The sequence below is a fragment of the Sorex fumeus genome, unplaced genomic scaffold (genome assembly GCF_029834395.1).
Source record: "Sorex fumeus unplaced genomic scaffold, SorFum_2.1 ptg000056l, whole genome shotgun sequence".
Classification (NCBI taxonomy): domain Eukaryota; kingdom Metazoa; phylum Chordata; class Mammalia; order Eulipotyphla; family Soricidae; genus Sorex; species Sorex fumeus.
Window position 1 is genome coordinate 465,648 of NW_026606113.1, and position 72,089 is coordinate 537,736.

General features: G+C 39.5%; 1 non-coding gene across 1 annotated transcript; it reads right to left on the reverse strand.

Moving 5' to 3' along the window:
* Positions 1–21,969: 21,969 nt before the first annotated feature.
* On the reverse strand, positions 21,970–22,071 carry LOC130034075 (U6 spliceosomal RNA). Its single transcript, XR_008794059.1, has one exon. It is a non-coding gene; the product is annotated as a U6 spliceosomal RNA (small nuclear RNA).
* Between the last annotated feature and the right edge of the window lie 50,018 nt (positions 22,072–72,089).

The window sequence follows — 72,089 nt, forward strand, 5'->3', positions numbered from 1 at the left end:
TGCAGCTAACATGGTTCCCGAAGCCCACCAAGATTGATTCCTGAGATAAGAGCTGGAATAAACTTTTTTTAAAAATTTTTCTTTTTTTATTAGTGAAACACCATGAGGTACAGTTGTAGATTTACAATTTTTTGTGCTTGGGTTTGATTATACAATGCTCAGATACCCATCCCTCCACCAGTGCCCATTTTCCACCACCATGGATAATATCCCCTCCACCCCCATCCCCCATCCCCCCCTGCCTCTGTGGCAGGGCAATCCCCTGTGTTCTCTCTCTCCTTTTGGGAGTTGTGGTCTGCAAAAGAGGCATTGAGTGGCAAACATGTTCAGTCCATAGTCTACTTTCGACATGCATCTCCCCTCCTGGGAGGATCCTCCAAACACCCTTTATTTGGTGTTCCCTTCTCTATCTGAGCTGCCCTTTCCTCTAGAATGCCCGACTGGCCGCTAAGCTATGGAGTAATCCTCCTGGTGCTGATCTCAGCTATTCTTGAGTATTAATCTCATATTTTGTTACTTTATATCCCCCGAGAGCTGGAATAAACTTTTAACATCACCATGAGTAGCAAAAAAAATAAATACACAATTATTCAATGAATACAAAATTTCACAACTTCAAATATATATGAGTGTGTGTATAGGTAGATAGATAGACCAATCTATAAATCTCAGGGAAAATACAGAAATAGAGTAGAGTAGAACTTTATCAATTTAATAAAAAAATCTTAAAAACACATTGCTCAAATTATTCTTAATGTCAAAAGACTGAATACTTTCTAAGACTGAGAACAAGGCAACAGTTTCACTACAAGCTACAAGCTCTAACCACATTAGCTCAAAGAAAAGGATAGAAAACAATAGTCATTTTCAGAGCTGAAGAAATAATACAGCTGAAGAAATAATACAGCACTTATTGACCTAGGTTTGATACCAGCACCCCAAACTGTCCCCTAGACTCACCAAGAATCACTTAATCACTTAACTTCCCGTTAGTCGTCGATTTGCTCGAGCGGGCGCCAGTAACGTCTCCATTTGTCCCTGTCGCGTGCTAGTGTAGCCCAATGGTATCTGTTCGCTCCGGGAACATGAAGGGCCTCAAACTGATCGTTCATGATCTTGACGAAGAAGTCTGACCATCTGGTAGGTGGGCGGCCACGCGGTCTTTTGACATCCCGTGGAATCCAATCAGTAACAGCTCTAGTCCAACGGTCGTCTTTAAATCTCATTACGTGACCAGCCCATCTGATTTTCGACACCTTGGCAAATGAGACAGCGTCCCTGATCCTTAATCGTCGACGGATGTCAGAACTCCAGATTCGTTCTCTCATTTGAGTGAAATGTGATATTCCAAGCATAGCTCTTTCTATTCTTCTTTGGGAGACCTGAATAGCGTTCTCATCTTGTTTGCGTAGGGCCCAGGTCTCTGAGGCATATGTTAATGCAGGAAGAACAGTGGAATCAAAGAGATGTGCCCGGAGCCGGAGGTTCTTCGTCCTCTTAGCTATTTCTTCGACGTTCTTGAAGGCGTTCCAAGCCGCTCTCTTCCTCCTGCGCAGCTCGGGTACCAGGTCATTTGTCATGTTGACCTCTCGACCTAGGTAGACATAGCTGTTGCATTCGGAGATGGTCGTTCCATTGAGAGCGAATGGGGCGTCAGGAACAAGGCTATTTCTCATAAACATTGTCTTCGTAAGATTCAGCTGTAGTCCTACCTTTCCACACTCACGGTCAAAGTCGGCCAGCATTTGTGCCGCTTGGCTGATGTTTGGTGTTATTAAAACAATGTCATCAGCAAAGCGGAGGTGGTGTAATTGCTGACCATCTATCTTCACTCCCATTCCTTCCCATTCCAGTCGTCGCATGATGTTCTCGAGGGTGGCACTGAAGAGTTTCGGTGAAATGGTATCACCCTGCCGCACCCCTCTCTTGACATCAACGATCACTTCTTTGTAGAATGGTGAGATCCTGGTAGTGAATCCGCAATAGAGCTCATGGAGGATCCTGATGTATTGGGCTTGAATGCCCTGATTGGCTAGGGCTTCAATGACCGCTTCCGTCTCAACAGAATCAAAGGCCTTCTTTAAATCAATGAACGTTAAGCAGAGCGGCATCTTGAACTCCCGAGAAACCTCAATGAGCTTGGTTATCGTGTGGATATGGTTGATGGTGCTGAATCCTTTGCGGAACCCTGCTTGCTCACATGGTTGTCCTTCATCTAATGTTCTGCCAATCCTATTCAGGATGACTCAAGTGAACAACTTGTAGATGACAGACAATAGGCAGATCGGGCGATAGTTGCCAATGTCATGGATGTCTCCCTTCTTGAACAGTAGTACGGTCCTGCTGGTTTTCCATTGGGACGGAACCTTCCATTCAGACAGGTAGCGAGTGAAGAGCCGAGCCAGTGTATTGATGAGTACTGACGGCAGGTTCTTCAGGTGTTCAGGTCTGACCTTGTCTGGGCCGGGTGCTGTTTGTTTCTTTACCAACGAAATGGCGTGTCGGATTTCGGAGGGGAGAACATTGGGAACAACATACCCATCCTGTGGAATTTGGTATGTTGGCAAGTGGACATGGCTATCGAAGAGATTTGAGTAGAAGTCATGGATAATCTTCTCCATTGCCGTTCTGGAGGATGTGATGGATCCATCAGGACGTCGGAGGGCAGTCATCTTGGTCTTATAGTTGGCGAAGGACAGGCGGGCCTTACGAATACTTTTCCCGGCTTCTGCCGCATCTACCAGTACTTCTGCTCTTCTCTCTTTGAGGTCTTCCTTGATCGCATCTCTGCACTGCTTTGCAAGCTCGGACGTTAGCTTGCGGTTGCCTGAGATATAGAGCTCGGAGTCATTTCTGAACATAGTTGGGTGTGGCAAAAACAACAATCCTCCTAACACCTCCCCACACCCAACATAAAACAAGTCAATCTAGCAAGGTTATAGTTTGGATAACACAGGAGAAGCATGAAAATCAACTTAAAATACTAACAATGCACTCATACACTCCAAAATATAAGACATCATTTTTAATTACTAAAATATAAAATATTTAACGCAAATCTAACAAAACATAAAAATCTTTAGACTATAAATCACTGATGATAATAAAATAATTGATCTAAGTAAATGAAGAACACACCAAGGTGTGTATTAGCAATTTCAACATATATCACTTCTCAAAACACACTTACCATAATTCTTACAAAAATCTCAACAAGATTCATTATAGCTACAGATAAGATATTTTAAAGCTAATAGTAGGTTACAGAGCAATAGTACAGTGGGTAGGACACTTGCCTTGCATATGGCCAAATGGGTGCGATCCCCAGCATCCTGCTAGGTCCTCTGAGCACTGCCAGGAATAATACCTGACCACAGAACCAGCATGAGTACTACCTGGTGTGACCCCCAAACAATAACTAATTAATTAAAAAATAAAACATATGCAGATGTAGAGAAATAAAAATGGCCAAAGTGTTTTTGAAAAAGAGTTACAGTCAATTTACCTAATACAAGACTTTTAGTAATTAAGACTATGAGTATTAGAAGAAGAAAATACACATAGAAAAATGGGCTTATGAATCAAAAATAGACTACCATATGTATGCCTAACTTTTGACAAGAGTACAAAATAAAAAAACTGATAGATAAGCTGTTGTAAATCATTCTGAAATAAATTGGATATGTATAAGCAAAAGCTAAGCCTAGAACTAAACTTCATATCTTGAATAAAAATGTATTTGCACAAACATGAAACAAAACTTTCAGGAAACAATAGGAGAAAATCTCAGTTATATAAAGCAAAGAGTTGACAATAAAAGTTTGAACCACAGAGAAAACGTGTACAAGCTGGGATTCATCAAAATTATAATTTTACTCACCAAAAGGCCCTCTTAATGTGATAAAAAGACAAAGATTATAGAAAATATTTGCAGATCAAGTAGCTAACAAAGGACTGCTTTTCAGAATACTAAGTAATTCTTAGAAATAAAAATTATATAGCAAATAATTAAAATAGAACACTTTCAAAAAACTTGAAAATACATTTTACCAATAAAGATATACGGATGGCAAATGAGTGAATCAGAACATATTAAACATCATGAGCCATGATTGAAATGCACTTCAAAGTAATGTGTAATGGTGATCTCCACTACCAGTATAGGCAAAATAAAACAAGACAACACCATAAAGATGGATAGAAAAAATAACTGAGCTATTCTAACATTGCTGATGGAAATATAAAACACACTCTGTTTCTTAGAAAACAAGATGTAATTGTCAGTGACTTAGAAATTTTCTCCAGGGACATTTTCATGGAGAAATGAAGCCCTCAGTCCACACAGAAACTCTAAATTTTTATAGTAAATTTATACTAATTTCAGAGAGGAAACATTTGGAAGTTTTTCAAAAAGTAAATGGTTAAATAAACTATGCCCTATCTATACCATGATATGTGACTGAGTACTAGAAAAAAAAATAGCCATAGTTACGTCTGACAAGGTGAATGAAACTCCGGAAAACTATGTTGGGTAAGGAAAAAACAAAAGTTCCAAAAGATAAAATCTTGTAGGATCCTACACAATCTAATAGCAAAAACTTCATAAAATATAAACTAAAGTAAGATTAAATAAAGAAGTATGACCTTTGATTAGCAGAAACAGCCTATAGCAAAGTTGTGATCACCATTCACTCACATGGGAAAAAATTATTATCCTGGGACTCAACAATAACCTGAGAATCATACAAAATGGAATATTAAACCTAAATTAACAATGCCACAGAGAAATGGTTGGAATGATACAGTACACACACAGCTTAAAATGTGGCACCCAGGGAGAAAACGTGGCATGGTAACTCTGGTTGCTGGGGTATCAGCTACTCCTTAAAAACCTGTCACTGAACCAACAATGAACGTTAGTTTTACGTTTCATCATTTATCATATGAGCAGACATCCTCATTGGACTTCATTTGGTGAAGAACCAATGCTAATATAGGTCTTTAATGAAAGCTAAACAGTGTAATGCAAATTTTCTAAACATGGGGGATACATATCTGATTACATTTAAATAACATTCTTGAAAATATTGCTAAAATGGAAAACAGATTAGTAGTTGTCTCAGGCCAAAGAGACTTGTGGTGTGGATACAAATGAAGATGATTTAGCTTTGACTGATATAAATTTTCTGTATCTTACAAATCAAAGTCAATATTCTGGCTCTGATATGTTACTAGGTTCTTACAAAATTATCATCGAGAATAAGTGGGTAAAAGTGATGTGGTACCTGTGTGCATTATTTCTTTTACCTGTCTATAAATGTAATTGCACTGTCAACTCAAAACCGAAAGGTTAATTTTAAATGTGTTGGCAAAAAGTAATTCTTTATCAAGAGCAAAATGCAGAAATTAAATGTGATATATTCATTTACTCATTGTAATTCAAGTAAAAGAGAAGATAAGCAATTGAATTGAGTAAAGACAATTACCTCTATGACAGATAAAGAAAAACTGCTATTTCATGGATTAACATAGATGGTGGTTTCAAATCAAAGGTAATATTTTCTCTTATAAACTCAGTAGAGGATAACAGGTAGTTGATGTATTTATATATATTTTATATTTTATAAATATGACATAGGTTGGTATTATATTTTAGTTGTTTTTAAATAATTAAAATTGAAAGAATTCCTCAGGTAAGGTTGTCCACTATCCTCACTCTCATTTTACATTTTATTAGAAGTCTTAGCAACAGCAATCAGGCAAGAAAAGAAAATAAAAGGGAAGCAAATTGGAAAAGAGGAAGTCAAATTATCTATACTTACATATGAAATTATGAGATATATTGCAGACCCTAAAGATTTCACATAAAAACTTGTAGAAACAGTAAAATAGGGGCTGGATTTATTGTATAGAGGGCAGAGTACTTGCTTTGCATGTGGCCCACTCAGGTTCAATCCCCAGCATCCCATATGGTCACCTCAAACCGATCGTTCATGATCTTGATGAAGAAGTCTGACCATCAGGTAGGTGGGCGGCCATGCGGTCTTTTGACATCCGGTGGAATCCAGTCAGTAACAGCTCTAGTCCAGCGGTTGTCTTTAAATCTCATTACCTGACCAGCCCATCTGAGTACGTTCAGGAATAATTCCTGACTGCAGAGCCAGGAGAATCCCCTGAACATTGCCAGGTGTGACCCAAAACACACACACAAAAATAAATAAATAAAAGTAACAACCAATAAAGCAAAGTGGCCAGCTATATAGTCAATAAAAAACTGGTTGTGCTATATATACAAATACTGAATCAGAAAAGAAAGATTTCAAAGAGTCTGTCCTATTTAAAATTGTGTCCAAAAATATCAGGTAACTAGGAATCAAGCAAATCAAACTTCTTACCAAAAGAGGTGAGAGACCTATCATGAAAATTTTTAAATATTTTAAAAAACATATTGAAGGGAAAAGAAAGATGGCGGCCGCACGGGAGCCTTGTAGACAGCAGGTTTGAGCCGGGGGTGGGAGCGGCAGGGACCTCATGGGAAGGGGCTCCTTCACGCCCGACCGAGGTCGCCAGCTGCCCCCCACGAGCGGCTGTCCGGCACGGCCACGACTCCAGAGCACAGAAACCAATCTCTTAACTATCTAACTTTTAATAGAAATTCGTCCAGGGTTAATAAGTAAAATAGCAGAAATCCAAAACCGCAGCCGCGCGACATCATTTTATTCTTAAACCAAGTTGTAGAAAGTAAATCATTTCACAACACTGTTTCAGCATGTCTGATTGGGGGGTGGTCGTAAACTCTAAACAATAATTGTGCATCTTCTATCGAAACAATGTATCTAGCCAAAAGTAAATAGAGTATTAACTAGAACTAATCTGCCTCACAGGAATTGGGAGGGGTGGGAGGTGGGGTTCTATTGGGGTTCACAGTTAAAAGTAAGTATTTGTAAAGGGAAATGTGTTTGATATTTACATGACTGAGACCTAAACCCGAAAGCTCTGTAACTTTTCCCACAGTGATTCAATAAAGAAATAAATTATAAAAAATATATATATTGAAGAGGACTTGAAAATGAAAAGACTAGAAAATGAAAAGTATTCCATATTCGTGCATTGGTAGAATCCATATTGTCAATATGACCATCTTATGTAAATTACAATATAGATTCAATGTAACCCTATCAAAATTCAGACAACATTCTTCAAGGACTGCACTTAATAACTTAATCACTTAACTTCCCGTTAATCGTCGATTTGCTCGAGCGGGCGCCAGTAATGTTTCCATTTGTCCCTGTCACGTGCTAATGTAGCCCAATGGTGTCTGTTCGCTCTAGGAAAATGAAGAGCCTCAAACCGATCATTCATGATCTTGATGAAGAAGTCTGACCATCAGGTAGGTGGGCGGCCACGCGGTCTTTTGACATCCGGTGGAATCCAGTCAGTAACAGCTCTAGTCCAGCGGTTGTCTAAATCTCATTACCTGACCAGCCCATCTGATTTTTGACACCTTGGCAAACGAGACAGCATTCCTGATTCTTGATCGTCGATGGATGTCAGAACTCTGGATTCTTTCTCTCATTTGAGTGAAACGTGATATTCCAAGCATAGATCTTTCAATTCCTCTTTGGGAGACCTGACTAGCGTTCTCATCCTGTTTGCGTAGGGCCCAGGACTCTGAGGCATATGTTAATGCACGAAGAACAGTGGAATCAAAGAGATGTGCCCAGAGTCGGAGGTTCTTCATCCTCTTAGCTATTTCTTCGATGTTTTTGAAGGTGTTCCAAGCCGCTCTCTTCCTCCTGCGCTGCTCGGGTGGCAGGTCATTTGTCATGTTGACTTCTCGACCTAGGTACACATACCTGTTGCATTCGGAGATGGTCGTTCCGTTGAGAGTGAATGGGGCATCAGGAATGAGGCTGTTTCTCATAAACATTGTCTTCGTAAGATTCAGCTGTAGTCCTACCTTTCCACACTCACGGTCAAACTCGGCCAGCATTTGTGCCACTTGGCTGATGTTTGGTGTTATTAAAACAATGTCATCAGCAAAACGGAGGTGGTATAGTTGCAGACCATCTATCTTCACTCCCATTCCTTCCCATTCCAGTCATCGCATGATGTTCTCGAGGGTGGCACTGAAGAGTTTCGGTGAAATGGTATCACCCTGCCGAACCCCTCTCTTGACATGAATGATCATTTGTAGAATGGTGAGATCCTGGTAGTGAATCCGTAATACAGCTCACAAAGGATCCTGATGTATTGAGTTTGAATGCCCTGATTGGCTAGGGCTTTGATGACCACTTCCGTCTCAACAGAATCAAAGGCCTTCTTTAAATCAATGAATGTTAGACAGAGCGGCATCTTGAACTCCCGAGAAACCTCAATGAGCTTGGTTATCGTGTGGATATGGTTGATGGTGCTGAATCCTTTGCGGAACCTGGCTTCCTCGCATAGTTGACCTTCATCTAGTGTTCTGCCAATCCTATTTAGGATGACTCGAGTGAACAACTTGTAGATGACAGACAATAGGCAGATCGGCCGATAGGACCATACTACTATTCAAGAAGGGAGACATCCATGACATTGGCAACTTCAAGGACTTAGAACAGTCAATTACAAATAAATTTTCATACATATGGTCATTTTTTTTAACAAATGAGCTAAGAGCATGCAATGGTTTTTACAACATATGGTGTTGGAGAATGGTATAACTACTGTCACTGTCAATGTCTTCCCCTTGTTCATCGATTTGCTCAAATGGGCCCAGTAACGTCTCCATTGTGACACTTGTTACTGTGTTTGGCATATTGAGTACATCACGGGTAGCTTGCCAGGCTTTGCCGTGTAAGCGAGATGCTCTTGGTAGCTTGCTGGGCTCTCCGAGAAGAGCGGAGGAATCAAACTCCAGTCAGCCATATCGGCTGCATGCAAGGCAAACGCCTTACCTGCTGTGCTATCGCTCCAGCCCTGGTATAACTACATGCAATTAAATAAAGCTGGATCTGTACCTCACATTTTACACAAAAGTCAAATCAAAATAGATCAAAATCTATGAGATCGGACCTGAATCTATAAATTATGTTGAGGAAAATATAGACAGAATGCTCCAAGACCTAGACCTCAAAAGAGGTTTCAATAATATGATGCCACTGGCAAACTCTACAGAATCAAAATGAAACAAAGGGAACTACATTAAATTTAAAAGCTTCCATATGGCAAACGAAACATGAGCTAATACTAAACAACAGCTGAGAGATAATATTCACATTCAATACATCAGAAAAATGATTGATATCCAGGATCTATAAAGATCAACAACAAAAACAAAAAAAAATCTAAGGGCCCCATCAAAAAATGGGGCAAAGAAACGAACAGACATTTCTCTGAGGAAGACCAATAGATGACCCATAGGCACATGAAAAGATGTTCATCACTGGTGCTGGAGCAATACCACAGCAGGTAGGGCATTTGCCTTGCATGTGGCCGACCCGGGTTCAATTTCCAGCATCCGATATGGTCCCCTGAGCACTGCCAGAAGTGATTTCTGAGTGCAGAGCCAGGAGTAACCTCTGTGCATCACTGGGTGCAACCCCAAAAGCAAAACAAAACCATTCATCATCACTTATTATTAAGGAAATACAAATCAATACAACAATGAGATATCATCTTACCTCAGTGAGAATGTCACTTATCAAAAATACCGGGAATAGTCTCTGTTGATGGGGATGTGGTAAAAAAAAAAAGAACTCTCATCCACTGCCTGGTGAAAAACATCATCTGTTCCAACTCCTGTGAAAAATAATATGGAGAGTATTCAATAAACTTAGAATTGAGCACCCATATAACCCAGCAATTCTACTTTGGGGGTATCTATCCTGAGGATGTAAAAAACATTCATTTAGCACAGCGGGTAGGGCGTTCGCCTTACAAGCGGCTAACATGGCTGACCTGAGTTCGATTCCTCCGCCCCTCTTGGAGAGCCTGGCAAGCTACCGAGAGTATTCGATATGCCAGACACAGTAACAACAAAGTCTCCAATGGAGACGTTACGGGCCCGCTCGAGCAAATCGACGATCAACGGGAGGGCCTTTACCTTTTTAAAAGAATGTATGCACACTATTCTTCATTTCAGCACCCAGTAAAATAGCTAAAATTTGGAATCGATGTCCAATGACAGATAAGTGGAACATGAAGACGTGGTATATATAAACAATAGAATAAAACATAGTTATAAGGAATAATGCAATCAACCAGTGTGTTGCAACATGGATAGAACTTGAAGAAATTGTGTTAAATGAAGTAGGCCATAAAGATAAAGACAGGATGATATCACTTTTATGGGTATTTATAAAAAGGAAATGCAATGTTTTAAAGAAGGGGATCAAACTTGGCCCCAGACTCTAGGGAGGAGAAGGAAAGAAAGAGTCACAGGAAGGCAGAAAAGAGACAGATGATAAACAACTGGGACCAGGTCAGGGGATTAAGGTAAAAAGTGGTTTTATGCTGGTGAAGGGACAAATGTTGGATCATTGTATGACTTAAACCTAATCATGAACAAATTTGTAACCATGTATCTCACAGTGATTCAATAAAAATTTAAGAAAAAAAGGAAAGATAGGGCTAAATATCTAAAACAGAGTCAACAACACTGAAATCAAGAGACCCAAACTTTAACAACTGAACTTAGAAGAAAGAGTGCTTATCAAGACACCAGAGTGGTTAGGGCAGTGGCAGTGATGTGATATGGGAAGGAACCTGGGAACACTGGTATGATGTTGGAGGAAAATTGACACTGGTAGTGGGATTGATGTTGGAATATTGTATGTCTTAAACTCAAATATGAATAACTTGTAAAAACAGTGCTTTAATTAAAATTTTAAAAGGTAAAAACTTGTTTTAATTGTTACATAATATCTTTATTTTCTCAAAAAGTAAAATTAAAAATAGAAAGCACAGAGACCTCCATTATTCGTGTTTAACAATCCCAACAATTTTTACATATTTTGTTTGGTAATTGTTCTAAAGAGCCCTCCCCACCCCAAAGGACCCAGCCCCTGCAGCCAACCTCCACTGCCCAACCACGCCATGCTCCAGGTCACTTTCTGGACCATGACACATTATAAGACACTTCCTATCCATTTATGCCTCTCAAAGTGCCAGCAAGCTACCAAGAGTATCCCGCCCACTTGGGCAGAGGCTGGCAAGCTCCCTGTGGTGTATTCGTTATGCCAAATACAGTAATGACAATAGGTCCCATTCCCCTGACCCTGAAAGAGCCTCCAATCATTAGAAAAAGACAAATAAGAAGAGGCTGCTAAAATCTCAGGGCTGGGAGGAATAGAGATGTTACTGGCACCCATTCGAGTAAATCGAAGATCAACGGGATGACAGTGATGACAGTGATGATGAATTATTCTAAAGATGGACTAGTATAAACTTTCAATATTTGAAGAGATAAGCTTTCAAGATACTGACTTCAACCTTTTATCTTGGTCTGTCTTTATCAGTTGTTTTTCTCTGTACCATATTGCAGATTGCACGGAAAGATAAAGCCTGTGGTCGAATATTAAGGTAGAGTAAGGGAAGAGAAGGAAATTGTAAAGAAATCAAAAAGTATTGTTTCTAACATGTTTGTTGATTGCCTGAAGAGGACTAAACATGAGGGAGATGCTAGGCCTGAGGTAGTGAAGAAAAGAAACTAGAAATTCTGAAGCAGCTACTTTATATGAGTCTATGTAGGGGAGGTCATATGCCACCTCTCCTAAGTATTTGCAAGGAAAACACCCAACTTTTACTGTTTATTCAGAAAATGTGAATCAAAGCCACATCAGCAGTCCAAAAAAGAAATGTAGCTTTGCTATCCCTAAAGGTAAAATGTTTTGTGAGAGTACAAAACTAGTTTGCCCTTGGTATAATTTTCAATGCTTCTATCCATTGACAGAAATAGCAACACATTTCCTGCAGCTCAAATTTGCAATTTTTCTCAGAAAATATCTTGGGTTTTGGATATGCATATTCATAAAATGAAAATAACTCAATTTGCTGGCACTCTGGGACTGGAAGCATAGGAATTGGGGGTGGAGAAACATTTCTAAGGGTTCAATAAAAAAGTAACCAGCAAACTCCCCCTTTTAAAAAATGAAGTGAAAATACAGTAAAAATACAGATGTTATCATTTCAGATGTGCTTGGAAAAGAAGCAGCCTTTCTACTCAAGATACCATGGTATGAACTTGAAACCACAGTTGCCTGCCCCAAATGGTAGAGACTCCCAGGTCTGCCAGGGTGGAGACATGGGGTATCTGGATGTAAACTGACTGGGATTCCAGCCAAGGAAAGCAGAAGAGAAGCTGGGAATGTGAAAGGCATTCTGATCTTTTCTAACAGCAGTGCCCTTCAGAACAAGGTTCCTGTCTACATAGTTGTCAGTACTCAGAAAATCAGGGGCAATCATTCACTTCATCTTTGGCCCTCCAGTTCCACTATATACTTCACTTTGTCTATTTGTTTTGCTTTTACTGTATAGATTGAGGTAGGAGGCATCACGGTGCCTTTCCCGCAGCTCCTTCCCTTGCAAAGTCATTTGACAGCGGTGGATGTGTTCTTCTTCCAAGTCCACAGCTGCTATTGGTGGCAATCACTTCTCCCTGCTGCTGCTAGCCATGGGATGTCGCGCTGTCTATTTTAGTTCCTTTTGATTGTTCCCCCTCATAAAACTCAACTTGCTGACCCCATTTGAATGCTTTGTATGTTTCCTGTCAGGAAGACTTATAAATCAGGTCATGCATTTGTTCGAACTCGTAAATAAATGAATTACATAAAGGAAAATGGAATAGTAGGAAAGGCCAACCAGAGTAGTGATAAGGGGAAAGAAACTTTCAGGACAACACGCTGTTTGTGGTCCTTGGCTGTCCTCTAGGAAAGCAGCAATACTCCTGAAGCCATATGGCTTAGGGTATGGTGCCGCTGAAATTAAGTAAATAACTTTGGGTGTCATTGGGAGCTTGAATATGGGAGGCAGCAAGAGGTGATTGAACACAGGCTCGAGGGTCAGACAAACCAGGAACTGTTAGTACTTTAGAAGCTGGAGAAAGTAATGTAAATCTTCAAGTCTCTGTATTTTTTTTCACCTGTTCTAAAAGACTTTGCCAATTTTGTGAGGTGGTTAATTATTAAGGTCACAATTATAATACATCCAGGATAGGTTCTAAAGTTTCCTGGTTCTAGGTCAATGTTAGTTCCTTCCTTTCTTCTCTGCTCTCAAGCAATATGGTATGTAGTAGAGGTCCAAGGTTGGAAAGCAGATGCTAATCATGGAAAGAAATTATGTTACTGAACTATTACCATTCTCATAAGAGTCAGTGGCACCCAGTTGAAGGTATATTTCATGGGCATCATACATGAATTAAGGTTGAGATTATTCATCTTGCAAAACCATTGCTTTGTACAAGATATGTCTCCTCTGAGTTTCATTTTCCTATGAAAAAGGCAAAGCATTTGGGCCAGATGAGATCTTCCCAGGTACAGGTCACAACCTCCCATTAGGAGAGACATAAGGAAAGGGAGTGAGCATGTGCTGCTTCATCTTGCAAAGGGGAAAAGATATATAGTAATAGAAGTGACAATAACATATTAAATTTCCTCTAGCAGCAAAAATATGTTGACAGGCTAGAAGTCAGTTCTATTTCATATTTTTAACCTTGTGTGGTGGTATTTTAAATTTTAACATCATTTAACAACCTTTAAAAGTCAGGATACATCAAATAAAAGTTAAGATGACAACTTCCCTTGAAAGTTTATTCATACAAAGATAGTTGGAAGTGATCGCTCTGGATAAGAACTGTGTGCTGAAAATACACACACCTCTCAGTACCTATATTCAAACCATAATACCTAAAAGGGAAGAAAGAAGGGTGAGAAGGGTGGGGGAAGGGAGAGAGACATAGAGATGGGGGGAGTGGGGAGACAAGGAAAATGCCTGCCGTAGAGACAGACTGGGGAAACAGTGGCAGAAGGGAAACTGGAGACATTGGTGGTGGAAAATATACACTGGTAGAGGGATGGATGTTGGAACGTTGTATGACCAAAACACGACCATAAACAACTTTGTAACTCTGTATCTCACAGTGATTCAATTTTTGTAAAAAAGGAAATTCTGTTTATATTCTCTCCTTTTCCACAAAATTTCCACAGAGTAGTGATTGCCAGGTTGTGACACTGATACACTGAAAGAGAACTTGCACCTTTTGGTTGACCATAGGCTTTATCTGGACCACTCATTCATATACGTTATGTGTCAAGTTTGGAGAGACATCTGGGTGTTTTACACCTAACAGATGAAAAAATAAATGTCAGTAACCATCAAAGACTCTATGATATCTTAAAAGTACTTTTAATTTTCATTGCACTGGGAAATTAAAACCAAGAGTTCGATTGGCACAGCTAATAACTGACTCCATTGTTATTTCAATACTATTGATACACAGCAAGAAGATGGTGCTACTTCTTACACTGTGGATCACCTTTGCCAGAGAGACGTCATTTTGAAAGACAGTAAGTAAGGGGGAAATGTAAAAGATATACTTAGTTTTCCTTGTCTGAACTTAATAGCTAACAATTGTTGATAAGGCGTATTAGCCAATAGTTATACCTGATTGCATAATGAATTTGATTAGCATGATGGTCACTGAATACACAAAATAAAGAAAAACAACCAAACTTTCAGAGGGCACACATAATAGCATAATACTACTTAGAGTAATCTTAAACAAAACCAAAACTGAATCTAACCAAATCCATAATTCTAGCAAGCTCACCCTCCACAGTGCTCGAAATTACTACTGACAGAGAAACTGAGTATATATTGCCATAATACTACAAGTAGCAATATATAGACCTAGGAAAAATAATATTAATTCAACAAATAGAAATTTGAGAAACACTAAGAGAAAGAGGGATTACATCTCTGGATTATATGATATGAGATAAATCAAAAACTTTTGATGTGTTGAGTTAGTTGAATCCTAATTTAAATTATAAAATATAAATGCATCGTACAGGGACATTTAATTTGTACGTAGTGACTTATTTAAATACATTTGGGAATAATCATCTTTCATTTGGTAGATTAAGAATCGCAAGGCACATGCTATTAACAGACATTAACTTTAGAGAAGTTTTATATTTGCAGCAAAATTTAAAAGAAAGTTTATAGACTGGAAGATGATAGAGCAGGAAAGGTGCTTGCCTTACACACACCCAAACTGGGTCCAGTCTATGGAGTTTATTTTCACGTATTTATTTGTAATCTGTATGGCTTCTTTGGTGAGGTTTCTGTTTGGAACTCTGTTTCTTCTCAGGTTTTTCCTCTCCTCTGCTCTCTTCTCCTCCCCTCTCCCTTTCCTCTTGCTGCTAAGCCCTCAGGAAAATAGATCAGCACAGCACTACTGTGCTCCATGCCCAGCTCTGTTCAGATCTTTGAGTCTTTTTCAGTTTGTTTGTTTTTCAAATTATCAAGCTTGTTTTATTATTGAGTTCTAAGAGTTTTTATACAGATAGCTGGAGAGATAGTTCAGTGGGTAAGGGACATTTTCCCTGCACATGCCTAATCAAGGTCCAATATCCTGCACTACCAGGAGTAATTTCTGAGAGCGGAACCAAGAGTAACACCTGAGCACCACCGAGTGTGAACCCAAAAGCCAAAAAATAAATAAATAAAGAGTTTTTGTGTCTCTTTCTTTTCTTTTGTATTTTGTATATCTTTAGTAGCAATTCTTTATCAGATGAGTTTTGATCTGCCTACTCTGTGCCCCCCCCTCTCTCTCTCTCTCTCTCTCTCTCTCTCTCTCTCTCTCTCTCTCTCTCTCCCTCTCTCTCTTTCTCTCTCTCTTTGGTTAACATTTTAGTATGGAGAGCATACACTTTTAATAAAGTCCAACACATTACTTTTTTTCTTTCATTGATCGTGACTTTTATAGTGATAAATCTCAAAAGTAATTTATCATATTTACCATATTATGGGGTGAGAGTGGTAGTACAGGAGGTAGGATGCTTGCCTAGCACACAATTATCACAAGCTCAATCCTATATACCACCCTATGTGGTCCTCAGAGCCCTGCCATGAAATGATTCCTGAGTGCTCAGCCAAGAATAAGCTCTGAATACTGCTGCATATGGCCCCAAAACAAAATCTCAGAAGTTATTATGTATATTTTCTCCTCTCAGAGTAATTTTATTGTCTTATGGTTGACATATTGGCTTATGTTCTATTCTGAATTAATTTTATAAAGGTTTTTAAGGTCTGTGTCTAAATTCACTTTTCTTCTTAAATGGATGTCAGTAATTCTGACAATATATACGAGAAAGACAATCTTTTTTTTTTAATAATTTATTTATTTATTGAATCACTGTGGGAAAAGTTACAGAGCTTTCGGGTTTAGGTCTCAGTCATGTAAATATCAAACACATTTCCCTTTACCAATACTTATTTTTAACCCCGAACCCCAATAGACCCCCACCTCTCCCCACCCCTCCCAATTCTTGTGAGGCAGATGAGTTCTAGTTAATACTCTATCTACTTTTACTAGATAGATTGTTTCGATAGAAGATGCACAATTATTGTTTAGAGTTTACGACCCACTCCCCACAATCAGATATGCTGAAACAGCGTTGTGAAATGATTTGCTTTCTACAACTTGGTTTAAGAATAAAATGATGTTGCGCGGCCGCTATTGCGGCTGCGCGGTTTTGAATTTCTGCTATTTTACTTATTGACCCTGGAAGAATTTCTATTAAAAGTTAGATAGTTAAGAGATTGGTTTCTGTGCCCTGGAGTCGTGGCCGTGCCGGAGAGCCACTCGTGGGGGGCAGCTGGCGACCTCGGTGGGGCGTGGGGGACGGCCCACAAAGCCCCCCTTCCCATGAGGTCCCTGCCGCTCCCGCCAGCCCCGGCTCAAACCCGCTGTCCACAAGGCTCCCGTGCGGCCGCCATCTTTCTTTCCAGAGAGGAGCGGGCGGGCCGGTCAACACCCTTTCCCCTCCGGGCAGACTTGGTGGCGCTGTTTAACACATAGTCCATTTGCTTTTCTGCTCCAAGCGGCTGGTTCTCTGTGCTAAGTCCTTGTGCCTCCGGGGCCGTGGCCGTGCCGGAGAGCTGCTCGTGGGGGGCAGCTGGCGACCTCGGTGGGGCGTGGGGGACGGCCCACAAAGCCCCCCTTCCCATGAGGTCCCCGCCGCTCCCGCCGAGCCCGGCTCAAACCTGCTCTCCACAAGGCTCCCGTGGGGCCGCCATCTTTCTTTCCAGAGAGGAGCGGGCGGGCCGGTCAACACCCTTTCCCCTCCGGGCAGGCTTGGTGGTGCTGTTTAACACATAGTCCATTTGCTTTTCTGCTCCAAGCGGCTGGTTCTCTGTGCTAAGTCCTTGTGCCTCCGGGGCCGTGGCCGTGCCGGAGAGCTGCTCGTGGGGGGCAGCTGGCGACCTCGGTGGGGCGTGGGGGACGGCCCACAAAGCCCCCCTTCCCATGAGGTCCCTGCCGCTCCCGCCGAGCCCGGCTCAAACCTGCTGTCCACAAGGCTCCCGTGCGGCCGCCATCGAGAAAGACAATCTTTGTTCCATTATGTTACCTTTGCCCTTTAGTCAAAGACAAGTTGATATATTTAGAATCTGTTTTTCAGTTACATTTATTTATTTCTTCTGTGAAATAATGCCTTCTCTATAGCATTCAGTGGGATCTCCTGTACAAAGCTGTAAAAGAGCAGAAAAAGAAAATGCACTTAACTTTTTAAAATTTATCTTAGTGTTAGATTCAAGTTTCTCATCATTGTTATTATTGATGCTTTTGACTAAGATGTTCTCACAAATGTTATGTGATGTTATGTGGTGATATTACACTCTTAATTTTCACTTTTCTTATAATCAGAGAACATTTTATGTCACTGTTAGCCATCTCTACATTTTTGGGGAGTAAGTATCTATTTAAAACTTTATTATATATATGCATATATGTCCCATTAGTAAGCTATAGTTTTACACTATATATAGATTTTTATTACCAAATTAATACTTTTAATTTTAATATCTCAAATAATGTTATCTTTTATAATACATAATTTATTATTGCTTTTGGAATTCATTTTCCAAAATTACTTGAATGCTATTGTTACAGAATTTTTGACCTATGTTATCCTCTGTGTACTATGTTTTTCCAGGTTTACATATAAGTCTCTAATCTATTTTAATTGTAATGGGGTTGTTGACTAGTTCATTTTCAACTTTCACATGTGGCTATTTAGTTTTCCCAGTACCACAAATTGAAAAGATTCTCCATTCTGATTGCATGGTTTGAGATACTTTCTTATAAGTTCAGTATCAGCAAATGTTCAGACTTGTTTTTATGTATTCAGTTCTGCCCCATTGAGCTAATTGTAGTTGTATTTCTATACCATACAGTTTTAAGTACTATCACTTTGTAGTAGGATACAGCAGGAGCTGAGGTGTAGAGCATCAGGTCACTTTAAATAATCTCTGCCCATAGAACAGGTAGCCAATCAGAATAGATAATGGAATGGCTGGGGGGTCTCTCTTTCTCTGCTCTCTTTCTCTCCTCTCTTTTTTCTCTCCTCTCTCTCTCTCTCTCTCTCTCTCTCTCTCTCTCTCTCTCTCTCTCTGCATTCTGGACTTTCCTCTCTTCCAGACCTTCAGGATCTGGTAGGGCAGTGTACCTAGACTCAGAGCCCAGTACAAGTGGGCCACTCAGGGTCAGACAGAAGCAGGTACAAGCAGGGTTCAGATGCCCAGGAAAGCTCAGGTTCAGGCAGGGTTTGAAAGACCAGACCAGGTAGTAACAAGGTACTGAGCACAGGAGTCTCACCCTCATCATATGGCCATGCACGAAACTGTGGCAGAGACAAGGAAAGCTTACACGGGATAAAGAGAGCAAAGCATGGACAAGACAGGGAAGTCCTTCAGGCAATGGATTAGGGTGAGACCAGACCAGTTAATCCTTTCACTGGAGGCGAGCAAACTGTGTGCCATAGGACAAGGAAGTCATTAGTGGGAACAGGCAGTGTCAGAGACAGAACAAGTGACATTGTTCACGGGTTAAAGAGAGGTCCAGACATCTGGGGAGGAACCCAGATGTTTATTATACAGATAATTTTATCTGTATAAAAAAATCTAACTTTTCATCTACCGAATTTTGTATGAAAATCTTTCCTACAATTCTCAAGAACCCACCAGCGCAAGAAAATTCACTTTTGCATCAACAGTGTTAAGTTAGGTAACATAATGCCCCTAATTTTTTTTTGCTTCTTCAGTAACCCCAAGACTATTCAAGGTCTTTTATGATTCCACTTAAAGTTTAATATTTTTTTCCATCTCAATAATCTTATTATTGGAGTTTTTATAGATATTGCATTAAATCTGTGAAGTGCTTATGGTAGGATGAGTAGTTTGATGGTAGCATTTCTCCCCATATGTATGTTGAACATCTTTCCATTTCCAGATGTAAAATACTTTGATTTTTAATAATGTCTTGTTGTTGTTTTTATATATAGGTTTTTCACCTCCTTTGTTAAATTTATTACTAGGTATTTGATTTTGGGAGGGAATACTACTGAAAAGAGTGTGCTATTTAATTTCTTCTTTGCATTCATTATTTTCCATAGTGATTTTTATGTTTGAATGCCCTGTTTGGCTAGGGCTTCGATGACTGCTTCCGTCTCAACAGATTCAAAGGCCTTCTTTAAATCAATGAATGTTAGACAGAGTGGCATCTTGAACTCCCGAGAAACCTCAATGAGCTTGGTTATCGTGTGGATATGGTCGACTGTGCTGAATCCTTTTTGGAAACTGGCTTGCTTGCATGGTTGTTCTTCATCTAGTGTTCTGCCAATCCTATTCAGGATGACTCGAGTGAACAGCCTGTAGACAACAGACAACAGGCAGATCGGGCGATAGTTGCCAATGTCATGGATGTCTCCCTTCTTGTACAGTAGTATGGTCCTGCTGGTTTTCCACTGGGATGGAACCTTGCATTCAGACAGGTAGCATGTGAAGAGCTGAGCCAGTGTATTGATGAGTACTGTCAGCAGGTTCTTCAGGTGTTCGGTCTTGCCTTGTCTAGGCCAGGTGCTGTTCACTTCTTTACCACACAATGGTGTGTTGGATTTCGGAAGGGAGAACATTGGGAACGACATATCCATCTTGCGGAATTTGGTATGTGGGCAGGGAATTCAAACTTAATACACAAGGATCTTCTATGAGCTGTATTACAGATTCACTAGCAGGATCTCACCATTCTATAAAGAAGTGATCATCCATGACAAGAGAGGGGTTCGACAGGGTGATACCATTTCTCCAAAACTCTTTAGTGTCGCCCTTGAGAACGTCATGCGATGACTGGAACGGGAGGGAATGGGAGTGAAGATAGATGGTCAGCAACTACACCACCTCCACTTTGCTGATTACATGGTTCTAATAACACCAAACATTAGCCAAGCAGCACAAATGCTGGCCAACTTTGACCACGAGTGTGGAAAAGTCAGACTACAGCTGAATCTAATAAAGACAATGTTTATGAGAAAAAGTCTTGTTCCTGACGTTCCATTCACTCTCAACGGGATGAACATCTCTGAACGCAACAGTTATGTGTACCTAGATAGAGATGTCAATATGACGAATGACCTGGCACCTGAGTTGCGCAGAGGAAGAGAGTGGCTTGGAACGCCTTCAAGAACATCGAAAAAATAGGTAAGAGGATGAAGACCTCCGGTTCCAGGCACATCTCTTCCATTCCACTGTTCTTCCTGCATTAACATACACGTCAGAGATCCGGGCCCTACGAAAACAGGATGAGAATGCTATTCGGGTCTCCCAAAGAGGAATCAAATGAGCTATGCTAGGAGTATCACATTTCACTCAAATGAGAGAAAGAATCCAGAATTTTGACCTCCGTCGATGGTCAAGAATGATGGACGCTCTCTTGTTTTCCAAGGTGTAGAAAATCAGATAGGTTGGACACATAGTGAGATTTGGAGAAGACCGGTGGACTAGAACTGTTACCAACTGGATTCCACAGGACGTCAAAATACTGCGTGGCTGCCCACCTATAAGATTGTCAGACTTCTTTGCCAAGAACCTGAATGATTGGTTTGAGGCTCTTTGTGTTCCTAGAACGAACAGACACCATTGGGCTACACTAGCATATTACAGGGACGAATGGAGACATTACTGGCACCCCCTCGAGCAAATCGATAATTTACAGGATGTCAAGTGATCAAGTAATTTTTTTATGTAGGAGTACCACTATTTATTCCGCCACTGATTAGCTGATTGAATTGGGCATGAACTCCCCCTTATTTTTTATAATTTTTTATAATTTTATATTGGGCAGAGTCTCCTAACCCTGCACCTGGCTGTACTCGCTGGGGCCCCTTGGAGGGGGGTAACTTGAGTTTTCCTCCCTGCCCTGACCAGAGCTCCAGCAGTCGAAGACCTCCAGAACCATCCACAACCATATTGAGACCACTCTCCACACGCATGAAGGTACCAGCAGAGGAACAAAGGCATGCGGGTCCCGGGGCTGAGATCTCCAAGCCTGCTTGGATGGGGGCTGAGCATCCTCCACCCAGATTCTCCATCTTCCAGTAGGCGGGGTCACACCCACCAACTGCCCTCAGCACCGTGTAATCCCACCAATGGCCAAGACCCAGAGACTATAAAACCCAGCTCACAGAAGCCTATTATCTTATTATCTCATTCTTCCTTTCAACAACCTGGCAGGCTGCCAAATGTAACCTGCCCACATGGCAGAGTCTGGCAAACTCCCCATGGCATACCCAATATGCCAATACCAGATTTTACCCCAACACTCAGATCCGCTGAAAAGGCAACAGTAGACAATTTGTTTTCTATTGCTGGTTATGAATAACATATGATGCTGCATGGCTGCAGTAATGACCGTGCAATTTTGAAATTAAAAATATTGAACACTTCACGAATTTGCGTGTCATCCTTGTGCAGGTGCCATGCTAATCTCTTTATTGTTCCAATTTTAGTAATGTGCTGCCAAAGCAAGCACTCAAGAGATTTTTATATTGGTTTCATAACCATCCACTTTACTGTAGTCAGACTTAAAAGACTCTAGTAGATTTTTTGATGAATTCTCTAGGGTTTTCTGTGTAAATTATCCAAACATCCTAAAAAAAATCATGTCTGATATAAAATTATTATTTTTTTGTTTGGGGTCAACACAAAATGGTGCTCAGAGTTTATTCCTGGCTCTGTATTCAGGGTTCATTTTGGTTTTGACTGAGAGGACTATATAGGGTGCTGGGAACTGAACCTCGCTTGACTATAGAAAGCAAGTGCTACGATCTCTCAAGTTCCTTATCTGGAATTATTTTAGTTTTATTTCTTGTTTAATTGCTCTGGCTAGGACCTCAGATGCTAAATTAAATAGAAGTAGGACAATGGACAGCCTTAGCTTATTTCAGATTTTAAAGGAAAATCTTTCATTTTTCACTATTATGTATGATATTACTTATTCTGGGTTTATAGTTTGTGGTTATTGTTATGCTGGGATCTTTTCTTTCCCTATCCAATTGTATTAAAGGTTTTTGTTCTAAGTTGGTACTTCATCTTATCTAATAATATCCTAGGATGTATTCTAATAATCATGTTTCCTTCTAACCTTTTGTTAATATAGTGTATTACATTAATTTGCAGTATTTTTAATTGGAAAATCTAGACCATTAACAAAAAGGTAATTCTTGAAATTAAAATATTGAGTCCACTTTATTATATTTTATAGATGTTTTCTTGATTTATTGTTTTTATATATATTCTTTTGTATGTTGTAGTCATTTATATGGTGTTGGAGTTTCTTTTTCACTTTCTTGTGTCTTTTTATTCTCACCTATATTTTGTTTTAAGGTCACTATGGAACTTTTATGTAAAGTTCTATACTTGCGACCTATTACATGTATTTATTTTACATCCCATTTAGAGTACAAGTGTAATCTTTTCCCCGCACTACGAATTATATAATTCAGGTATCTTGCTACCTGTAGGTGAAAATATTTTACTTTTCACTGTCACTGTCACTGTCCTCCGTTGTTCATCAATTTGCTTGAGCGTGCCCAGTAACGTCTCCATTGTGACACTTGTTACTGTGTTTGGCATATCAAATATGTCACAGGTAGCTTGCCAGGCTTTGCTGTGTGGGTGAGGTACTATCAGTAGCTTGCCGAGCTCTCCAAGAGGGGCAGACTTTTATAAAAGAAAAATTTATATTTCTTTCAAGTGTGGATTGATGGTGATACTTCTATTTCAGCTTATTCACTATCACTATCACTAACACTATCATCCCGTTGTTCATTGATTTGCTCAAGCAGGCACTGGTAACGTCTCCATTAGTCCCTGTCACGTGCTAGTATAGCCCAATGGCATATTGGGGGCTCTTTTAGGGTCAGGGGAATGAGGACCATCATTGTTACTGCTTTTGACATATCGAGTATGCCACAGGTAGCTTGCCAGGCTCTGCTTATCAACTAATTAATTATTAATTAATTATTTCTGCTTGTTAGTAAAATTATTTATCCTTCCTTCTACAGTAAGTGTGTATCTGTCAGAATAGAATATACTTGGTTAAAAATCCTGATCCTATAGAACTTTGAATATATTGTGCTATTCCCTTCTGTTAAATGGTTTCTGTGGCAAATGTTCATGAATAATCTCGAAGCAAATAGGCAGATTGGGAGGAGACTCCTGATGTGAGTTCTCAGGATATCATGAAGCAAAGTTGTGACTTACAGAAGTTACTTTGTCACTAGTGCTAGAGTAGCCAAATATAGTAAGGATCCTATTTGTGGACAGAGGAACAGAAGTAAAACTTTAAGTTGCACCAGTACTGGACAGTGAAGTGAACTCCCTCTGGATAGGCTTCATAGGAACAAAAGTCTGAGATAAGAACATAGAGGTGTACTCTTTTTCTTGACAATACCCAGCCAACAGACTCTTATCTATACTGAAAATTCCAACCAGGGACAATTTGGGTAAAGAATTATAAAACTAACTTGAACAAAGACAAATGGGGAGCTTTACATTCTGGGGATCACCTGCATCTCAACTTGGAGATATAATTTCTTTCCTTTACCTGATAAAATATTCTTAACTGCTTTCCCTCTGGAGAGGTATGGGTTCTCTCTTGAACATGTTTCTCTATTTTCCTCTTAATAATCTCTAAATTAAACACTTTTCTTGCCTGTATGTTTCTTCCGGAAATTCTTTGGGGGTGCATGAAAACTTGGTAAAAACCAGTGCAGAGGACAAGACTCAACTTTTCTTTCTTTCAAAGATCAGTTTCCTGCTCCAGCCTGAGTTTCACGGTGTGCCGAGACTTAGATCATGGGAACCAGGTCCCATGTCATATAGATCAAACAGACCTCAGGTGCAGCTGGCTTTGTAGGGCTCGTAGGCCAGTTACTTCCTAATGTGACATAAAGGCATTTGTTGATGGCTGTTTCAGTCTTAACACTCTGCTCCCCTCTTCTCCCACCGGCAACAATTTCCTGTCACACTGTCACACTGATACACTGTTCTCCCATTGTTCATTGATTTTGCTTGAGCGGGCCCAGTAACATCTCTGTTTTGAGACTTCTTGTTACCGTGTTTGGCATATTGAATACATCATGGGTAGCTTGCCAGGATTTGTCGTGCGGGTGAGATACTCTCGGTAGATTGCCAGGCTCTCCGAGAGGGGCAGAGGAATCCTAGAGGATTTTATATGCAATTTTTATTTTTCCTAAATACTTGCAGTATTCTTGTCTTTAGTTTTTTTTTATGATAAAAATTTTTTTAATAGTGAGACATCATGAGGTACAGTTGCAGACTTACACATTTTTGTGCTTGGGTTTCAATTATAGAATGATCAAATACCCATCCCTCCCCCAGTGCCCATTTCCTACCACCACGGATCCCAGTATCCCTCCCACCCCCCATCCCCTCCATCCCACCCTGCCTCTGTGGCAGGGCATTCCCTTTTGTTCTCTCTCATTGGGTGTTGTGGTTTGCAAAAGAGGCAATGGGTGACAATCATGTTTAGTCTATAGTCTACCTTCTGCATGCTTCTCCCATCCTGGGAGGATCCTCCCAACACCTTTATTTGGTGTCTTTAGTTTTTGACACTTTGATTATAATATGTCATGGTGTGTGATTATATTTAGTTAACCTATTTAATTTACTTATGCTTGAATAATTATTTCCTTTCCCAAATTAGGGAAGTTTTGAATATTATTTATGCAAATACAACTCGCGCTCAGCCACATTGGCGAATGAGCTCAAGAGTTTTTGAAGACAGGCACCTTTTTGTGGCTTTATCCCCCTCGGCGTTTCTTGCACAATCATGGAGGTGCTGAACCAGTTGATCATATTCTTCATCAATGTCATCAAGAAAGGCATCTTCCCATGTTGCTGCAATGTGCCAAAGAGCTCCCAGATATATATATATGTATATATATATATATATATATATATATATCAAGATTGTTTGACTTCTACATTACACCCTATCAAATGTGGGATGCTACTCTTGGTTTATCAGTGGCTTAAAGTGTGAGGTGTCTCTCTAGGAATTCAAAAAATTTCAAATAAGTTGCTAAGATTGGAGATTTAACTGGATGGTGATTTGAAGGTTCAGAGGCATCTCTGCAGTGTTGTTGCTCTCTTCTGAGATTTATTTGTGAGTCTCATTAATTGATTTTTGAATATCAAAAGAAATTTGCATACCTGAGATAAATTCACTTAGTCATGATGAATCAATGTTATATTTATACATTGTTTGAATTTATGTGCTATTATTTTGCTAAGGATTTCGGCATCTATATCTTTCTTTTATTGAAATATCTTTGATTTGGTATTAAAACTTCCCTCATAGAATGAATTCAAAACTAATTGCCTGGCTTTTATGATCTAGAAGAGATTGTATATAATTGGTATAATGACTGTAAATGTTTACTAACATTCAGCAATAATTTTACTTTTAATCAAAAAGTTTATTTAAACAACAAAACATTTTACTTGAAAAGAAAACTATATAGGATTCATTTCCCTTAGATTAATTTATTCCTGCCCTTCATGTAATCATTATGTACAAATAAAACATAAAATTGCCCTGTTTTTGAATGATAAATGAAAAATATTAATATTTTTCTAATCAAACAAGGTATGCAGGAATTTTTATAGGTTTTTTGTTAAATAGTGTGAGCAAAACAACTTACAGGAATATAATCATAAATGCTGAATGAGAATGTCACTAAGGGGGGATTTTCACAAAAACAATATTTACCCCCATCCCCTGGCTGTTTGATGGAAATCAAAACATAGCATTGGCTAATCAGTTTTCAAATATGCCTGGACACATGAACCGGTTTCCTTATCTACAAGACAGGATTGGGTAAGGGGAAATAAAAGAGTAGAGAAAACTATATCGTAGAAGTTAGGATGTGTTGGAACCATGTTGCGGTTTCCTAATTGGGAGTGTCTTCTTGGTCTGGAAGAGCTGAGTTCCTGAGTAATGGAAGCAGGTTGCCCTTTTAGACACTTCCTGTCTGCTGCAGGAACACAGCAAGCAACTGATATGTTTCATCCTGTAGTTCCAACAGTGCAGGTGATTCTGTTTCATTGTTTGTCCATCAAATAAGAATCTGATCTGCCTCATAGACAAACCCTGTCATTAATCATACGCATTCATTAGTTTACTAAGTGGTGTATGTGTTGATCTCACATTGCACCACAGAACCATCCTGACCTCCCACTTCAAATGTATGTGACCATTGTCTTGACTCCCTCCCTGTGCTTTGTATCAGTCATAGCAAGGTCTGTTGTCTCCGCAACACTCTTCATGAAAGAGGTACTAGGGCTGCACTGAATGGGTCAGCATTTTTTTCCCTCTTTTTTGTCGAATGTTTGTGGAACAGAGGCAAGGGGTATTTGTATGTGTGCTGCCAGTATTTTAACCTAAAGTAGGTAATCTACCTCTATGTTTTTTAATTTGGCAGTGCTGGAGTGATAGCACAGTAATAGGGCATTTGCCTTGCACAAGGCAAGCCCGGCTGACCCGGGTTCGATTCCTTCACCCCTCTCGGAGAGCCTGGCAAGCTACCGAGAGTATCTCTCCCGCACAGCAAATCCTGGCAAGCTACCCATGACATATTTAATATGCAAAACACAGTAACAACAAGTCTCACAATGGAGACATTACTGGACCCGCTTGAGCAAATTGATGAACAACGGGAGGACAGTGCTACAGTGCTGTGCTATTATTCAATATCTTTAAAAGTTCACTAGAACTATTACCCCATTGTTCATCTATTTGCTCCAGCGGGTGCCAGTAACATCTCCATTCATCCCTGTCACGTGCTAGTGTAACCTGATGGCATATTGAGGGCTCTTTCAGGGTCAGGGGGATGCGGTCCATCATAGTTACTGTTTTTTGTCATATTGTGTATGCCACGGGTAGCTTGTCAGTCTCTGCCATGCAGGTGGGATACTCTCGGTAGCTTGCTGGGCTCTCTGAGAGGGTTGGAAGCCTTTTGGGGAAGCCTCTAGTCACCTTTATGAGTCTTTCCAGTCAGGCATATATTCTGGCAGGATACTCTCAGTAGCCTGCCAGGTTCTCTGAGAGTGAGAACTAGATAATAAGAGGTTGCCACGTGCTTCCAGGAGCTTGGTTTCATAGTCTCTGGATCTTGGCTGTTGATGTGGTTACATGGAAGTTGGTGGGTGTAACTGTCTAGATACTGGAAGATAGGGATCTGGGTGGAGGAGGCCCAGTCCCAAACTGAGCAGGCTTGGAGATCTCAGCCCCAGGTCCCGCACACCTTGGTTCCTTTGTGTGTGAGGCTCATCCTAGCATGTGGAGAGTGGTCTCAGCATGTGTGTAGCTGGGTCCCGGAGGTCTTCAGCTGCCAGGGCTCTGCTCAGGGCAGTGAGGGAAACTCCACATGCCTCCCTCAAAGGGGCCCCAGTGATGACAGCCAGGTGCAGGGACAAGAGACTTTGCGTTGTTCTCTTCCGGGAGCTTGGTTTTATAGTCTCTGGGTCTTGGCTGTTGATGGGTTTACATGGCAGTTGGTGGGTGTAACTGTATAGCTACTGGAAGACTGGGGATCTGGGTGGAGGAGGCCTAGTCCCAAACTGAGCAGACTTGGTGATATCCGCCCTGCATTCCTCACACCTGGTAGCTTTAAAGTTACCGTCCAATTTATATTACCTTCTGTTGTGTGAGTCTTTGAAGATATTGCTCCATTTTATCTAGATCAGTGTTTTCCTTCCCTTTTCTGACGTTATTTCCTTCTTGTGCGATTGTTCATCCAATCAATTGCATCCTCCCCCCCCCCACACACACACAGTCTCATGCAACACCCCCCTATTTATACAGGTACCCTAGTAGCCACCAAATACTATCTGGTGTGGCCTGACAGGACCCTCTAGACCTCCTGAGCACCAATTGAAAAAGAATAAAAAATATTAAAGGATTTTTTATGGTCAGAATATGGACTCTTTTAGTGAACAGCCCATGTGAGTTTGAGGAGAATGTGTGATTTATTATTTTGAATTAAGTTGTCCATGGAAGTTCATGAAACCTAGTTGATTGATGGTGCTATTGAGCGACACTTTGTCCTTACTGATTTTCTGGCTTTTGTCTCTGTGTTTCTGATATTTGAAATTTCCAACTATAATAGTAGATCCATGTTTTTCTCCTTACAGATTGTATTGTCTGTTTCATGTATTTAGATTTTCTATGGTTCGATGCACACCTAGTGGATCTTTATATCCTCAGGGAGACTTGAGTCTCACATTTTGATCAACCAAGCTCCTCTGGAGCTTTGTGTAGGGTGTGTGTGGATCACACCTAATGGTGTTCAGGGCTGACTCCTGGCTCGGTGCTCTAATCATTCCTGATGGTGCTCAGGGAAACATATGTAATCATAAGTGGGTCCACTGTGTACTACTTGAGAGATGCCCTCCTCCCAAATGTAATGTTGAATGTATTCCTTTCATCCTTTCCTGATGAATATACAATAACTGTAACTGTTAGCATCCACATTCATTTCTCAACCCCTCCCTACCCTTTGTTACAAATATCATATAAATTTGTCTATAACTCACCAGTGACTTAAGAGTGAAGACATAAGGATACCTTACCAACATTTCCCATACCTCAATCTTTTATATTTCTTCAGCCATATCTTGAATACCCTATTCTATTGTATTCTTTAATTTCATTTGAAGTACTTATTCTTAGACTTGCCCTAAGAATATTATTTCTAAAATCAATAATCAAATATATTGCTAGAATCTCAAATCAAAGGAGTTGAGGTTCTAGCAACATATTATTGTGTATGAAAATAAATTCCTAACAAGCAAAAGAAAATGGAATAATTCATATACTTCAAGTTCTGTTCTAAGTGTATGTGCATATAAATTTTATTTTACATTTTCTGGGATATAGACTTTAAGTTTGAGTGATAGTTATAATCTTGGTGAAAGATATACAATATACAGCACCTATACAGCACCTACAAAAAATTCCGGATATTAAAATATCTGCTTTTCTGCTATCATTTTAGAAAGTGTTTAACTGACACTGTAAGATTTGCATTACATTATAGCAATTTGTCTTTAATATTAATATTTAAAGAAATTGCACCTATTTTACTTTCTAAATCCTCAATAGTTTCAGAAAATAGTTTTCATCAGTTGTCCTGATGTCTGTAGTAAGAGGGAGGTATAATAAATGTTTTCTTCATGAGACATGCTTCAGAATTCTAGTTAAAAGATAGAGTTGCTGCTCTGAATTCATTCTGTTTTAATTTTTCTGAGATGGAAACTCTGAATGAATTGATCACAGAGGATAGTATTTTGTTTCTGAATGCAGTCATGTAAAAATCAATGCTCATATAAATGTGGCAATCCATTTAAACCATGCCGTAGAGTCTTGGTTTCTGTTGTACTCCTAGATTGAGTTTTCTTTCATTGGATCAGTGCTTAAGAGACCTCGAAAGAGGAGGGGGAATTTAGAAGAGAATGAAAGTCTTAACTCTGATAAATTTTTATATAATTTGAAAACTGTCAATTCTTTGTTTCTTTAATCATTGCAGTGCAATGGAATAGCAACTGAGTCTTTCTAGAAATGCAGTGCACCAATAAATTGGTCAGGTACTACCACCACCATTAAAACCTGAGCAATTACTTGAGAGACCAACAAAATCTATGAAATCTATATAAAGAAATGTTTCTTAAAATCAAGTAGCTATTGAATACTGAAACTTTATAAAAAGCAACCATGAAAACTTTTATAAATGTGCTAGATTTAAAATTAGCCCTAAAATAATGAATATCAATTTTCAACCTTTTTAGGCTATTTTCTATCAAACAATGTGATGAATGTTGCAATATCACTTTTTACTCCAGTACAAAAAATATTATTCTCTGTAGACATTGCAACATAAAACAAAAATGCTTTTATTACCAGTAGCAATGATGTGACAAGGCTGATAAATGCAAGTTTAAGATTCCTTTGGGTTTTGGCATCCCTTCACACTTATTTTCAAGTTACTAATAGATTCTGTAGGTTTGACTAGCCATCATTTAAGAGTGTCATTTAGTCTGAAATGACAGAAAAGTAAAATGTTCTTAAGTGTCCAATTTTTCTCTCTTCCCTGACCAAGTTACTAATGACTAAGACTAATATCTTTTATTCAAATTGTCTGAGTGATGAAATGGTCATTGCCAAATGATGAATATCAAGCAGAAATGTCTTCATTTAATACTTGCGGAGGTGGGAACTATAACAGGAAGATAGTTGCCTTTTTTGGCTGTTTTCATTTTAAAAGACTTGGACTGATAGATGAATTTATCCTACTAAATGGGCCTTAAATATCCCTCGTGTAAACCCTAGATACGGTACATGAAGCCTGCTACAAATGGATTAGTTTATAAGCTAATTATAGCATTGAAGACCAAAGCATGGTCTTTATTGTTTTTCTTACACTAATAACACTTGTTAAAATGATGACAGTTGGGGACATAGATGTGAATGGTTAATGACAAAACAATTCATTGTTTTCAAAGCAGCATTTTCTTTGAAAGTTACTTGATCATATTTGAAATGCCACATAATAGCCATATTAGGAATCTCAGGGCTGGTTACTATGCATTTTTAAATATAAAAAATCTCAGATCCCTCAGGGTATCTGGAAATTGAAATTTAAGCAATGTTTAATATTTCATCATTCCAGTTAGCCAAATGTACTTTTTTCTTTACATTTTTTAAAAAAACTATTAGTGATTCCAAAATACTACTAATCATTGTTGGACATTTCTATTCATTTCTTCATTTATAACTCATTCCATTTTTCCTTGTTTGTTTCAAGTAATCCAAACCCTGTGGTCGTCACTTGGGAAAATAGGGTAGATAAATACTATTTTCTATCTTAAAACACTAATAATGGTAATTTAAACAATGAATGGCAAATAAGAAAGATTCACACCATGAGAAAGTGGCACAAAGGAATAGGAAGGTAGAAGTTAATTCAGATTAGAGTCATCAAAAAAAGCAATGTGCATAAAAAAAACTTCTCAAATTGTTTTCCTTAGGTCAGTGTTTCTCGATCTGTTTTCAACCATAATCTCCTTCTGATAATTTTCCTTCCTGTGACTCCCATCCTAACAGTTGCCCCTTACTTTCATACCATGGACCACATTTACATGATTTTTATCTACATCCACCCTTGAGAATATCCAAGATATAGTAACAAGTAACAATTACTAACAATACTAATTAGTAACAAGACTTTTCTGTGATTCAGGTGCACATGTGTACCTTGAAATTCTAGCAGCGCCTAGGACTAGTCTAACCTCCATTAACCACATAATTGAAATTCCTACCCCAGCCTCTTACTTATTTCTAATTTCTTTGCTTGCTTTCCTCAGAGAAATTGTCAGAGAAACTCAGATTTCTTTTCCCCTGTTCCTCAATCCTATCTCATCAAGTTTACATTAATATTGTTCATGCTCAAATCGATTATGATCTCATATTGAAAAATCAAACGGAAAATTTTTGCCTCTTTCTTACTTAAATTAGACATTGGATAGACATAGAATTAGACTACTTAAGGTCTTCTATCTAGGAGTACTTCCTTTCTTTGTTTCACTTCCGCCCCCACTTTACATTTTATTTTTAATTAGTGAAACACCATGAGGTACAGTTGTAGACTTACAAACTTTCATGCTTGGGTTTCAGTTATACAATGATCAAGTACCCGGTGTCTCTCCACCAGTGTCCATTCTCCACTACCAATGACCCTGTAGTACCCTCCCACTTGCCCACTTCACCATTCCCTGTATTTGTGGCAGGGCATTCCCTTTTGCTCACTCTTTCCTATATGGTGTTGTGGTCTGCAATAGAGGTATTGAGTAGCCATCGTGTTCGGTCTATTGTATACTTTCAGCATGTATCTCGCATCCAAAGCAAGTCCTCCAAACATCCTTTACCTGGTGTTCCCTTCTCTATCTTAACTGCCTTTCCCCCCAACATGTGCTGCCAGCTTCCAAGCTGTGGAGCAGACCTCCTGGTACTTATCTCAAATATTCTTGGGTGTTTGACTCGCATTCTGTTACTTTATATTCCCCAGATGAGTTCAGTCTTTCTATGTCTGTCACTCTCTTTCTGGCTCATTTCACTTAGCATGATACTTTCCATGTAGAAACACTTGTGTGTAAATTTCATGACTTCATCTTTTCTAAAAGCTGCATAGTATTACATTGTGTAGATGTACCAAAGTTTCTTTAACCAGTCATCTGTTCTCATACACTCAGGTTTTTTTACAACCTTTGGCTATTGTGAACAGTACAGCAATAAACATACAAGTGCAGATGGCATTTCGACTGGACTTTTTGGACTCTCTGGGATATATTTCCAGGAGTAGTATTGCTGGATCAAATGGGAGCTCAATTTCTAATATTTTGAGAAGCATACATAGTTTCCAAAAAGGGTTGAACCAATCGGCATTCCCACCATCAGTGAAGGAGGGTCACTTGCTCGCCACAAACACTGGTTGCTTTTATTCTTTTGGATGTGGGCTAGTGTCAGTAGTATGAGATGATATCTCATTGTTGTTTTGATCTGCATCTCCCTGATGATTAGTGATGTAGAGTATTTCCTCATGTGACTTTTAGCCATTCAGATTTTTTCTTTGAGAAACTTTCTGTTCATTTTGTCACCCTTTTTTTTGATGGGGTTAAAAGTTTTCTTCTTGTGGAGTTCAACCAGTGCTTTGTATATCCTTGATATCAACCTCTTACTGGATGGGTATCGGGTGAATATACTTTTCCATTCTGTAGACTATCTTTGTATTTGGTCACTGTTTCTTTTGAGGTGCAGAAGCTTCTTAGTTTAAGATAGTCTCATTTGTCTATCTCTGTTTTCACTTGATTGGCCAGTGGCATGCCATCTTCGAAGATAATGTTAGCTTCAATGTCGTGAAGCATTTTGCCAACTTTGACTTCAATGCACCTTATGGATTACAGGCTGTTGTTGAGGTCTTTAATCCATTTTGATCTTACTTTTTACATGATGTTAGGTAGAGATATGAGCCTATTTCTTTGCATGTAGCTGTCCATTTAACAAATTGCCAGAATAATTTGTTAAAGAGACTTTCTTTGCTCCATTTCACATTTCTTGCTCCCTTATCAAGGATTATCTGAGTATATACTTGGGGGTAGGGGTGCCTGTATATGTCTGTATATTCAATCCTGTTCCATTGGTCAGCTGTTCTGCCTTTGTTCCATTACCATGCTGTTTTAATTATTACTGCTTTGTAGTAGAGTTTATGGCTGGGGAGGTTGATTCTTCCCATTTCCCTTTTCCCAAGAATTGCTTTAGCTATTCGTAGGGGCTTATTGTTCCATATGAATTTCAGGAGTGTTTGCTCCATTTCTTTGAAGAATGTCATGGATATCCTTAAAGGGATCACATTGAATTTGTACAATGCTTTGGGTAGTATTGCCATTTTTACAATGTTAATTCTCCCAATCCATGATCAGTGGATATCTTTTCTTTTTCTTGCATCCTCTTTTTGTTCCTGAAGTACCGTTTTACCTCTGGATAGATCAGGAACATTAAAGCTCAGCAAGGAAACAATGGTTCTGAAGAAGAAATAGAAGAGAGAGGGCTAATAGATCTACACAGAACTTTATATCCTTAAAAGAAAGAATACTCATTCTTTTCCAATGCACATGGAACATTTTCAATAGACCATGTGCTAGGCCACAAAGCATACCTCAACAGAAACAGGATCAGGAAGATAGACATTGCATCAACTATCTTTTCAGACCTCAATGCAGTGAAGATAGAAATTAATCATGTAGAGCCGCAGAAAACCAAATCAAACACCTGGAAATTAAACAACTCAATGTTAACAACGAGTGGGTCAGGAAAGAAATCCAGGAAGAAATCAAAAGATATCTGGAAGCAAATGAGAATGAAGACACAAGCTACCAGAGCCTGTAGGATGAAACTTATGCTGTGTTAAAGGGAAAATATATATCTCTGCAAACGTTTCTCAGGAAGGAAGAAAGGGCAGATATAAACAACTTGACTTCACAGCTCAAGATATTAGAAAAGTACCAACAAAAAGAGCCCAAACCAGGCAGAAGGAAAGAAATCATAAAACTTAGAGCAGAAGTCAACAACATGGAAACCTAAAAAACAGTTCGAAAGATCAATGAAACCAAGAACTGGTTCTTCGAGAAAATAAACAAAATTGATAAACCACTAGCAAAACTCACAAAGAAAGAAAGAGAGAGAACTCTAATATACTGAATTAGAAATGAAGAGGGGGAGCTCATTCATCCAGGTACCTGCCTGGCAGCAGGGCCCCTTCCCGGGGTTTCACGTCTAACTAGATCCCCTGAGAATGGCCGGTTTTCGTCCTTGGTTTGCGGGGGATAGTATTGAGGCACACCATGGGATCCCAAAGCTGAGCCGTTCCACCACCCTCTGCTCACGCAACCAGGTACCGGCCCAGCGGCAGGGCCCCTTCCTGGACTGTGGCGGCTAATGCGGTCGTGAGTTATTCTGTCCCTACATATCCCTTAGAAACCGTAAGTTACCCTCTTAGATGGAACTTTCACTAGGTTAGCTTAACTACCAGAAACACATTAGCTATTAATTCATTAAACAAATCTCAAATAATTCTGCATCTCAAGCAGAATAGTAACAGTGAGTATGAAGGTCTAAACCACACAGGTCACAATGGTAAAGCAACGTAGAAGCCCATCAAGCTTAGTTATTGAAGAGGCTAGCCCAGAAGACACCAACAGTAATGAAGTGCTAAGCAACCTCTCTGACAAAGAATTTAGAAGGTAACCACTGAGGATGATTAGGGAGCTAAAAGAAACAATGGGAAGCAATGCCAATAAAAGACAAGAGGATTTGAAGGTAGAAGCGAGAAAAATGCAAATAAAATTACAAACGGAAATGTCAGTCATGAAAAACCTGGTAGACAAATTGAAAAACTCAGTGGAAGGCCTCAGCAGCAAAATAACAGCTGCTGAGGACAGAATCAGTGAGCTCAAAGATGAAGTCCAGAGACTCTCCAGAAAAGAGCAGAAAATGGAAGAGACTCACAATTCGGGAACAGATGTCAAGAGAAGATCATGATGAAACCATGAGGAGTAACATAAGAATTATTGGAGTCCCAGAGGGACAGGAAGAAAACCCTGTTGAAGAAGAAACCATCAAAGATATCATTGCTATGACATTCCCAGAGCTGAAGAAAACATGCGACCACAATCAGGAGGCCCGAAGTGTACCAGCTAGAAGAAAAGGTAAAGGTAAAGGCCCTCCCGTTGATCGTCGATTTGCTCGAGTGGGCCCAGTAACGTCTCCATTGGAGACTTTGTTGTTACTGTGTCTGGCATATCGAATACTCTTGGTAGCTTGCCCGGCTCTCCGAGAGGGGCAGAGGAATCGAACTCGGGTCGGTCATGTTGGCCGCTTGTAAGGCGAACGCCCTACCCGCTGTGCTATTGACCAGCTATAAGAAATTCGTATAAAAATACCCTAAGACGCATTCTGATCAAAATGACCCAAACTTTAGATAGAGACAAAATTTTGAAAGCAGCAAGATCAAAGAAAGAAATTTCCTATAAAGGAGCATCCTTAAGATTCACAACTGATTTGTCCGATGAAACCCTCATGGCCCGAAAACAATTGTGGGATATAGTGAAAAAAAACTCAATGAAAAAAAATGCCTCACCAAAAATACTTTATCCAGCGAGACTCTCATTCATAACAGAAGGAACAATACACAGTTTCACAGACAAACAACAGCTCAGGAACTTCATAAGACTCAAAACTATGGTTATAAGAGCAACTAAATGGGCTACTTTAAGACAAGACAGGACCCTCAAATACACCAGATTTCAAGAGAAAAATGGGACAAACCCCCATAACAATAATCTCTCTCAACATCAATTGGCTAAATGCACCAATTAAAAGACACGGAGTGGCAGGACAGATTAGAATATTGAACACAACATTCTGCTACCTGAAAGAAACACATCTCAATAGTCAGAGCAAATACAGGCTCAAAGTCAAAGGCTGGAAAACAATCCTACAGGCAAAGAACTCCCATAAAAAAGCTGGGATAGCCATCCTAGTGTCAGACCACATTGATTTCAGACTGAAGAAGGTCACAAGAGACAGTCAAGGCCAATTCTTATTGATAAGGGATCTGTACAACAGGAATAACTTACAATACTAAATGTATATGCACCCAACGAGGGACCAGCAAAGTACTTAAAACAACTACTCTTAGACTTGGAGAAAGACATTGACAACAACACAATGCTAGTGGAGACTTCAACACTGCGTTATCACCTCTTGATAGATCAACCAGACTCAAGCTAGAAAAAATGCTCCACATCGCTAGCCATCAGGAAGATGGAAATCAAAACAACAATGAGATATCATCTCACACCACAGAGACTGGCACACATTCAAAAGAACAAAAGCAACCAGTGTTGGCATGGATGTGGGGAAAAAGGGACACTCTTTCACTGTTGGTGGGAATGCCCACTAGTCCAGCCTTTCTGAAAAACAATGTGGACAGTCCTACAAAAACTAGAAATTGAGCTTCCGTATGACCCCACAATACAACTTCTGGGAATATATTCTGAGGATGCAAAAAAAGCAAGTAGAAATGACATCTGTACCTATATGTTCATTGTAGCACTGTTCACAATAGCCAAAATCTGGAAACAACCTGAATGCCCGAGAACAGACGACTGGTTAAAGAAACTTTGGTACATCTACACAATAGAATACTATGCAGCTGTCAGGATAGATGAAGTCATGAACTTTGCTTATAAATGGAGAGACATGGAGACTATAAGGCTAAGTGAAATGAGTCAGAAAGAGAGGGACAGACATAGAAGGACTGCACTCATTTGTGGACTATAAGACAACGTACCACTAGGCTGACTCCTAAGGACAGTAGACACACAGGACAGAAAGATTGCACCATAGCTAGAAGCCTGCCTCATGAGCAAAGGTAAAAAGGCAGCTGGAATAGAGAAGAAAAAGCTGGCTGGAGGAATCGGTCGGGATGGGAGATTTGTGCAGAAAGTAATAAAGGACCAAACATGATAACCTCTCAGGGTTATTGCAAACCATAATGCCCAAAAGTAGAGAGAGATTATGGGGAATCATATCTGCCATGGAGGCAGAGGGAGGGTGTAAAATGGGGGTTATACTGGGGATACTGGTGGTGGGGAATGTGCACTGGTGGAGGGATGGGTGTTTGATCATTGTGTGATTATACCCCAAGCATGAAAGCTTATAATTATCTCATGGTGATTCAATAAAATAAATTTTAAAAAAAAGAAATGAAAAGGGGGACATTACAACAAAAACCAAAGAAATCCAGAAGATCATCAGAGACTACTTTGAAATTCTGTATGCTACGAAACAGGAGAACCTAGAAGAAATGGATAAATTTTTGGCTTCCTATAATCTCCCAAGGTTAAAGCAAGAAGATCTGGAATACCTGAGCAAAGGAAATCGAAACTGTAATCAAGAATCTTCCTAAAAACAAAAGCCCAAGTCCAGATGAATTCACTAGTGAATTTTTCCAAACATTAAAGAGAACCTATTGCCAGTACTTCTCAATCTTTTTCCAGGAAATTGAAGAAACAGAAACTCCTCCAAACAGTTTCTATGAGGCTCATATTTCTCTAACACCAAAAGGAAACAAAGACACCACAAGAAAAGAAAACTACAGGCTGATGTCCCTGATGATTACGGATGCAAAGATTCTCAACAAAATACTAGCAAATAGAACTCACATCTCATCAAAAAGATCATACACCACGACAAAGTGGGATTCATCCTGGGGATGCAAGGATGGTTTAACCTTTGGAAATCAATCAACATAATCAATCATATCAACAAAAGAAAAGATAAAACCATATATCATATCAATAGATACAGTAAAATTTGACAATATCCAGCACCCGGGTATGATGAAAACCCTCTCTAAAATGGGTATAGAAGGAACTTTCCTCAATATAGTTAAAGCCATCTGTCGGAAGCCTATGGCAGGTATCATCCTCAATGAGAAAAAACTAAGAGCCCTCCCTCTAAGATTAGGGATGAGACAAGGATGCCCACTCCACTGCTGTTCAATATAGTACTGGAAGTACTTGCAATAGCAGTTAGGCAAGAAAAAGTTGTTAAGGGTATTCAGGTAGGAAAGGAGAAATCAAGCTCTTACTATTCGCTGATGATATGATACTTATTGAACCCGAGAACCTCTACCAAGAAAATCCTAGAAACAATAAACTTGTATAGTAAACTTGCAGGCTGTAAAATCAATGCCCAAAAGTCCATGACTTTCCTATATGCAAATAATGAGAGAGAAGAAAGAGAAATGAAAAAAATCCTGTTCACATTTGTGCCTCAGAAAATCAAGTACCTAGGAATCAGCTTAACTAAGGATGTAAAAGACCTGTACAAAGAATACCCCCTTTACATTTTTAAGAGTTGTTTTCCATCAGCTCCTTTTCATCTGCTCCACTGATAAATTACAGTGTTCCAGAGTTTAGACCTAGAATCTCTTTTTCATCATATCTGTAGTCACTTTCTCAATGAATCCAGTTAGTTTTGTGGACTAAAGTATCATCTAAATCCATTTCATCCCCAAATTACGATGTACATCTTTAACTCTTTTTAAAATTCAGATTCCAGTTTCTTTTAGATATTGGATAGACATACTAAACTTACATGACCTTAATGTAACTACATATTCTTTCCTTGAAAACTTCTTCCCAACTCAGTAAATTAAAACTCTATATTATGATTTCCTCCGAATCACATATTAGAGACATCAGTACATTTCATTTTTTTTTTCACCCAACAGCCTGTCTTTCAGAATGTCCTTCTAGTTTACTTTGCTTTCAAAGCATACATAGAATCCAACTACCACCACTGCCATTAATTCTAGTCTGGTCTCTAACTCTTTGAGCACTCTGTGGGGCATACCTGCTCTCACAATTGTTCATACATACGCTCTGCATTCTGCACAGCAGTTAATCATCCATATCACTTAAGAAAAAGCAATATTTTTGTAATTGACACAAAATATCACATGATGTCAACTCCTGACTTTCTAAGTTTCTCTTCTAACATCTTCTTCATTTCTTATCAGCTTCATGGTTTTCCTCAAATAATCACATTCTTGCCTCAAGACCACATTTGCTTTTCCCACTGCCTAGAATAGTCTTCCTCCTAAAAGTCTCGTTGCCCTGCTTTGACTCCAAAGCCCAAGGGCGTGATCAAATACTTTCTCCACTATGTGGTGAGTCTTAGTTCTCCACAGACTATATTCCCTCTGACATACTATAATATCACTTGTATATTTGTTTATCTTCTAGTTTCCCTCATTAAACTGAGAGCAATTACCATCACTTTGTTCAGCGTTTCATCTCAAATACCTAACACAGTGTCTATAATTTTTAATTCAATTTTTTAATTTTTAAAATTTATTTTAATTATTTAATTTGAGAAATTTTTAAAACATGAGGTTTAAAAATATCTATAATATTAGAGAAACTCAACCATATAAAATGTGGTTGTAATCTATCACTTGTTTATTTTTATTATAAGGATCAATGTGAAGTTGTATAGTACTTTAGTTTTATATAATAACTTCTTCTCAAACGCATTAGACTGTATGCTCTATGTGAATTGACACCCAATATATCTTTATGATATTTAGTATATTACCTAAATAGAGGTTTATGGCTATATTTTTACTATAGTATGAAATGTAATAAGATATATTATATGGCATTTTTCTGTGTTTTCTTGGTATTATCTTATTTAAATTTTATATAAATTCTCTGAGTGTCATCTCCATCTCCATTTATAAGAATACCAGAGCTGAAGATTTCTTTTGACATAGTAAATAAGTTGAATCAAAAAAATTTTGCTCTCTAGGAGAAAAGGCTGGAATAGAGAAGGGATCACTAAGACAATGATGGTTGAAGGAATCGTTCAGGATGGGAGATTTGTGCTGAAAGTTAAAGGACCAAACATGATAACCTCTCAATATCTGTAATGCAAACCATAATGCACAAATGTAGAGAGAGAGCATGGGGGAAATTATCTGCCCTGGTGGCAGGGGGGAGGGGTTGGAAGGGGGAGGGTATACTGGGGACACTGGTAGTGGAGAATGTGCGATGGTAGAAGGATGGGTGTTTGATCATTGTATGATTGAAACTCAAACATGAAAGCTTTGTAACTGTATCTCACAATGATTCAATAAATACATAAATAAATAAAAATCTTGCTCTAAAGTGTGAATAATGAGTAAAATCTATGTGGTCCATCTATATGTTCTCTATCCATTATTTTCTGTTTTTTTAAAATTAATATTTAACCCCAATTATTAGTAAGTATATTTAATATCTATGAAAGATATTTGAGACAATAAACGTGTACAACTTTTTTACTATATCTGGTGAAGGAAAAATTGAATTTGAAACCCTCATCTGCCACAAATTATACTTTGAGAAGATTCATGTCACTTCCCTGAGTGGCAATATTCTTCTCTTCAATTGTGAAGAAAATAATCGTTTCAAAGTACTGGAAAGATAAGAGTAACTACAAAATATGCTGGGCTATCCAATGTCACTGTCAATCATTGCCACCTCTTCTGGGGTGTCCTCTGCATTTCACCAAAGAACCTTCAACTAAACTTATCAGAACCCCTTTATTAGAATATCTTTAAGTTTGATTCTACCAGGGAGACGTACTTAGAGAAGATGTGGAGAGAGCTGGAAAAATCAGGTGATCTCTATTGTCAGGGGTATCACAGCAGATATGGGTATGCAGCAGCTTTTCTGCGTACCCTGAATATCCAGCCTCTGCACTAAATAGACAGCTGAATCATAAACGCAGCCTGAGAATTTTTCCTTGATGTTACCAATTGTCTGCAACAATGCAACCCCTTGAAGGGATTCTGAGACCAAGTACAGTTTACAGAGAATATGCAGATTTACCAGATTAGGAATACAAACTGGCAAGGCTATTAGTGGTTATAATGTTAATATTATAATGTTGGACCTTTGTTCCAACATATACTTACACACACTACACAGACCTCTAATTCTTTAATCTCAGTTTCCTTGTACTGGAATGCTTAGAGCAGCTTCTATTTGCTGGATTAAAACCTTGAATTTTAAACACTATTAACAGCATAAGCACACTGAATAAAGGTCCCTATGTGCTGACTGTACAATGCCCCATATTTTCTGGTGAAGCATTTCCTTTAAAGACTACAATTTTCCCTGTGAGATAGGTACTCAGAAATGCATTTAACCTTTGCAGAAACAGAGGCTTGAAGGGGTAACTTGCTGGACATACACATGTTAAAATCACCAAAGTGGGAATTAAATAAACCTTAGTCAGGTCAGGTTGCTGCAACAGAGTACCATACACTGGATGACATAAATAAGAGTAATTTGTTGCTCATATTTCTGGAGGCCAAAGTCCAGTCTCCCAGTGCGGCATTATGGGGTTCTTGTGAGGGCTCTCCTTTGGCTTGTTTGGTTGTTGACATCTTGTATATCCTCATCTGTCAAAAAAGGTGTGCGAGAACGCTCTAGAGTTCCATTTGTTCTTAAGGAAGCTAATCTCACAGGTCCAGGCTAGAGAGAGAGTACAAAGGGTAAGGCATTCGCCTGGCATTCAACAGACCCAAGTTCAAATGTGGTCTCCTGAGTACTGCCAGGAACTATTTCCATGCTAAGTAAACCCTGAACATTGCTGGTGCAGCCCCCAAATAACAATAACAAAACAAAAACAATTAAAAAAAGCGACACTAATCCCAGTCATCAGGGTTCCATTCTTAGGTGTAATTAATTACCTCACAATACCATCATATTGAAGGGAGAGATTTCAGTCTGTTTGGTATGTGGGGGCAGGAAGGGGCAAAGGTGAGACAAGTAAATAAGCCCCAATAACAAAGAACATCGCAAATTGCAAAAGGACAATATAGATAAATATGTGTAGGTATATATTCTTTCCCTATAGAATTGCTCACAAATGTGAAGGAAGGATAGCAAAAGCAGTCCAACCAAAAGACCTTTCTTCAGGGACAAGACCCTCACAGCTCCTCTGTTGTTGAGTTTCTCAGTATGGGTGCTGTGAGCACTTTAGGCTTTGTAAATTCTTCACTTCTAGAAAAGGAAAGAGTTCAAGGTCCAATAAGATGGTTTACGCCATTTATAGCTCAACTTCCTAGAAGCCAAAAGCAGGCAACTATCAAAAACAGCTCCAGGATTTCCCAATGTCCACTGCAGACAAAATGCCTTCCCCAACCCCACAACCTCTCACTTGTAGGCAACCAGCTTAGAAACTGTAGCTTCAATTATATTAGACTTCTGAGCTATCTGAGAGCAGGCAGGCAGCAGAAAAGTGCATATTTTCCTGAAGCCTAAACAGGCCACACTGAGGTACTGTGTTTAGTATCTTATAATTTAGTTAGCCAGAATAAAACCTGCCTATAAAATACACAGAAAGATAATTGCCAGTTTATTTACAACATTATGTCAAGGATATAAGCTAGAGGGAAAGCAGAAAAGAGGGTGAGATTTTCCTAAGAGTGTTCTGCTATAGTTTAAAGAGTGAAAGTTTTCCAAATATTTTCTCAAAAATTTTTTTCTTGGCTACATTTAAACGGTAAGCGAAAATCAATGAATGTCTCATATGTTCAGACCCCAGATTAGACCATTTTAAGGAGCTTTAGGTCAAACACATAAAGTCCCTGTCCAAAGTCTCCTTTCTGGAATAATCAGGTTGAAAATTTACATGAATGTTCTCATAATATTCTAGGAAGTTTTCTTGGAATAAGCACTTGAGATTATGGTTCCTAAAACACGAACCAAGAAAGAAAGTAATTCTGCATACACCTTTTGTCCTATATCCTAATCAATGTATTTTCCTAATTACCTTCACCCAGGTCATAGACAACAGAATCTTTTTCCACCACGTGCAGAGTTAGCAATCCCCTCTTTCTCTACTTGCCTGACTGCTACCTCTTCCTCACTCCTGCTTTGGAGGAGTAAGGTCTGTCTCAAGGGGGAGAGATAGACTCTATTCAGTCAATAGCTTCAGTCAAAGGTGTTGTGAGTTCATTGAATTAAGGACTATTTTTTCAACTCTAAAAGTCTAGAAACAGATAGTGCATTTTTCAGACTAATTGTTTTGGGGCCACGCCTCAGAAGTTATGCCTGGCTCTACATTCAGAGATCACTCTTGGCAGTGCTCAGGGAACCATACGGGATGCCAGGGATGGAACCAAGGTTGACTGCATGCAAGGCAAACACCCTCCTGCTGTACTATTACTACGGCCCCTCAAACTAACTGACTATAAGTTTTGGAAATCCATATCAGTCTTACTGGATCTGAAGATGACTATGGAAACAATATTGATGAAGAAATCTGAATTTAAATAACACTTTAGGAAAACATTTTTGCACATAAAATATAACATTATATATGCTATAATTCAATAAATATTTTAGTTATTTTAAATGGATTCAGATTAAACCAAATGAATCATTCATTGTATTCTAAAGTATAATGAGACATTAAGTTGTTAGCATTTCCCTTCTATAACTACTATGTTGTGGATTAAAGTGGAGTAGCATCAAATTAGAGGATAGTTTAGAAGACCTTTGGAATTAGATATGACTAACATCATGGCAAATGGCACCAAATTACAGTAGACATTGGAATTTAAATCTGCTTGGTGGGTTAGCTGTTAGCCACTCCATTCCTCAGAAAATGGCTGAGGGAAAATGATTATTAAAAACATCACCAGAAGGTCATTTCATCACCTTCCTAATTTCATTCCAGAGGATCTAAATTTCCTCTACCTGGATGTCTGCCTGGAGCAATCAAATCATCTGTGTACCAGCCAGGTGAAGGAGACTGATATGTGAATTCAAACTTCTGAGAACATCTGAGTTTTCAAATTCCATGTCACTGAAAATTTCAGGCCATAGTTCTAATGCAAAAAGATGTGCTACAAATTACTGCATGTTGTCAATTATGACAGGGAGAAATACAAGTGTTTCTTTAAGGCCAAAAGGAGGATAATAAAATAAGTGAAAAGAGGACTTTTTAAACAAAAAAATAGGGAGAGAGAAAGAAATACGTTAAACAGTAAACAAACACTAATTAGTCTTTGTGTGAATGTTATTAAATTGAATTTATATTGAAAGAATGAAATTTTTGGAAAATGATGCACTAAAGACTTCATTTTAAATTATAAATTTTCATCTAAACAGAAAATTGTCTTAAAGGCCCCATTTTATTACTGAGCACTGTTTTCACTTTATGGAATATTTTACATTATATTTTAATTAAAGTTATAATTACAGAACTAAATATAATTAGCTTCTTTCTTCAAAAGAAATTGGAAGTGAACTTACTTTATTAAATTTTCAATTTGTTTCCTGCAGTGCTACATAGTTTATTCTAATTAATTGAAGGAGAGTTCATAAATATTTTATCAACTTGGGAATGTGATTAAAACTCAAGAATTTTTTTCTTGATTTTTTTTCATTTACTGCCCCTAATTTTTGGCTTGTGCTCACTAGTATGGAGGACTATAAGGATGAGAGCACTTGTTCTGTTCCCTCTTGACTTGATGCTTAGCATCCATGTTGATTGAATCGTTAATCCCCATTTTCTTTTGTGTCCGTATTTTGAAGTTTTTACAAAGCCAGAAAGAAAACTGGCATGCTTTACTCATCCTCATGAGAAAATACAATATTGGGTAACTTATATCAACCTAATTTCATTAATTTGGGGATTCTCCAAAATCTGAAAATATACAAATTCCAGTATAGAAGCTTCAGTTGTTTTGTTGACTTTTAATCCACCATACAAAAAAAAAACAGCATCCATCTCATAATTTTTATATCATAAATTTTTTTATTTGGATTTATGATAAAACCCAGGTCAGCTTCATGCAAAGCAATACCCTACCTGCTGTGATCTTGCCCCACCCTGCCTAATTTAGATCTTTCGATAGCACGGCAGGTAGGGCATCTGCCTTGCACGCAGCCAACATGGCCGACCCGAGTTCAATTCCTCCGCCCCTCTCGGAGAGCCCGGCAAGCTACCAAGAGCATTCGATATGCCAGACACAGTAACAACAAAGTCTCCAATGGAGACGTTACTGGGCCCGCTCAAGCAAATCGATGAACAACGGGAGGGCCTTTAGTTTTACTAAATAAATTTCATAACCACCCATAAGCTAGACAGAAAGAGACGTGAACAAAGAAATGTGTGGGCATGCGAAGGAGATTAAAGGAAGGAAAGAATAAATGAATTAATGTAGATGACTATATTAAAACAATTGTAAAATGGAGCATATGAATAAATTAGGGAGCTAGTATTCACAGTGCTAAAGTACATGAAAACATTAAATGGATGAAATACTTTTACAGAGATGTTTTTGTAATTGTAAATATTGATATAATGTTTAAATTTCAAATGTATGCATATGTATGTACATATATGTGTACATATTCAAAGATATATGTATGTAATTGTATAGTTATAAATGTGTGCATGTGCATATTTTTTCAACTTTATTGACTTTAAGGGGCAGGAGCAATAGAACAGCGGGTAGGGCCGTTTACCTTGAATGCTGCCGACAACGGTTCAATTCTTCCACATCTCTCAGAAAGCCCAGCAAGCTACAGGGAGTTATCCACACACACGAAAGAGCAGGCAAACTCCCTGTTATGTATTTGATAGGCAAAAACAGTAACAACAAATCTCACAATGGAGACATTACTGTTGCCCACTCAAGCAAATCAATGAACAACTGGAGTGCTACAGGACAGTGCTCATTGACTTTAAAGAACAAATACCACCCTTTTAAAAAACTATAATCCCAGCCAGTGCCTAGAGCTTCATTTCTAAAAACATTTACCCTCTAAAAGAAACTTTATAGGGATCGTATTGAATTTATACAATGCTTTGGGAAGTATTGCCATTTTGACAATGTTGATTCTCCCGATCCATGAGCGGGGGATATCTTTCCATTTTCTTGCATCCTCTTTTATCTCCTGCAGTAGCATTTTGTAGTTTTCTTTGTACGGGTCTTTTGCATCCTTATGCTGTTTCCTAGGTACTTGATTTTCTGGGGCACTATTGTGAACGGGATTGTTTTTTCCATGTTGCTTTCTTCTCATTATTTGCATATAGGAAAGCCATGGACTTTTAGGTATTGATTTTATAGCCTGAAACTTTACTATACAAGTCTATTGTTTTTAGGAGTTTCTTGATAGAGGTTTTAGAGTTCTCTAAGTATAGTATTATATCATTTGTGAATAGTGAGAGCTAAATTTCTTCCTTTCAGATCTGAATGCCCTTAACATATTTTTCTTGCTAACCACTATTGCAAGTACTTCCAGTACTCTATTGAACAGAAAGAGAGAGAGTAGGCATCCTTCTCTCGTCGGTAATCTTACAGAGAAGGCTCTCAGTTTTTTCCCCATTGAGTATGATGTTTGCCATCGACTTGTGTTAGATGGCTTTAACTATATTGAGGAAAGTCCATTCTATACCCATTTTGACGAGGATTTTCATTATAAATGGGTGCTGAATATTCTCAAATTATTTCTCTGCAACTATTGAGATGAACATATGGTTTTTTATCTTTTCTTTTGTTGATATGATAGATTATAGAAATGGAGCAAACAGTCCTGAAATTCATATGGACCAATAAAGCCCCATGAATAGCTAAAGCAATTCTTGGGAAAAAGAAAATGGGAGGAATCAAAGTCCCCAACCACAAAGTCTACTACAAAGCAGTAATAATTAAAACAGCATGGTACTGGAACAAAGGCAGAGCCACAGACCAGGAACAAGGTTGAATATACTGACACCACCCTACCCAAATATATGATAATCTCATCTTTGAAAAGGGAGCATAAATGTGAAGTGGAGCAAGGAAAGCCTCTTTAACAAATTGTGCAGGCAAAACTGGACAGCAACATGCAAAAAAATGGGCTCAGGTCTCTACCTAAAACTATGCATAAAAGTAAAATCAACAAAGGATCTGTACAACAGGAATAACTTACAATAATAAATGTATACGCACCTAATGAGAGATCAGCAAAGTACTTAAAACAACAACTCATAGATTTGGAAAAAGACATCAATAGAAACACAATACTAGTGGGAAACGTCAACACTGCTTTGTCACCTCTTGATAGATAAACCAGACTCAAGCTTAGCAAGGACATACTTCATCTGAGGGAAACAATGGAAGAAAGGGACTTAGTAGATATATACAGGACACTTCATCCACAAAAAGCTGAATACACATTCTTCTCAAGCGTACATGGAACATTTTCCAAGATAGACCACATGCTGAGCCACAAGACATACCTCCATAAAATTAAGAAGATAGAGATTATATCAACAATCTTCTCAGACCATAAAGGCCCTCCCGTTGATCATCGATTTGCTCAAGCGGGCCCAGTAACGTCTCCACTGGAGACTTTGTTGTTACTGTGTCTGGCATATCGAATACGTCACAGGGAGCTTGCCAGGCTCTGCCGTGCGGGCGAGATACTCTCGGTAGCTTGCCGGGCTCTCCGAGAGGGGCAGAGGAATCGAACTCGGGTCGGCCATGTTGGCTGCGTGCAAGGCAAACGCCCTACAGCTGTGCTATCGCTCCAGCCCATAATGCGCTGAAATTAGAAGTAAATCACACACAAAAACAGAAAACTAAATCAAACACCTGGAAATTAAACAGTGTGCTATTGAACAACGAGTGGCTTACAAAGGAAATCAAAGAGGAAATCAAAAGATTCCTAGAAACGAATGAAAATGAGGACACTAGTTACCAAAACTTATAGGACACAGCAAAAGCTGTGTTAAGAGGAAAGTTTATAGCTCATTCAGCATTCCTCAGGAAGGAAGAGCGAGCACACATAAATAACCTAACTTCAAAGCTTAAGAGCTTGGAGAAGGACCAACAAAAGGAGCAAAACCCAAACAGGAGGAAGGAATAATAACACTCAGAGCAGAGATTAACGGGATGGAAACCCAAAAAACAATCCGAAAGATCAATGAAACTAAGAGCTGGTTCTTCGAGAAAATTAACAAGATCGATAAGCCTCTAGCAAAACTCACAAAGAAAGGGAGAGAGAAAAACCTAATAAACCAAATCAGAAATGGAAGTGGGGTCATTACAACAGAAACTACAGAAATTCAAAGGATCCTCAGGGAGTACTTTGAGAAGCTTTATGCCATGGAACATCAAAACCTCGAGGAAATGGATAAAATCCTAGACTCCTACAGACTCACAAGGCTGAACCAAGAAAACTTGGAACACCTGAACAGACCAGACCTATCACCATCAAGGAAATTGAACTGGTAATAAAAAGTCTCCCCAAGCACAAAAGTCCTGGCCCGGATGGATTCACTAGTGAATTCTTCCAAATCTTTAAAGAGAACGTACTCCCAATCCTCTTTAAGCTTTTCCACTAAATTGAAATATCAAGAACACTTCCAAACATTTTCTAAGAAGAAAATATCACACTGATACCAAAAGCAGACAGAGATACCACAAAGAAAGAGAATTACAGGCCGACATCCCTGATGAACACAGATGCAAAGATCCTCAACAAACTACTAGCAAATAGAACCCAACTTCACTTCACTTAATCACTTAATCCCCGTTATTCATAGATTTATTCGAGCGGGTGCCAGTAATGTCTCCATTCATCCCGGTTGCGTGCTAGCGTAGCCCAATGGTATCTGTTCATTTTAGGAACATGTAGAGCCTCAAACCGATCATTTAGGGTCTTGACGAAGAAGTATGACCATCTTATAGTTGGGCGTCCACATGATCTTTTGATGTCTCGTGGAATCCAATCAGTAATGGCTCTAGTCCAGATGTTGTCTGTAAACCTCATTACGTGTCCAGCCCATCTGATTTTTGATGTATTGGCAAATGAGACAGCGTCCCTGATTCTTGAGTGTTGAGGAAGATCAGAACTCTGGATTCTATCTCTCATTTGAGTGAATCGTGATATTCCAAGCATAGTTCTTTCGATTCCTCTTTGAGAGACCCGAATAGTGTTCTCATCCTGTTTTCGTAGGGTCCAGGTCTCTGAGGCATATGTTAATGCAGGAAGAATAGTGGAATCAAAGAGATATGCTCGTAGCTGGAGGTTCTTTGTCCTTTTAGTTATTTCTTCAATGCTCTTGAAGGCATTCCAAGCCGCTCTCTTCCTCCTGCACAACTCAGGTGCCAGGTCATTCATCATGTTGATTTCTCGACCTAGGTATATATAACTGTTGCATTCGGAGATGGTGGTTCCGTTGAGAGCGAATGGAGCGTCAGGAACAAGGCTGTTTCTCATAAACATTGTCTTCGTAAGATTCAGCTGTAGTCCGACCTTTCCACATTCACGGTCAAAGTCGTTCAGCATTTGTGCCGCTTGTTTGATGTTTGGTGTTATTAGAACGATGTCATTAGGAAAGCGGAGGTGGTGTAGTTGCCGACCATCTATCTTCACTCCCATGTTTTCCCATTCCAGTCGTCGCATGATGTTCTCGAGGGTGGCACTGAAGAGTTTTGGTGAAATGGTATCAGCCTGCTGAACCCCTCTCTTGATATGGATAATTACTTCTTTGTAGAATGGTGAGATCTTGGTAGTAAATCCGCAATAGAGCTCACAAAGGATCCTGATGTATTGAGTTTGTACGCCCTGATTGGCTAGGGCTTCCATGACCGCTTCCATCTCAACAGAATCAAAGGCCTTCTTTAAATCAATGAACGTTAGACAGAGCGGCATCTTGAACTCCCGAGATACCTCAATGAGCTTGGTTATTGTGTGGATATGGTCGATGGTATTGAATCCTTTTCGGAATCCAGCTTGTTCACATGGTTGTCCTTCATCTAGTGTTCTGCTAATCCTATTCAGGATGACTCGAGTGAATAGTTTGTAGATGACAGAAAATAGGCAGATTGGGCGATAGTTGCCAATGTCGTGGATGTCTCCTTTCTTGTATAGTAGTACAGTCCTGCTGGTTTTCCATTGGGATGGAACCTTGCATTCAGACAGGTAGCGTGTGAAGAGCTGAGCCAATTTATTGATGAGTACTGATGGCAAGTTCTTCACGTGTTCAGGTCTGATCTTGTCTGGGCCAGGTGCTCTTTGTTTCTTTACCGACGAGATGGCATGTTGGATTTGGGAAGGGAGAAGATTGGGAACGACATATCCATCATGTGGTATGTGGTATGTGGGCAAGTGGACGTGGCTATTAAAGAGATCTGAGTAGAAGTCATGAATAATCTTCTCCATTGCCCTTCTGGAAGATATGATAGATCCATCATGATGTCTGAGGGCAGTCATCTTGGTTTGGTAGTTGGTGAAGGACAGGCGGGCGTTACGAATACTTTTCCCAGCTTCTGCCGCATCTACCAGTACTGCTGCTCTCCTGTTTTTGAGGTCATCCTTGATGGCTTCTCTGCACTGTTTTGCCAGTTCGGACGTTCGCTTGTGGTTGACTGAGGTACGTGCCAAGCCACGTTGGCGAATAAGTTCAGAGTGTTCAAAGAAAGACGGTTTTTTGTGGTTATCTCTCTCTTGGCATTCCTTGCACAATCATGGAGGTGCTGAATCATTCGATCATATTCCTCATCAATGTTGTCAATGACGGCATCTTCCCATGTTGCCGCAATAGAGCCAAAGAGCTCCCAGTTGGTGGTTGTTCTGGGAGTCCTCTTCTTAAACCTTGCATTCTTTTCTCCTCATTCTGTGAGGTAGAATTTTGCACGAAGAAGACAGTGGTCTGATCCCGTTTGGAATTTTGGGACAACAGCAACATTGGTTAGGCAAAACCGCCGATTGAATATGATGTGGTCTATTTTATTGTGGAACCGTCCATCGGGAGACTCCCATGTCCAACGTTTAGATTCAGCATTTTGGAATTGTGAGTTACCATGGAAGGTTTTGGTTGACATGATGAACTCAGACAGTCTGTCACCCTGTTCGTTTCATTCCAGGCCATGGGTTCCGATGTGGAGTTCATCGACTGATCTTCTTGGTCCTATCTTGGCATTAAAATCACCGACAATGATCTTGTAGAAGGTGTGATCTTCTTTATAGAACTTCTCCAGCTCCATGTAGAACTTCTCAGTTTCTCTTTCACCATAACTGGATGTTGGTGCATAGACAACAAAGATAGAAACTGCCAGTAGTGAGCCACATCTATTCAAGTGTAATCGTCCGATTCGGGTTGTTAGGCATTCAAATGAATCAATGCTCGTGACTAAGTTTGTGTTGACAAGGATACCGACACCACCGACGCCTCTTTTATCACATGTTCCAAGGAACAGTTCTTCTCCAGTGTCGAAAACAGCATGATGGGATTGATGTCTGCTCGTTTTGGTCAGACCAATGATGTCGTACTTGATCTTTCGTGCTTGTACCATAAGGTCTTCAATGGATGCAGAATCCAACTACTCCTCAAAAAGTTCATACACCATGACCAAGTAGGATTCATCCCAGGGATTCAAGGATGGTTTAACGTTCGGAAATCAATTAACATAATCCATCATATCAACAAAAGAAAAGATAAAAAGCATATGATAATATCAATAGATGCAGAGAAAGCATTTGACAAGATCCAGCATCACTTTATGATGAAAACCGTAGTCAAAATGGGTATACAGGGGACTTTCCTCAACATAGTTAAAGCCATTTACCACAAGCCTACAGCAAGCATCATCCTCAATGGGGAAAAACTGAGAGCCTTCCCTCTAAGATCAGGGACGAGACAAGGATGTCCACTCTCTCCACTGCTGTTCAATATAGTACTGGAAGTACTTGCAATAGCGATTAGGAAGGAAAAAGATATTAAGGGCATTCAGGTAGGAAAGGAAGTAATCAAGCTCTCACTATTCGCAGATGATATGATACTCTACTTAGAGAACCCAATAACCTCCACCAAAAAACTCCTAAAAACAATAGACTCGTATAATAAAGTTGCAGGCTAAAAAATCAATACCCAAAAGTCCATGGCTTTCCTATATGCAAACAGTGAGAGAGAAGAAAGCTACATGAAAAAAACAATCCCGTTCACAATAGTGCCCCAGAAAATCAAGTACCTAGGAATCAGCTTAACTAAGGAAGTAAAGGACCTGTACAAAGAAAAGTATAAAACGCTAATTCAGGAAATAAAAGAGGCCATGAGAAAATGGAAAGATATTCCCTGCTCATGGATCGGGAGACTTAACATTGTCAAAGTGGCAATACTACCGAAAGCATTGTATAAATTCAATGCAATCCCTATAAGGATACCCATGATATTCTTCAAAGAAATGGAGCAAACACTTCTGAAATTTATATAGAACAATAAGCCCCCACGAATAGCTAAAGCAATTCTTGGGAAAAAGAAAATGAGAGGAATCAACCTCCCTAACTTCAAACTCTACTACAAAGACGTAATAATAAAAACAGCATGGTACTGGAGCAAAGGCAGAACTGCAGACCAATGGAACAGGGTTGAATACACTGACATCTCCCCTCAATCATATGATCGTAAGAAATATGAAGTGTAGTAAGGAAAGCCTCTTTAACAAACTGTGCTGGCATCACTGGATGGCTACATGCAAAAAAATGGGCTCAGAACTCTGCCTAACACCATATACAAAAGTAAGATCAAAATGCATTAAAGACCTCAACATCAGACCAGAAACCATAAGGTACATTGAAGACAAAGTTGGCAAAACCCTCCATGACATTGAAGCTAATGGTATTTTCAAAGATGCCACGCCACTGGCCAAGCAAGTGAATAAGATAGATAAATGGGACTATCTTAAACTAAGAAGCTTCTGCACCTCCAAAGAAACAGTGACCAAAATACAAAGACAGTCCACAGAATGGGAAAGGATACTTGCCGAATACACATCTGACAAGGGGTTGATATCAAGCATATACAAAGTACTGGTTGAACTCCACAAGAAGAAAACATCCAACCCCATCATAAAATGGGGCAATGAAATGAAGACAAACTTTCTCAAAGAAGAAATCCGAATGGCAAAAAAGCACATGAGAAAATGCTCTACATCGTTAATCATCAGGGAAATGCAGATCAAAACCACAATGAGATACCATCTCACACTTCAGAGACTGGTCCACATTCAAAAGAACAAAAGCAACCAATGCTGGCGAGGATGTGGCGAGAAAGGGACACTCCTTCACTGTTGGTGGGAATGCCGACTGGTTCAACCCTTTTGGAAAACAGTCTGGACGATTCTCAAAAAATTAGAAATTGAGCTCCCATTTGACCCAGCAATACCACTTCTGGGAATATATCCCAGAGAGGCAAAAATGTATAGCCACATCTGCACTTGTTTGTTCATTGCAGTACTCTTTACAATAGCCAGAAACTGGAAGAAACCTGAGTGCCCAAGAACAGATGACTGGTTAAAGAAACTTTGGTACATCTACACAATGGGGTACTATGTAGCTGTTAGAAAAGATGAAGTCATGAAATTTACATACAAGTGGTACAACATGGAAAGTATCATGCTAAGAGAAATAAGTCAGAAAGAGAGGGGTAGACATAGAAAGATCGCATTCATCTGGGCGATATAAAATAACAAAATATAAGATTAATATCCAAGAATTGCTGAGATCAGCATTAGGAGGATTATTCCATAGCTTAGAGGCCAGTCAGGCATTCTAGGAGAAAGGGCAGCTCAGATAGAGAAGGGAGCACCAAATAAAGGGTGTTTGGAGGATCCTCCCATGAGGGAAGATGCATGTTGAAAGTAGACTATGGACTGAACATGTTTGCCACTCAATGCCTCAAAAGGATAGAGAGAACAAAAGGGAGTGCCCTGCCACAGAGGCAGGGTGGGATGGGGGGGATGGGGATGGGAGGTATATTATCCATGGTGGTGGAAAATGGGCACTGGTGGAGGGATGGGTATTTGTTCACTGTATAATTGAAACCCAAACACAAAAATTTGTAAATCTACAACTGTACCTCATGGTGTTTCGCTAATAAAAATTTTAAAAAGTAAGATCAAAATGGATTAAAGACCTCAACAACAGACCAGAATTCATAAGGTACATTGAAGACATGGTTGGCAAAATCCTCCATGATATTGAAGCTAATACTATCTTCAAAGATGACACACCACTGGCCAAGCAAGTGAAAACAGAGAGAGAAATGAGACTATCTTAAACTAAGAAGTTTCTGCACCTCAAAGGAAATAGTGACCAAAATACAAAGACAGTCCACAGAATGGGAAAGAATATTCGCACATTGCCCATCTGTTAAGGGCTTGATATCTAGGATATACAAAGCACTGGTTGAACTCCACAAGAAGAAAGCATCCAACCTCATCAAAAACTTGAGCGACGAAATGAACAGAAAATTTCTCAAAGAAGTAATCCGAATGGCTAAAAGGCACATGAGAAAATGCTCTACATCACTAATCATCAGGGAAATGCAGGTCAAAACAACAATGAGATATCATCTCACAACACAGAAACTGGCCCATATCCAAAAGAACATAAGCAACCAGTGTTTGTGGCAAGAAAGAGGCCCTCCTTCACTGCTGGTGGGAATGCCGACTGTTCAGCCCTTTTGGGAAACAGTATGGACGCTTCTCATAAAATTAGAAATTGAGCTCTCATTTGACCCAGCAATACTATTCCTGGGAATATATCTCAGAAAGACAAAAATATACAGTCGAAATAACATCTGCACTTGTATGTTCATTGCTGCAGTGATCACAATAGCCAAAGTCTGGGAAAAACCTGAGTGTACGAGAACAGATGACTGGTTAAAGAAACTTTGGTACATCTACACTATGGAATACTATGCAGCTTTTAGAAAAGATGAAGTCATGAAATTTACATACAAATAGTTCTACATGGAAATTATCATTCTAAGTGAATTGAGTGAGAAAGAGAAGAGCAGAGATAGAAAGACTGCACTCATCTTAAGATAAAGTAACAGAAAGGGAGTCGAGTACCTAAGAATATTTGAGATAAGTACCAGGAGGTCAGCTCCACAGCTTGGAAGCCAGCAGCACATGCTGGGGGGAAATTCAGCTCAGATAGAGAAGGGAACATCATGTAAAGGATGTTTGGACGACTCACTCGGGATGCGAGATGTGTACTGAAAGTATAGTATAGACACAACACGATGGCTACTCAATACCTCTATTGCAAACTACAACACCATAAATGAAAGAGAAAGCAAAATTGAATGTCCTTCTACAGAGGAGGGGTTTTGGGTGAGGGCAGATGGGGTGGGGGGGGTGGAAGGGCTACAGGGATCATTGGTGGTGGAGGATGGGCACAGATGGAGGGATGGGTACTCAATCATTGTATAACTGAAACCCAAGCACAAAAGTTTGTAAGTATACAACAGTACCTCATGGTGTTTCACTAATAAAAACAAATCACTTAATCACTTAGTCCCTGTTAGTCATCGATTTACTGGAGCGGGTGCCAGTAACGTCTACATTCATCCCGGTTGCATGCTAGCGTAGCCCAATGGTATCTGTTCATTCTAGGAACATGCAGAGCCTCAAACCGATCATTCAGGGTCTTGATGAAGAACTCTGACCATCTTGTAGGTGGGCGTCCACGTGATCTTTTGATGTCCCGTGGAATCCAATCAGTAATGGCTCTAGTACAGTGGTTGTCTGTAAACATCATTACATGTCCAGCCCATCTGATTTTTGATGTCTTGGCAAATTGGACAGCGTCCCTGATTCTTGAGTGTTGACGAAGATCAGAATTCCGGATTCTATCTCTCATTTGAGTGAATCGTGATATTCCAAGCATAGTTCTTTCGATTCCTCTTTGAGAGACCCGAATAGCATTCTCATCCTGTTTTCGTAGGGTCCAGGTCTCTGAGGCATATGTTAATGCAGGAAGAACAGTGGAATCAAAGAGATGTACTCGTAGCTGGAGATTCTTTGTCCTTTTAGTTATTTCTTCAACGTTCTTGAAGGCATTCCAAGCCGCTCTCTTCCTCCTGCACAACTCAGGTGCCAGGTCATTCATCATGTTGATTTCTCGACCTAGGTATATATAACTGTTGCATTCGGAGATGGTGGTACCGTTGAGAGCGAATGGAGCATCAGGAACAAGGCTGTTTCTCATAAACATTGTCTTTGTAAGATTCAGCTGTAGTCCGACCTTTCCACATTCACGGTCAAAGTCATTCAGCATTTGTGCCGCTTGGCTGATGTTTGGTGTTAATTAGAACGATGTCATCAGCAAAGCGGAGGTGGTGTAGTTGCCGACCATCTATCTTCACTCCCATGCTTTCTCATTCTAGTCGTCGCATGATGTTCTCGAGGGTGGCACTGAAGAGTTTTGGTGAAATGGTATCACCCTGCTGAACCCCTCTCTTGATATGGATGATTACTTCTTTGTAGAATGGTGAGATCTTGGTAGTGAATCCGCAATAGAGCTCACAAAGGATCCTGATGTATTGAGTTTGTACGCCCTGATTGGCTAGGGCTTCCATGACTGTTTCCGTCTCAACAGAATCAAAGGCCTTCTTTAAATAATGAACGTTAGACAGAGCGGCAACTTGAACTCCCGACAAACCTCAATGAGCTTAGTAATCATGTGGATGTGGTCGATGGTACTGAATCCTTTTCGGAATCTGGCTTGTTCACATGGTTGTCCTTCATCTAGTGTTCTGCTAATCTTATTCAGGATAACTCGAGTGAACAGTTTGTAGACGATAGACAATAGGCAGATTGGGCGATAGTTGCCAATGTCGTGGATGTCTCCCTTCTTGTATAGTAGTACAGTCCTGCTGGTTTTCCATTGGGATGGAATCTTGCATTCAGACAGGTAGCGTGTGAAGAGCCGAGCCAATGTATTGATGAGTACTGATGTAAGTTCTTCACGTGTTCAGGTCTGATCTTGTCTGGGCCAGGTGCTCTTTGTTTCTTTACCGACGAGATGGCATGTTGGATTTCAGAAGGGAGAACATTGAGAATGACATATCCATCATGTGGTATGTGGTATGTGGGCAAGTGGACGTGGCTATTAAAGAGATCTGAGTAGAAGTCATGAATAATCTTCTCCATTGCCCTTCTGGAAGATGTGATAGATCCATCATGATGTCTGAGGGCAGTCATCTTGGTTTTGTAGTTAGTGAAAGACAGGCTGGCATTACAAATGCTTTTCCCAGCTTCTGCCGCATCTACCAGTACTGCTGCTCTCCTGTTTTTGAGGTCATCCTTGATGGCCTCTCTGCACTGTTTTGCCATTTCGGATGTTCGCTTGTGGTTGCCTGAGGCATGTGCCAAGCCACGATGGCGAATAAGTTCAAGAGTGTTTGAAGAAAGGCGGTTTTTTGTGGTTATCTCTCTCTTGGCATTCCTCGCACAATCATGGAGGTGCTGAATCATTCGATCGTATTCCTCATCAATGTTGTTAATGACGGCATCTTCCCATGTTGCCACAACATAGCCAAAGAGCTCCCAGTTGGTGGTCATTCTGGGAGTCCTCTTCTTAAACCTTGCATTCTTTTCTCCTCGTTCTGTGAGGTAGAATTTTGCACGAAGAAGACAGTGGTCTGATCCTGTTTGGAATTTTGGGACAACAGCAGCATTGGTTAGGCAAAACCGCCGATTGAATATGATGTGGTCTATTTCATTGTGGAACCGTCCATCGGGAGACTCCCATGTCCAACATTTAGATTCAGCCTTTTGAAACTGTGAGTTACAATGGAAGGTTTTTTTGGTTGACATGATGAATTCAGACAGTCTGTCACCCTGTTCGTTCCATTCTAGGCCATGGGTCCCGATGTGGAGTTCATCGACTGATCTTCTTGGTCCTATCTTGGCATTAAAATCACCAACAATGATCTTGTAGAAGGTGTGATCTTCTTTATAGAACTTCTCCAGCTCCATGTAGAACTTCTCAGTTTCTCTTTCACCATAACTGGATGTTGGTGCATAGACAACAAAGATAGAAACTGCCAGTAGTGAGCCACATCTATTCAAGTGTAATCGTCCGATTCGGGTTGTTAGGCATTCAAATGAATCAATGCTCGTGACTAAGTTTGTGTTGACAAGGATACCGACACCACCGACGCCTCTTTTATCACATGTTCCAAGGAACAGTTCTTCTCCAGTGTCGAAAACGGCATGATGTGATTGATGTCTTCTCATTTCGGTCAGACCAATGATGTCGTACTTGATCTTTCGCGTTTGTACCATAAGGTCTTCAATGGATGCAGCAGATGCCAGCGTACGAGCATTAAAAGTACAGACAATCATATTTGTTTTTCTTCGTTTTGGCAGCCTATTTCTGTCTTGGTATTTATCAGCCTTACCTTCCATATCCTTCTCGACTCTGCCATATTCAGGGTTAGGGGAATGAGATCCATTTATTACTGGATTTGGCATATCAATTTGGTCTATTTGGCATAGACCATGGATAGCTTGCCAGGCTCTGTTGTGCGGGTGAGATATTTAAAGGTACCCTGAAAACTTAGAGAAAATTTAATTAGTTAATTAATCAAATAACATTAATTAATTAATTAAATGCAATTATTTTAAGACAAAAATAAATAAATGAAAAATAAAAGAAACTAGTGCGATGACTGATTCTATGGCTTTGGAAAAGAGACAGAGATAAGACAATTATCATATAAATTTAAAAGGCAACCATTATTTCTTATCAATGGCAATATTAAGTAGATAAATAAATAGAAATGTAAGGTTCTTGCTTACTGCAATTGTCACAGTTAACCTATTGTGCAAATAGTAGTATGTTAGAAAATCAAGGTTTTTGTAATCATTATGGAAAGATTGGATCAGATAGGATTTAATTTGTAAATGAATACTGAAGTCTATTTTTAAATCAAAGAATAACAAAATATGTGCAAGCTCTTAAAGTGTTTCCCCACAGATTGTATATATATTATAAGAAAGAACTGTGCAATAATGCTATCTGACAGTCTTTTGATTAAGACGTCATAATTAATGCCCATATTAAAAGTTGATGAGTATTATGCCTCCAAATGTGACACTTGAGAGTGATCTCACCTGTGCAGTATTCTTGCCAAGAAGGCATAGCCTAAATTTAATCATGAGCAAACATTTAACCAAGTCAAGATCTTCATTCTCTAAAATAAATGGTTACGGAGGAAGCCTATTATTATTTAATTGCAACCAATTAAAGAAATAAAGAAAAGCTGCTGAAATGTTTCATATTCAGGGAACAAAATGATGTGACAAATAAATGGAAAATATGAATCTAGACCAAACCCCCTAATAAAGAAGGAGAACTCTATGAAATATATCTTTGGGTCTATTGATATACCAGAATAATAAAATTTTATCAATAAAAATTTATGAAATTCTGGATGACTACTGAGATTATATAAGAGAAAATATCTATTCTTGGAAAATATTTTTACCTAAATTGAAATGATGGCTATAAACTGTCCTTAAATCGATTAGGAAAAATTAAATGCTAGAAAAGAAAGCCAGGGATACAGAGAAGGGGAAAAAAGAAAACACAAGTGCAAAAAATAAATCAAAAGGGATGAATTATAAGCAATAGGTAAAATTAGATCCGTTTTTGAAATTGTTATATATCCATATTGAAACTGTCCTGCTTATATTGCTTTAGTCTATAAATTATTTCATTTCCAGGGTCACAACTCCGATCTGGAATTCTAAACTTAGCAATTTCTCACTGACCTCATTCCACCCCTCCTTCCTTTCTCTCCTCTCTCTCTCTCGCTCTCTCTCTGTCTCAGTCTTCTCTCCTCTCTAGCTCTCTTTCTCTCTCATTCTCCCTTTCTCCTCTCTGATAGAGACATTTGTGTTTTGGGTTGTGTGTGGTATTCTTATGAAAAAATAAAACATATTTTGGTTCCTACTCAGATTCTTTGCTAGCTTTCTTAAAGATTTTTCTTGCCTTGGAAGAATTTTAGCCTATTTTCCACAGTCAACAAAAATGAATAATCAATAATTCCAAATACATCAACGGGACCAACCTTACTCTGAAACCAAAACCAAACAAGGTTATATATATATATATATATATATATATATATATATATATATATATTCTATAGATCCAATCCTCTGAAAACCAACATGCAAAGATTATCAGTAACATACTAACAGATCAAGCCCAACAATTTATTTAAAGCATCATCCATTCTGGCCAAATGGATTTTGTTTCAAGTACAAAAGTATGCCTCACTATGCTCAAATCATTGAAATGAACCATAAAGGTGAATGGAAGGAGAAAATGATTCAGTCCCATTTATGGTTTTAAAAAAAGCAATGAAGTAAAACTATAACAGCATAAGGTCCAAACAATATAAATTTATAAACTACCACCATACTAAATGGTGAAAGAGTGAAATCGCTTACTTTAAAGTCAGAAAAGCAAAAATGATATCACCATTTATATTCAGTATTAGAGTTTTTTCCATAGAAGTTAGACATCAATAAATGAAATTCAGATTACAAAAGAAGTAAAACCATCACTATAATGATTTAGAGATATGATGATTTACATAGAAAGTCCTTAAACATCACTTAAAATTATTAAAGACAATGAATTCAACAAAGTGTTTGGTTTTAAAAATAAATATATGAAATTTGTAGAATTGTTATAGGTAAAATAATGAATACAAAAAAGAAAAATTAAGTAGGCATTCCATTTGAAATTTTATTTAAAAGAATAAGATACCTAGGTAAAATTTAACAAAAATGAAGAACCTATATAATAAAAGCTGTAAGATGCTTTATAAAGTACATAGAACGTAGCATATATAAAACATTCCATAACATTATTATTAAAGTTTATTTTAGATTTGTCCTCAACAGCAATAAAAAAAGAGAGTTATTTTTTATTTAATTTTTGATGGGCTGGAGCGATAGCAGAGCAGGTAGGGCATTTGCCTTGCACGCAGCCTACCTGGCTTCGATTCCTCTGCCCCTCTCGGAGAGCCCAGTAAGCTACCGAGAGTATCTCGCCCGCACAGCAAAGCCTGGCAAGCCACCTGTGACGTATTAGACATGCCAAAAACAGTAATAACAAGTCTTACAATTTGTTGTGAGACATTACTGGTGCCGGCTCAAGCAAATCAATGAACAATGGGTGGACAGTGCTACAGTGCTATTTTGAATAATAAAAAGGTGGAAAAAAAATTTGCTCATCATACATCTGGTAAAGCATTATATCCAAAGTATGAGAAGAGTTATACAATAACAACACCCCACCCGTCAAAAAAGAAAACCCAATACAAATGTAGGTAGAAGATTTGAATACATACTTCTCCAAAGGGGACATTGGGATGACTAATGTTAATACTTCAGAAATACTCATCTCGCCAAGCAAGTGAAAACAGAGATAGCCAAATGGGACTATCTTAATCTAAGAAGCTTCTGCACCTCAAAAGAAACAGTGACCAAAATACAAAGACAGTATACAGAATGGGAAAGGATATTCGCCAAATACACATCCGGCAAGGGGTTCATATCAAGGATATACAAGGTACAGGTTGAAGTCCACAAGAAGAAAACACCCAACCCCATAAAAAATGGGGCAAGGAAATGAACAGAAACTTTCGCAAAGAAGAAATCCGAATGGCAAAAAGTCACATGAGAAAATGCTCTACATCATTAATCCTCAGAGAGATGCAGATCAAAACAACAATGAGATATCATTTCACACCACAGAGATTGGCCCACATCCACAAGAACAAAAGCAACCGGTGCTTGTGCGGATGTGGCGAGAAAGCGACCCTCCTTCACTGCTGGTGGGAATGCCGACTGGTCCAACCCTTTTGGAAAACAGTATGGAGGATTCTCAAAAAATTAGAAATTGAGCTACCATTTGGCCCAGCAATACCACTCCTGGGAATATATCCCAGAGAGGCAAAAAAGTATAGTCGAAGTGACATCTGCACTTGTTTGTTCATCGCAGCACTCTTTACAATAGCCAGAATTTGGAAAAAACCTGAGTGCCTGAGAACAGAAGACTGGTTAAAGAAACTTTGGTACATTTACACAATGGAGTACTATGTAGCTGTTAGAAAAGATGAAGTCATCAAATTTATATATAAGTGGTACAACATGGAAAGTATCATGTTAAGCGAAATGAGTCAGAAAGAGAGGGATAGACACAGAAAGATTGCATTCATCTGGGGAACATAAAGCAACAAATTGGGAGACTAACACCCAGGCTGAGATTAGTATCAGGAATTTTGCTCCATGACTTGAAGGCCAGCCACAAGTGCTAGAGGAAAAGGAAGCTCAGATAGAGAAGAGAGCACCAAATAAAGGGTGTTGCGAGGATCCTCCCAGGGTGGGAAAAGCATGCTGACAGTAGACTGAAGACCAAACATGATTGCCATTCAATGCCTCTCTTGCAAAACACAGTACCCAAAAGAAGAGAGAGAGAACAACGGGGGATGCCCTGCCACAGAGGCAGGGACGGATGGGGGGGATGGGGGTGGGAGGGATGCTGGGACCCGTGGTGATGGAGGATGGGTGCTGGTGGAGGGATGGGTACTTGATCATTGTATAACTGAAAGCCAAGCACAAAAATTTGTATGTCTATAACTGTACCTCATGGTGTTTCACTAATAAAAAATTAAATTAAAAAAATAAAAATTAAAAAATACTCATCTCATTGGATGATTGACACCTGACCATGAAAGCTTTAAAACTGTGTCTCATGATTATTCAACACAAAAAATGATCATCAAAGATCATAAGGTAATGCAAATACAACCACAACGAGATAATACCCCACATCTGTGAAAATGGCTGACATATATCACAAATAATATGTTGTAAAGTGCATGGCAAAAAAAAGGAATACTTGTACATTTTTGGTGGCAATTGAATTAATCAAACCATTTTGAAAATACACAATGGACTTGTGTAAGAAGTTTAAGATAGAACTGCCATAAGATCAAACAATTATATCAATATCTTATATCTATAGATGTAATCTTAGCATATAAAATGTTATATTCACCTGAATATTATTGCAACATTATTTATAATGGCTGGATTGACTATCTGCAGCCTTTTTTTCATTTGCCAGTAGCAAGTGACTTTTTTCTGATGGAGTTCCCTGTTCCACTCACGGTTGATCTTAGACATAATCCCATCAGAATGGCTTGAACTAAGTTCTCAAGCTATTTTATACTTGGGAACTTTGCTGTGTTAGCTAACCATGCAGACTGTTAGCACTACTACCTCTCCTCTCCTTTTATTAGGGTTGACTCATACCAGCATGCTGGACTATGTTGGAAAACTTTAAAAACAAAGTTTTAATCATCTGCTTGTTTCATTTTTGTCCCCAAACTTGGGGGCACATGTCAGACTCCTTCAAGAGTCTTGTTACTGAGCTTTTTACCGGTGTTTGTGTGGCAGGGCGGGGGGGGGGGATCTGCAGGTGGGAGAAGGGCTGCTAGCAGAGGGAATAAACACTAAGATTTTGCAGATCTGAAATGTGTCTGCCAGGAAACAGATCCTTAGCATCCCAGTTTTATAATCAGCCTCAAACCTCCTCATGGAAACCCCCTCAAGTAGCACATGAAATAGTTACTGAGTTAACAATTATCCTGAGTCTAGTAATTTCCCTCCACTCCAATATTCTGTATGTATCAGAGAGATAAGGGTGTGAGTGACAAAAGACCATTTAATCACTTCCTTCTGCTAAAAGGTCATTCAAAACTCATTTACACTTTGAGACCTGGTTGATTTCCAGCAGCCATGAAAAATAATTCTTTGATATATTTAAATTAATATTTAAATCTTACCAAATGATAACTATTTTAATTGCAAAAATGTGTAACCTTCATCTTTGCAAAGCCATTGAACTAACTTAGTGTTTTATTGGTTTGGTTGGTTTTTGATTCATATTCAGTGGGGCTGAGGAGATATTCCTAGTGTGGTGGTTGGGAGACAATCCTGGCAGTGCTCAGGAGACTATGATTTGCCAAGAATCCAGTGAGGACCCCTGCGGGCAAACCTTGTTCTCTAACCCTTGGAGTGATCTTTCCAGTCCTCTTCATGGTTTTGGTTTTGTTAATGCTCTTGATATTGTTGTTTTTTTTTAACTGTGTGACTTGTTGAACTTGATAAAAAATAATCACTGTCACGGTCCTCCCATTGTTCATCGATTTTCTCGAGCAGGCCCAGTAACGTCTCCATTGGAGACTTTGTTGTTACTGTGTTTGGCATATCGAATACAACACGGGTAGCTTTCCAGGCTCTGCCGTGAGGGCGAGATACTCTCAGTAGCTTGCCGGGCTCTCTGAAAGGGGCGGAGGAATCGAACTCGGGTCAGCCATGTTGGCTGTGTGCAAGGCAAACGCCCTACCGCTGTGCTATCGCTCTAACCCCAAAGCAAAAAAAATCACAAATAAAAAAAAATTCATGTCTAAGAATCAAGAGACGAGGCTTTCCATGCTTTCATTCTGTGACTTTTAAAAACTAATTGCACTTTGGATGATTTTGAATCACTGAATGAATAGTGAAAATTGCTTTAAGTCCTCCATGGCTTTTACAAGCTAAAAATGAACTGGGAAATACAGAGACTTATTTGAGACTGTACAATTTTTAAATTCCAGGTAACCCACACTTTGGGGCAGACTTCCCATATAATGGTCAGGGCACAGTCAATCTCACTGCCAGAAGAATGCAGGGCTGCTGGCTCTTGCTGTGTGAGGGACCACAATCACCCTATTGATATTCAGGGGTTTCAAGGCTATAGCAGGCAGTGCTGGGCTAGGGTCATGTGGTCTTGGGGATAAAACCAGGTTCCTAAGCATTCAGATCATGTTCCCCAAATCCCTGCACTATCACTCTGGTCTCTAAGTAACCCACTTTTAGGGGAATTTTTCCCAAAAGCATAACCTCATCTTTTTAGATATAATAATCTGACAAGCTGTGGTAGCTGAGACCAACTCATTTTCAGCAAACAGATGCCATGCTATATGATGACAAAGTGATAAACATATGTAAATATTTCATATGGAAGTGAAGTCAATGGAGACAAATGCAAAAAGACAGAGTTCCAACTCTGGGAAAGTCAATCAATACATAGTCACAGCAGGGAATATCAGTGTCAGGCTGGTTCTTACAGCTGTGTTGTAATTTTAAAACTTAATAGAAACTATGAATGGGCATACACCATGCATAATTTTGACATTGGTTCCAACTTTCATACTTTTAATTGGTAAAATGTACAGCATAGTAGATCATGAGCTGGGTTTTAATCTCTGTTCCTGGTGACATTGGTCTCACCTTCCAGATTTTCTGTTGATCAAGTTGGCAGTTATACCAGCTCACAGAAGGGCCACGGATGATATGATATTCTGTAAGTGAAATTGTTTTTAAAAGCATAGTTATGTTGTAGTTGTATCAGGAAATGATAAACAGTGATAAAAGGAAAAATGTCATTTAAAACTTCATTTTTTTGCTATGTTCCACCACCATGTTCCCTCACCTCCATCCACTTTTAAAAACTTGATTTTTCAAAATGAACATTTTTTTCCACTGCTGCTCCCTCCCCTTACTCAATTTTCCTCAGGTAATTTTAGTTCTATTATCATGGTTTCTCATTTTTATTTTTCTTTTGCTTTGCCTGTTCATCAATTTTATATTATTATTCTGAGATCACTCCATGAGGAAAACAGGGGAACCCCATTAGAAATAGGCTGTGGAGGAGCTCATGGGAGGCAGTGACTAGTTCATGGCACAAAAGTCTTAATGAATGGGAGATGATCATTGATAAATAATTCCCCCAATGTCCCTGTGTAGCTTGGACTCACTAGAAGCAATGATTGATGCAGGGATCCAGAGGCAAGAGATCTAGCAATCCAGACACCTAGAGAATAACTTGTAAAGGAGGAAATAGAATAGGGAAATGGAACATGTAACTGGTGTCTGATCAACGGATGGAGGAGCTTTATGTGTTATAAACAGATCTGATTTGTTGACTAATGAAACGAGTTTGTATCCTTATATTCTTAGTCTATGACTATTGTTATATTATTTAGGTGAGATAGGCTTAACCAAAGACAATTCTCAGGAAAAGGAGTTGGGTGGTGGAGCTATGAGTCACTCAACGATCAGAGAAGCTAGGGGCTATGTTCATGGAATTAGTCAATGCATACAGTTAAATAAACAACAGTATCTACTTCTGGACTGTTTCTTTTCAAGACAACATTCTAATGTCTTCTTGATTTTCAGATATTTTCTCACACATAGTAGTGGATTGCTTATAACATAGCTTTTATTGGCTTTTAATTCTCTCTTGTCTCTTTCACACACCCCCTTTTGTCACTAATACTTCATAAAACTAAATCTGAAGTACACTATATGCACCAAAATTGTTGGTTAGGGACTCATTTGTGGAGGAACCAGAAGCCTAGATGATGAACAGAGTGAAAATGAAATCTGTATTTGTTTATCTATAAATGTTATTTATAGTATTTTCTGTGATTGTCATTCAAGTTGGTAACCCCAAAGCAAAAAAAAACAGAAGGTTGTATTTGCAAACATAAAAGAACAAAGTTATCCTGTTTGAACCTTAATGAACTATAAGTAAGTAAGTAAAGTAAGTAAAGGCCCTCCCGTTGATCATCGATTTGCTCGAGCGGGCCCAGTAACGTCTCCATTGGAGACTTTGTTGTTACTGTGTTTGGCATCTCGAATACGTCACGGGGAGCTTGCCAGGCTCTGCCGTGCGGGCGAGATACTCTCCGTAGCTTGCCGGGCTCTCCGAGAGGGGCGGAGGAATCGAAATTCGAATCGGCCATGCTGGCTGCGTGCAAGGCAAATGCCCTACCGCTGTGAACTATAAATTGTCTGATAAATTGATACTCATTCAGAATCTCCTTTAATCCTCGTAGCAACATCCAAAGTATAATTATCTCTACTGTACACATAGACAACATGGTTTATGAAGGTAAGCTGTATTGCCTAAAATCTCTCAGCTGAGATTCATATTTATCATTTTGATGCTGGTGGGGGTCTCTGGTGACTTATGTGAAGTATGGAAGAGAGAGATTCAGCTTTGAAAATGGAATATGCTTGTTTCTCTCTATCCACCTGTGCCACCCTGGGGATGGGAATGACTGGGGAAAATCTTGCAGGAATGGAACATTGATTCTAGACCTTATCCAGGACTTTTGAGTCCTTTAGCTTTTCTCTCAGAGAAGAATTTCAGGAGAGCAGTAAATTGAAAAGGAAGTTTTTATTTGAAATTTTGAGGAAAGGGAAGAAGGGTTGGAGGTGAGAGAGAGACAGAGACAGAGAGAGACAGAGAGATAGAAAGAGACATAGAAACAGAGAGAGACAAAGAGACAGAGAGTGAGCAAGCAAGCGAGAGAGAGAGAGAGAGAGAGAGAGAGATAAGAGGGAGAAAGAGAACATGCAAGTGAAAACAAGGACTTCTCCAGAATGGAAAGAAAGAACCCCACTACATACCCCAGCATTATATAGAAAATTCATTTCAAGAGGAGAGAGGCAGGTGACACATGCACTCCAGCACCACAGACATTTGGGAGCAACACATGGACATAGGTAGAATATGGGCTCAGATAGCATATGCATGCATTTCATTTGTTCAAGTTGGTTTTTATAGAATGGAGTGATAGCACAGCGGGTAGGGCGTTCGCCTTACAAGCGGCCAACATGGCCGACCCGAGTTCGATTCCTCCACCCCTCTTGGAGAGCCTGGCAAGCTACCGAGAGTATTCGATATGCCAGACACAGTAACAACAAAGTCTCCAATGGAGACGTTACTGGGCCCGCTCGAGCAAATCGACGATCAACGGGAGGGCCTTTACCTTTACCTTTTATCCAAATATGCCCCACATGGGGCTTTTTTACCTAGGTTAAAGTCCATAGTTAGGGTGGTTTCCAAGATGTTAGAGTTGGGAATAGCTGATGGTATTCTTTGATATTCCTTTCCTGGCCTTTGTTCCTGCTGGAGAGTCTCTCAAATGGGGTTTTGTCTTCTCTGAGCTGTGCTGATGCTAGGTAAGGGTTTAATCAGGCCTTAGTTCCTGTGTCTAAGAGGTGGGTCCTAACAGTCTTAGAGCTACTTGGTTTTGTTATTTTCTAAGAACTCATTGCCATAGAAGGGGCTTTGTTGTTTACCTTCTGTCTGCTTCAATTTCATTCTTAAATCAAACTTCTGATCAACTAAACCACATCACTTCCTGAGAAGCCTTAACAAATATGAATTACTGTTTTTTCTCTCTCTCTCCCATGTCAGTGAATAATCGAACCCAGGACGCCACCTCCCCCGTGCCCAGGCCCCAGGCATTCTCTCCGACCCTGGACCACCCACCCTTCCCGAGCACCTTCCTGTTCGTCCTCAAAGCCTTGCCTGGTTTTCTCCTTCTCCTAGGTCAGTGAAAAATTTAACCCAGGATGCCACCTCCCCCACACCCAGGCCCCAGGTATCCTCTCAGACTCTAGCCCTCCCACCCTCCCCAAGCACCTTCCTGTTCATTCCCAAAGCCTTGCCTGCTTTTCTCCCTCTCACAGGTCTATACCCTCCCACACACCAGGTACCCGTAGGGGGCATGGCCTCTACAGAAGTAGTCGTGGCCTATTTTGGGGTCAAAGCTACTCTACCCATACCCAGCAATCTGGTATCACATCTCAGTCTCCATACCACCACAACAACACGAATCCCCACTACAAGAACAGGATGATGAAGAGTCTGCAAGCCTCAATAGGCATTACACACAAATGTGAGCTCTTGAATAAAGAATTCAGAGAAGAACTATTGAAGATGTTCAATGAACTCCAAGAAATGGTGGGACAGATATCCAGTAAATTAAAGGAGGACATGAAAGAAACAATGGATAAGACAATAGAGAAATTACAGGAAAAATGAAGGCAGAAATTGAAAAACTACACGCAGAAGTGTCATGAATAAAGGATTCTGTAGATGAAATGAAAAACTCAGTGTGTGCCCTCAATGGTAGAATAGCCACAGCCGAAGACAGAAACAGTGAGCTTGAAGATGAGCTACAGGAAGCCTACAGGCAACATCAAACAATGTCAAGAGACCTCAGAGTAGCTCTAGAGCAAATCAGAGTCCTAGGGGATGATTTCAAGAGGAACAACATTAGAATCATTGGAATACCAGAAGGTCAGGGAAGCAATCCCAATGAAAAAGTCACAGTTAAAGAAATAATTGTTGAAAAGTTCCCAGAGCTCGATGATAGATGCTAATCATGCACAGACACAGAAAAACAATCAAATACCTGGAAATCAAACAACTCAATGTTAACAACTAGTGGGTCAGGAAATAAATCCAGGAAGAAATCAAAAATAACCGGAGACAAATGAGAATGAAGACATGACCTACCAGAGCCTGTAGCACAAAATTAACTCTGTGTTAAGGGGAAATTGTATAGCTCTGCAAGCATTTCTCAGGAAGGAAGAAAGGGCTCACATAAACAACTTAAGGTCTTGAGGAAAAAGTCTGACCATCTCACAGGTCGGCGGCCACGTGATATTTTGACATCCCCTGGGATCCAGTTGGTAATAGCTCTTGTCCAGCGTTGTCTCCAAATCTCATTACATGTCCAGCCCATCTGATTTTCAACGACTTGGCAAACAAGACAGCATCCCTGATTCTTGACCATCGATGAAGGCTGGAACTCCGGATTCTTTCTCTCATTTGAGTGAAACGTGATACTCCAAGCATAGCTCTTTCGATTCCTCTTTGGGAGACCCGATTAGAATTCTCATCCTATTTTCATAGGCCCAGGTCTCTGAGGTGTATGTTAATGCAGGAAAAACAGTGGAATCGAAGAGATGTGCCCAGAGCCAGAAGTTCTTTGTCCTCTTAGCTATTTCTTCGACATTCTTGAAGGAGTTCCAAGACACTCTCTTCCGCCTGCACAACTCAGATGCCAGGTCATTCATCATGTTGACTTCTTGACCTAGGTACACATAACTGTTGCATTCGGAGATGTTTGTCTTGTTGAGAGTGAATGAAATGTCAGGAACAGGACCATTTCTAATAAACATTGTCTTTATTAAATTCAGCTGTAGTCAGACCGTCCCACACTCATGGTCGAAGTCAGCCAGCATATGTGCCGCTTGGCTGATGTTTGGTGTTATTAGAACAATGTCATCAGCAAAGCGGAGGTGGTGTAGTTGCCAAACCTCTACATTCACTCCCATTCCTTCTTATTTCAGTCGTCGCATGATATTCTCGATGGTGGTACTGAAGAATTTTGGTGAAATTGTATCACTCTGCCAACACCTCTCTTGACGTCAATGATCACCTCCCTGTAGAATGGTGAGATCCTGGTAGTGAATCTGCAGTACAGCTCATGGAGGATCCTGATGTATTGACTTTGAACCCTCTGTATGACTAGGGCTTCGATGACCACTTCAGTCTCAACAGAATTAAAGGCCTTCTTTAAATCAACGAACGTTAGATAGAGCAGCATCTTGAACTCCTGAGAAACCTCAATGAGCTTGGTTATTGTGTGGATATGGTCGATGGTGCTGAATCCTTTGCAGAACCCAGTTTGCTTGCATGGTTGTCCTTCATCTAATGATTGGCCAGTCCTATTCAGGATGACTCAAGTGAACAGCTTGTAGATGACAGACGATAGGCAGATCGGGCAATAGTTGCCAATGTTGTGGATGTCTCCCTTCTTGTATAGTAGTACAGTCCTGCTGGATTTCCATTCGGATGGAACATTGCTTTCAGACAGGTAGTGTGTGAAGAGCTGAGCCAGTGTATTGATGATTACTGACAGCAGATTCTTCGGGTGTTTGGGTCTGACATTGTCTGTGCCAGGTGCTGTTCGCTTCTTCACCAACAAAATGGCATGTCGGATTTCGGAAAGGAGAACATTGGGAATGACATATCCATTCTGCGAAAATTGGTATGTGGGCAGGTGGATGTGGCTTTCAAAGAGATTCAAATAGAAGCCATGGATAATCTTCTCCATTGCCTTTCTGGATTATGTGATAGATCTATCAGGATGTCAGAGGGCAGTCATCTTGGTCTTGTAGTTGGTGAAGGACAGGCGGGCATTGCAAATGCTTTTCCCAGCCTCTGCCAAATCTGCCAGCACTACTGCTCTTCTCTTTTTGAGTCCTTCCTTTATCATTTGTCTGCGCTGCTTTGCGAGCTCAGATGTTCACTTGCAATTGCCTGAGGCTTGTGCCAAGCCACGTTGGTGAATGAGCTCGAGAGTTTTAGAAAACAGTCATATTTTTGTGGCTATTTCTCTCTCGGTATTCTTCGCACAATCATGGAGGTGCTGAACCAGTCGATCGTATTCCTCATCAATGTTGTCAATGACGGCATCTTCCCATGTTGCCACAATAGTGCCAAAGAGCTCCCAGTTGGTGGTTGTTCTGGAAGTTCTCCTCTTAATCTTTGCAGCC